At 37.1% G+C, this 72089-nt stretch overlaps 3 protein-coding genes across 5 annotated transcripts in view; 1 reads left to right on the forward strand and 2 right to left on the reverse strand.

The window, feature by feature from the left end:
- hapln1b (hyaluronan and proteoglycan link protein 1b) overlaps positions 1-899 on the reverse strand; it is an 11814-nt gene extending 10915 nt beyond the window's left edge. The window contains exon 1 of the mRNA XM_036595787.1: positions 549-899. The gene's annotated coding sequence lies outside the window, so the exon portion shown is untranslated. The remainder of the gene's footprint in view (positions 1-548) is intronic.
- Positions 900-11456: 10557 nt separating this feature from the next.
- edil3b (EGF-like repeats and discoidin I-like domains 3b) lies at positions 11457-29404 on the reverse strand. 3 transcript variants are annotated; one of them, XM_036595796.1, is made up of 10 exons: positions 29084-29404; positions 26257-26328; positions 23343-23456; positions 20506-20619; positions 17092-17273; positions 14837-14992; positions 14404-14548; positions 13975-14159; positions 12699-12854; positions 11457-11649 (listed from the first exon to the last, which is right to left on the reverse strand). In XM_036595796.1, the coding sequence occupies exons 1-10, from the start codon at positions 29145-29147 to the stop codon at positions 11500-11502; spliced, it is 1338 nt and encodes a 445-aa protein (XP_036451689.1). In that variant the 5' UTR covers positions 29148-29404; the 3' UTR covers positions 11457-11499. The 3 variants fall into 3 exon arrangements, with proteins under 3 accessions (XP_036451689.1, XP_036451688.1, XP_036451690.1); XM_036595795.1 differs by having other exon boundaries at positions 26257-26331; positions 29084-29403; XM_036595797.1 differs by lacking the exon at positions 26257-26328 and having other exon boundaries at positions 29084-29403.
- A 4964-nt stretch (positions 29405-34368) lies between these two features.
- Positions 34369-47965, forward strand: rasa1b (RAS p21 protein activator (GTPase activating protein) 1b). Its single transcript, XM_036595924.1, is given in 22 exon segments — positions 34369-34753; positions 35317-35893; positions 36139-36291; positions 36389-36524; positions 36660-36726; positions 36820-36953; positions 37059-37089; positions 37412-37465; positions 37564-37733; positions 38091-38150; positions 38277-38400; positions 39411-39566; positions 39651-39742; positions 39840-39920; positions 41572-41729; positions 41854-41930; positions 42142-42314; positions 42885-43041; positions 43145-43287; positions 44374-44451; positions 44616-44750; positions 46145-47965. Coding segments are annotated over 21 exon segments (2388 nt in total). The 5' UTR covers positions 34369-34753; positions 35317-35768; the 3' UTR covers positions 46229-47965.
- Positions 47966-72089: the final 24124 nt, after the last annotated feature.

A 72089-nucleotide genomic window follows, 5' to 3' on the forward strand; every position in this document is an offset into this window, starting at 1 on the left:
TTCCGAGCTGATATCAATGAGCCACGGACCATTTTAAAGCGGAAATGTGAGATAACACTAAACCCACGCCCAGATCCTCCCCCAACAACACACACTCTTTCTGTCTCTCTCTCCTAGTTTGTCACTTCACCTTGCACATCGACACAGCTCTCATCTTTACACCTTAAGGGATTTTCATAAGTTATGTTAATGACTAATGTGTTCAAAATGTGCATCACCTGATCAACAGCATTCTGGTCGTTTTGTGGGTAGTGACGCACTGTAGGCTATGGAAACTGCATCATGGCAACCATCATTAACATACCAACATCCTTCAGAATGTCTGACCGCTTGGAAACACGCTAAATCTAAAAATGTTGTTTCATCTGAAGCTGAGTCCAGGTAGAGTAAACGTTAAACTCTGAATTAAACTAGAACCGCGTTTTCAGGTTACCCTTCCTGAAAGTTCACAAAAACACATTGTAAAACTGCATTTAAAAGCTTGTCATAATTTTATCCAGTTCTGTGTTTTATCGCGACAGCTGTCTGTTGTGAGAAGCCAACCTTACCTTGAGAAGACGAGAAGAGAGCGCGTGTGTGGATGCTTTCCGGAGAGCTGCTAGTGAAATGTTCACTGTTTGCGCTCTTTTGCTGAGGCCTACGTCACACGTAAGGAGAAAAAAACAACGTGTCTGGCACTTCATCGATCTGCCTCTTCATTGTAATCACTCTCCATCGATGTATTTGCCTTCTACAGGGACATTCTGTGACTGACAGTTGAGAGCTCTGCAAATTTCTTCGCAATCTCTGAGCCTGTGAGGGTTAGAAACAAACTTGCTGGTAGGGTTTTTTATGCTAATTTTGAAGATGTACGTATGTAATCAACAAGGTGAGTCAAATTTCAACGACTTCGCTGTATATAGAGGAGTTTTGCATGTGTTTGATATCTGAAACGTTGCCTTCCTTTTTCAAGACTTTTTTTGTCATTCAGTTTATTTTTGCCACGCTCACACAACCCCGCCCACACCCCCCCACACCAAATTGAGGAGGGGTCTAGTAAAAATAATATTTATTTTAAAACAGTAAACTTGTGGACTACTTCATAATTATTATTATTAATAACGACATGAGCTGAATGTTATAGTATGAATATTCACAATATTACAGAGGAAAATAAACATGTAAAAGGACATGTAAGGACATTTGATAAGAGTATAATCCATTCTGTCAGAGCTATCTCCAGTAACAGTCCGATGTCATACTAACCGCTTACTTTTAAAACCAAAACCTTACCCTTCTCTACAAGGAACTTTCAAGTTTGCAAAAATGAAATGATTCTCATGAAATGGACACAATAACTACTTAATTTGAAATTACTTTTTTCTTCCTGTGAAGTATTATAATAGCTGCCACAGTTTCTAGATGAAATAAACAAAAAGGGATCATTGGCCAGGCTGTGAACCTGATATAAAGTTCTGTGTGTGAAGACTACAACACCCCTTACAGAAAAGTCATATATATTTCAAATGTTATAGTTTTAAGTGTCTAAAAATAACATTTGCAAGTAAACACATGTACCATCATTTGAATAATATATTATCATGTTTTGCCCTGAAATGGCAGATGCGATCACACATTTTTTCACATTCTCATATATGATCATGTTTTCACATGTAAAAACACATTTTTCCACATGTAATCACACACTTTTAACATATGTGAAAAATAACATGAAGTATGTAAAAAACACGTGATTATTCACATCCATATGTTTTTGTATAGGATTCTATAGATATTACAGAGATAAATTCATAAATGCATAAATAAGGAAATAATATGTAAGTGTTCTGATGGTAGAATTACATTACACTACATTACATTACTAGAAAACATGAGAGTGGCCCAGCTAAGATGGAAAAAATATCAGATGAGACAAGAGTACAGCATTTTGGCCAAAACAAGTATGCCCACTGGAGACATGCTTTCTGATTTTTCACTGATGGTACCTAACATGTTCTTCAGCTGTTCAGCAACTTTGATAAGTAATGCATTTTGAAATTATATTCAGAACACCAGTACGAATTTTGATGTAATGTATTTAACTGTGGCTCCTCTATTTGCTTGTATGATTTTTGCCATTCTCCTCAGAGCCCTCTGATAAACCAAGTTGTTCTCATCCAAAGGTTTTATCCTTTTTGCAACGTTCATGTTGTTAAATGTTCAAAAACATTTTAAAAGAGTCAATGTAATCCTGCTCAGGTATAAAAGGAGCATACAAGAAAAGGCCTAGCCCTTATGATGGGTTGAGGCTTACCAACCTTGCTAAAAAATCCATCAGCATGTACAACCCTATTTCCAAAAAAGTTGGGACACTGTGCAAAATGTAAATAAAAACAGGAAATTGGAAATTGTACAAAGACAACAAACGTTGAAACTGAGAAATTTTATTAGTTTTGTATATGCCCATTTTAAATTTGATGCAACATATTTCAAAAAAGTTGAGACGGGCATGTTTATCACAGTGTTGCATCACCTCTTCTTTTAACAACACTCTGTAAGCATTTGGGAACTGAGGAAACCAATTGCTATAGTTTTGAAAAGTGAAATATTTTCCCATTCTTTCTTGATATAGGATTTCAGCTGCTCAACAGTTCAGGGTTTACTCTGTCATTTTTTTCGTTTCATTATTATGCCAAATGTTTTTGGTGGGAAACCCAAGACTGCAGGCAGGCAAGTTTAGCACCCAGACTCTTACTACAGAGCAATGCTGTTGTAATATGTGCAGCATGTGGTTCGGCATTTTCTTGCTGAAATAAGCAAGGCCTTCCCTGTAAAAATAAATTTTCTGGATGGCAGCAAATGTTGCTCCAAAACCTGTATATATCATTTAGCATTAATGGAGTTTTCACAGAAAATAGGACACATTTTCATTTCACCTCAGTCCATCTTAAATGAGCTCGGGCCCAGAGAAGGCAGTGGTGTTTCTAGATCCTGTTCACATATGGTTTCTTCTTTGCATGAAAGAGTTTTAACTTGCATTTGTGGATGCGGCAATGAACTGTGTTCACAGACTGGTTTTCAGACATGTTTCTGAGCCCATGCAGTGATTTCCACTACAGAATTGTGTCTGGTTTTAATGCAGTGCAACTTGCATGCCTGGAGATCACAGCAACCATTAGTGGTTTTCGGCCATGTCCCTTGCATACAGAGATTTCTTCGGATTCTCTGAATCTTTTAATGACATAATGTAACGTAGATGATGAGATCCCTTAATTCTTTGCTGTTTTACAGTGAGAAACATTATTCTTGAATTGTTGCACAATTTTTCTGTCTTCCACAGAGTGGTGAACTTCTGAAAGACTCTGCCTCTCTGGGATGCTCTTTTTATACGCAGTCATGTTACTGACCTGTTGCCAGTTAACCTAAGTAGTTGTGAGATGTTCCACCAGGTGTTTTTTTTAGCATTACACAGGTTTACTAGACTTTTGTTGCTCTGTCCCAACTTTTTTGAAATGTGTTGCTGGTGTCAAATTCAAAATGGACCTATATTTTTCAAAAAAACAATGAAATGTCTCAGTTTTAATATTTGATACAATGTCTTTGTACTATTTTCAATTAAATGTAGTGTTTAATAGAACATATGATTTGCACATTTTTGCATTCTGGTTTTATTTGCATTTTGCACAGCATCCCAACTTTTTTGGAAACAAAGTTGTAGTCCAACTGTTTAACATTAGCACTTGAAAGGATTTTAGATATATTTTACTCTCTACGATGCATAATGTTATCAAAAGATTCAGGGAATCCAGAAACATCTGCATAAAAAGCATCACCACATAGGTTCCGGAATAGTTTGACAAACCGCTGTCTGAAAACACTGTTTGTCGCTGCATCCACAAATGCAAGTTAAGACTGTACTGTGCGAAGTGGAAGCCATATGTCTACATTATACAGAAACGCTGTCGAGTTCTCTGTGCTCAAACTCATCTAAAATGGACTGATGCACAGTGGAAACGTGTATCATGATCCAACGAGTCAACCTTTCAGATTGTTATCAAAATAATAAATGTTGCGTTCTCTGGGTCAGTGAAATAAAGGGCCATCGCAGTTGTGTGTGTTTGCTGGTCTGAGTGGATCAGACACAGCAGTGCTGCTCAAGTTTTTACAAACCTCAGTGTCACTGCTGGAATGATAACAGTCCACTAACCAAAAATATCCTGTGGCAAACTAGCAACAAATGAGCTATTGTCTCTGACTATACATCTACAGGGTGGACCAACAAGGTAGGTGTGTCTAATAGGGTGGACAGTGCGGCTCCTGACCATTGAAGAACAGGGTAAAAGGGGGCTAACAGGGTATGCAGAAAAACAGATGGACAGTGAGTGTAGATACAAACAGGGGTACTTAATGAAAGGTGCCATAGATCATTGTTAATATTCATATTCAATAACATAAAGATTATTCATAATTTAGCATTCTTCTTTCCAAATTTATATCAATATAATGATAAACATCAAGACATTATATTTAACCGCATTACTCAGAATGTGAGATAATGCTGGTATACTGCTTCTCATTATCTTTTTTCTTGGTCTGATATGTGTTCCAGTGTTCAAAGCCCTGTCCTAATAATAGTTAACTTGTTCACTGTGAGGTTCGTTTAGGTGTTTATTGAATGTGTTAGAGAACCATGCACAATACCGCAGCTTATGGTATTTTTAGTCAAAAAGATTATAAAAAAGAAGACCTCTGACATATCTGACCAATGTCACATGAAGAAAGTTTTGTCTGAAAAACTACTATTAACAAAATATTATTCTTAATCCAATAATAGTGTATGTGGTAAGCCTTCCTCAAAATTAAACTGTTATGATATAAACAAAAAAAATCATACTGGTTTGAGGTGAAATTCACCATTCCAGAAAAATTCCTGAAAGTTTTTCAATGATAGTAATAAGAACCAAACATCCAAAGCAGTTAAAGCTTTTCAAAGCTACCTAAAGGAAAGTTATTGCACAAAATGGTTACAAATACATTGCCTGATGCCTAAGACCTTGTTCCACATTAGTTTTGAGATAACGTTTTGGCCAAATGTATTTTTTAAAAGTCATTCATGCTTGATAGGCGAATGCAGGGTGATGTAAGGCAAAATAACACCCATAAATTAGACCTAAAGATTTACCCTACCATTATCAACATTACATATTAAAAACTCAGAAGACACATGTAGGCTTGTAAAGAAATCCAAGTTGGAAAGTTTCTCTACAATTTCACATCAAACCACTCTGTATGACTTTATTTACATCTCAATTACTGATTTATAGAGTTTGTTTTTAAAATAAATCAGTGAAATTCCGCTTTGACCATATGAATGCCCTGCAATCATTTTAATCAAACACTACGAAAAAATAACTCTGATTGCTTCGTAGGATATGTGCAGTTGGCTGGCCAATGCTGTGAGTAAAATCTCAGTGAAGGGTGGAGTGAATAAACAGCCTCTAAAATCTGCTCTTAACATCATGTCTGTTCCCAAGAGAGCTCTCCATCCACAAGAAAAAAAAGTGTGCAAAGAGGGGCACACTTCATGTTCTTGTGCCACCAGGCCTGAACTCAACATGTGCTGTTTCAGAGCGTGTGTATGTCAGTACTGTTCACAATCAGGCTCACAAAGACACCTTTTTGGAGGCCTGAGCAAGCTGAGTTCCTGGAGAAAAAAAAGAAAAAAGAAAAACACACTTCTGTGCTAAATGATTACTTCTGTGGTAATGTTGCTTACAGGCACTGGGTCCACAGATACTTTTATTAGAAAGCAGGCACTGTACATTGACAACAACATTTTATTCATTTTAGAAAACTTAACTGCTATGAACTTCACTGCACAGGTCCCTACAGCTAGTGCTTGTCTTCCTCCTTTGCCTGCTGGAGTGCAAGAACAAGAAATGTTAAGTTCCGAAAGAAAGCAGTTTCAGACTTATCTCGAATAGTGATGTGATAGAAATGTGCCAAAAGCCAATAAATTGTAACAGACACTTAAACATTTTAAATAACAATAGTTATATTTTAGCAAAATAAATGCAAAATTAGGTCGAATGAGACACACTAAGTTATGACCTCCAAACGAAGACTGATCAGAAGACACAATACAGTATTCACTCACTGTTCAGTGTTACAAGTACATCTGCATATGTACTCATGACAGAAATTTACACTACTGCTATTCTTACCATCTCATAAAACAAATGTACTTTATCAAGTATTGTAGAACAATACTGGCAGGGTAAGGGACAATGGCAGGAGATAAATTTTTAGATTTTAATAAACATTTGGGGACTGAATACCCAAACTGATCCAGTTTTATAAGCAGATTTTTTTTGCCATTCTTCTGTTATACAAGTCTCCAGCTTTTCAACTGTACAGGTTCATTGTGGTTTTTTGCACAATTTTTTTTGGACTGGACTGGTCCAGACCCCGCACTCTGTGATTATGCAGCCATGCTGTTGCAACATGTGCAGAATGTGGCTTGACACAGTCATGTTGAACTAATAAAGAGATGTAATCTAGAAGGCAGCATTTGTTCCTCCAAAATGTATTCAGTGTTAAGCATGCCATCAAAAATGTGCAAGTTACCTTCTTACACCGCCCAATACCATGACAGACCCTGGCTTTTTAACTTTATGCTGGCAACAATCTTTTAGTTCTTTTCTTCTTTGTCCAGTCCAGGTAAACTTGACTTCCATTATTTCCATAAACAATCTGAAGGGTTCACTTGTCAGACCACAATACACTTCTACATTATGCACCAGCCCATTTTGGATGAGCTTGAGCCCGGAGGAGTTATCAGTTCTTCTGGACGCTGATGACATGTGGTTTCTACAGTCTTAACTTGCATTTGTGGATGCAGCGACAGATGGTGTTTATTGACAATGGCTTGTCAAAGTGTTCCTGAGCCCATGTGGTCATATCCATCACAGAAGCATGTCAGTTTTAACGCAGTGCCATGTGATGGGCTGAGGGTCAAAGGCATTTAGTTGAGGTCTTCGACTTTGCCCTTTATGCACAGACATGGACTCATTGAATCTTTTGATGTTTCTATGCAGTGTAGAGAGTGAAATACTAGGCTTGTAACTCGGCCTGAACATATTCACCCTAATGAAATATCTGAAATATTCCTAGTCACAATTTCTGCAAGACATTACACACACACACACACACACACACACACACACACATCATCTAAACTGCTTATCCTTCTGGGTCGCGGTCGCAAGACATTACATCATTCAAATTTCCTAAAGATCATGAGAACATTTGTTCTTCCTTTTTTTCTTCAATTTAAATGATATTGTGATATTGACAATGTTCTTAATGTCCTTATGTCCTTAGTGTGGATGTCAGTTAACATTTGTGTTGAAACTTTTTGTTTCAAAGATCTATGCTCAAAAACTCAACTGTGTTATTTTCAACCACGTTAGAGTTTTTCCTGAGATGGGTTAACTCATTCTTTAATGGTTCACTGTGTATTTTCTTAGATTCAATGTTGAAAAACGATTTTGAACATTACAATAATACAACTACTGCTACTACCACTACTACTATTGGTAATAATAATAATAATAATAATAATAATACCTTAGTTGCAAAGGTTATATGGCACCACAGCCATGGAATCACCAGTATCGTCCACAACTAGAGCCAATTTTTGATTAGTCAACACCAATTCCAGGGCCTTTCACCAGGAAGCTAGCACATTGCTGTGCATCTTTTGATTTTGGTGCAGCTCATCCAGCTGGTGAGAATGTTAACTGGTTGTTGGAGTCAGCAGTTTCCATAGGTACACCTTGTGCAACACACACAAGCTGCACTGAGTGCCCAGTCAAATGTCTGAACTGGCACACGCCTAGAAAATCAACAGTCTCCTGAATATCGTGAACGGGCCATTTGTGTGAGTTCCCTGTTGAGTTAAGGTTGGAGAAACATGTGCTGTGGAACAGCATTCCATAGGGGTTTCAAAGCAACTGAAAAACACTGCCTGCAGTCATAAATGCTTCCAAGAAGTTAGTGTAAAACAAGACACTAAGGACTATGAATCTCATTGATTCTATTGTCGATTGTCTAATTGTCTAATAACAATTAGACAGTATGAATTCCATATTCCAAAATGTCTGTGTAAGATCTTACTTCCATCTACCTTCTTGAGAGCATTTATGATGGCTAATAGTGTATTTGGTAAAAGGGTAAAGCAAAATTCTCTAGAACTGTACATTGTTTTTTATCACTTTCAAAAACCTTCAGCACATCTGTCACAAAAATCTGTAGAGCATAAATTACACTTCCAAAAAATTCTAAAATGTATCTCTTTGTGTGGATACTTAGGGGCATGTGCTGTGTGAAGACCTTGCCTGTTCTGAAGTGGGTGATGTAATCAGACAGAAGTCACAGAAGACTCTGTTGTCACACAGATATCAGTGAGATGCATGATGTTACTTGCTGTTTGAACAAGACAAGCTTCCATTAATTCTTGGCTCCATTTTTTGTGCTAGACGCTTTCTTTTGTTTGTTGGCTGGCAGAAGGATGATGTATTCAAACAGATAATGACCATTTCTGTGTATTTCCTTATTTTATTATTTTAAGTTTTTAATTACTTCTAAACATTGTATGTGACTAAGTATGGCATTGATACAATCATTTCGCATTACAACAGAGAATAGCAGATTAGTTTTTGTATACCTTGAGAGACCTATTTTGTCTTTTCTGTCCAGAAAAATAATCAAATTTTTTTAAAAGACAATGTTCAAAACATTCCACCAGGTGTCACTTATGTTCTCTATTCACTGCCTTATGCATCATACTCATTGCCACCAGAGAGTGGCACCACTGGCTTGTCCACAATGTATACTGTGTTTATTTTCTAATACTACACAATTACTTGTAACTAGGGCACAAACATAAAAGTACATTTGACAATATTGTCACTTTAATACATAAGTATACATGACTGATTTGTATACTTCTTTCCGTATCCAAGAAATGTCCCAAAAATATGTAAAGTACTAATTTTTTTTTCAACTTCGACTTTCTTAGTAGAGATACATTACATCAATGTTACGGTGTTATATGTAATGACATAGAATTAGGAAGAAACTTTGAAAGGAGTCAAGTCAAAGGGAGAACGAATGGACTGTTTATTTGATGGGTTTCATTATGAACTCTGCCAAAACTGTAAATAGCCTTACTATCTACAGACAATCAGCTGTGTTCAAACACTATAGTCAGATGAATGATACCAAGTTGTTATTCATTGCCCAGCATTCCCCTTACATGAAGCAAATCATTTGGCAGCACTAGGCCAAAAGAAGCAAATGTGTCAGAGTACAAAGTTCTTATTCTTAGTCTTACTTTGGCTGTGAAGACATGTTTATGGAACAGAATCATACACTTAAATGACCTCTCGTTTTCACATTATTTTCCAGTTATAATAGAACACTGAGGTCTGCTCCATAGCGTAGCTGCAACCTTGTAGAAGTGGGTAAAACTACAAAGACAGTAACCATACAAATGTGGTCTAAATAATGGTCTGATCATCCTGCAATGTTCTTAGATCACCACAGTGCTAATACTGAATGATAACTAGCAAGGTGGGGTCCAGTTAGCATGATCTCATCTGATCATGTTTTCTATGCTTGCTGCACTGAATTGAGCCAAACTACTGACAAATGCTGTTTTTAAATGACAGACTAATAATCTTAAAAAATACAAGCAAAATTAGCTAAATATAGTTAGTCAACTAACTGGCTAGCTAGCATATCCAACTGGATCATCATATCAGAACTGGATCAACAACACTGTTCAGTGTATTGTGTCAGTGTTCAACTGATCTTAGCTTGTTCCTTCCTGTAATGGTTGTACTTTATAAATATGTTGTAATGTGATTAATGTTATTACATTTTTTCAGTGATTAATCATAGGTTGGGTTATGTGCTGGAGCTCTGCTGGACCACTTTGGGGACATATTATGTAAGTGGTGGATCACTCTCAGCACTGCGTGACACTGACATAGTAGTGGTCTGTTAACATGTGATGCACTACTACATATGGATCAAACACAGTAGTTTTAAACACTGTGTACGATTATTGGAGTTTGTGTTTGTCATCCTCTAATCCTTAATCAGTGGTCTGTTTCCGACCAGAGGACACTGGTGGCTGGATATTTTTGTTTTTGGCAGACTATTCTCAGCCCAGCAGTGTTTAAAAACTCAAGCAACACAACTGTGTGTGATCCATTCTGTGAAGCACACTACCACATCAGTGTCACTGCAGTGCTGAGAATGATCCACCACTGAAGTAATACCTGCTCACGGTGGTTCTGTAGGCGGCCTGACTATTGAAAAAGAGGGTAAAGGGAGATAACAAATTATGGAGTTATGGATAGATGCAGATAAACAAATAGATTCAAAGGCTAACAAATTATGTAGAGATGTGGATTACAATTTGAAATTGTACAACTACAAAGTGCACCTTCATGGTAAGTGGATCATATAATTCAGTACTTGAATTAACACATGAAGTAGAACTTTAATAAATGAGATTAGTGACTATTTACGCAAATATCAAGTCTTATCAATAAAAATGATATAACAGTCTTCATATGCAATAAAATTAAAATTCAAATAACCGTTTTTTTTGCTATGCTCTAATTTATCAGCTAATCATAGACCTGAGCTACTTACATATATTTGGCTGAATGCACTGAAAGCATTGTTGCTGAAACCATAATCAAGTGAGTTTTACAAAATGACCTCCTTCAAATTAATTCTATTTTTAATTACCTCCTTTTATAAAGAGTAATCTATAGTGATCTTCAAAATTATTTCAGTAGGGAATACACAGTTCAGCAGGTGTTTAGCAGAAAAGTGACAGGCTTCTTTCACAACAGAAGATAAATGTATTGGCTTTTGCTCTCCCACACTGGTGGTGATTTTACATGATTGAGCTAAGATTTACTATTACACATGGAATTGGTTGAGTTTAAATAGAAAAGGTTATGATGTGCTTTTCTGCAATTATTACACATGTAATTGATATACTGATGAAAAATGACTTAACAAATAAAAAATCCTTGGACCATAGAATTTAGTAATTGATAATTTAACTACTGAATTCTATGGTCCAAGGATTTGAACTGGCTGAGTGAAATTTCATCAATCAGTGTAATGTTTTGAATGATTTTGAAGCAATATGTTAAATTAGTGATTAGTATGCGTTTTACATGTGGTTTTCGTGTTACCCACAGTGTCAAATCACAAGAAGAAAGATCCTTACATACAGTAGGTACACTAACAACTATCATGGAATATTTAAAAATCCTACCTTTTACTAAACACGTATAATAGAATTATTTATATATATATATATATATATATATATATATATATATATATATATATATATATATATATATATATATATTATTTATTTATTTTTACAAACAGTCTCTAATGGAGGGAATGATTTTATCTGTTTTATTCCTCCTCTCGGCATCCCAGCAATTCCGCTCTCATGGTGATGCGTCCATACCAGGACCACGGAACGATTCGGACAAACCGAGCGTAGATCGGAGGATCTATAACATTCTTTCTGTGTGTTTCATTGTCAAAATTACCTTGGAAGATCTGTCAACAACACAACAGACAGAATCAGTAACAGGAATATGAGAGTTATCCAAATGTGCACCACAAAAAAACAAATTATATCCTAAGGATTATAAATCACATTTCTATTTTTGTCAATTATATGAAAAAGACTGTTTAAATACTTGCACACTCATGATTACAAAAGTAGTACTCTAATTGTTCCTTAAGAAATTAATTTATTATTTAAATGATCAATGTTAAAAAGAGAAATGTGTCATTTGATTAGATTTATGTTTCCTCCTGTGTCTGTCCTTGACTGTCAAATTACATTTTTTTACCCCCACAAGAACAGCATTCCCCAACCATGACATTAATGGCCTTTGTGTATGTGTTAGGGTTGGTTGTGGGAAGTGGTTATTGGGGGGAAAAAAACAAGAATATCCATTTTGCATATTACAAATGAAAGGCAAGGATGTGACCTTTAGCTGCAAGTACCAGGTACCTAATTAAGAGGCCACAAAGGAGGACAAAGAATATACGATACATTTCAGATTTTTTGTTTCCTTCCTCTTCTCTGTACATCACTTTTGTTCAGACATCCTATGAAGCATGATCTTAAAATTCACCACAGTATGTACCACAGTATACAGTTTACCAAATATAAAAAATAAAAATAACATAGCAGTCTTCAAATGCATTTAAATTTAAATTCTAATTCAGTGGCTGACTATAGCCTTCAGGAATCTAGATGTTATGCTTGGTTTCCCAAAAGCATGTTAACCAGGAATCAATGAGTTTTACAAAACTGACCATCAATACCATATTGTTCTTTTGTGTTTTATTCAGCAAGTTGCGGTACAACCTCATCAACTTTAGTCTCTTAAATTATAGCACCTTAAAAGTACTGTACCTGTAGTGTCTTTTGTGTTTTACAGTTTTTGCACACCTATTTCAACTCACCATATAATTATCAACGTGTTAATGACAACTGCAATAGGGAAAACACAAAAATGAACAGTCTATACCATATCCTCAAATATCTCAATCTACTCAGTTAAAATCCTGTTATGATGGCAAACAAATCTTACCTTATCTTTTTTTTGTTTTTCATCCTGGTATATATGCCACTTTTCACCATCATTACTGTATGCCAGCTTATATGAACCCACAAACTGCACATGGCCAAAATCTTTTGCTCCTTGGGTGATGATTCCAGTGACTTTGGTCGGAAGCAGGAGATCCACCTAGTGATAATGCATGTCATTACCTTACAAAGCATGTTTGATTATCGATGCTTAAAAACACATAGAATGTGCACACAGAAGACATAGAATAATATTGAGGGCACGTTTTATCATTTGATGTATTTAGTGGAGTACATGCTCAAACAAACGAAGGTCATTGGTAAAAGAAACAGCATAAATCAATCACACTTCTATAGATACCAAACAATCAAATGGTATTGTGCGCCTAAACTAATCTACTACTGACTTTGTTGAAGTTACCTTCAGGCTATCATCTGCTAAATGCAGCTTGCATTAAAATGGCCTTCATAGTAGAAAGGACCAGATCAGCAGGACATACACTCTACTGTAGCTTTCTTTTATGCAGATACAGATGTCTGAGTGCTTGTGAATTGCTTGTGTATTTTTGACAATCATAGTAAGGGGATTATAGCATTTCAAAGTTCATTTGGCTGTTCAGCCAAGTCTCTTTCAAACCAAGCAATCTCAGTTGCAACAATGTGCTGCTTCATTCTTAGTTTGCTGAGTGGCATGTGCGAAGTTGTCACACTGCACATCATTTAGGTGCGTCAGAGAAAAGAGATGGCTACACAACCTTTTCAAGATATCTTTCAGCCATCTTCATTTGAACATGCATTCCTTTTTACAACTTTTAATGTCATGTCAAATATAATTTCAGTGAGAATATATCAAATATTTAAACACTCTTCAAAGTATCTCAAACCCACATCTATGCTAGCTCAACAGTAGGTAGCATCTGTTTAAAACACATCCATATGTTGTGCTAGAAACCACTGTACTATTCAAAATATATGACATAACATCAAAAAAAAAACTCTTTCTGTATCCTAAAATGTGAGACACAGATAAACGAAAACTTGAATTTAAGACAGAGACTCAGTAAGACCTAATGAAGAGAAGTGTTACAAAGGAAGTAGGGGCTGATATGTATACGATCATCCATTATCAGGACTGTAAGTGAATATAGTACAATGTTCACATTTTGGTTCAATTCATTTTCTTATACCAACTAAGAATTTAGTTTTGCTATTATGTGTAACTAATGGCAGGCTGGAGGCATGATTACTCTGTGTGGTTTTGTAAACAGTCTCTTACTTACCTGTAGCCACTGTGACTGGTCATTATGGGCAGATGTCCATGCATTGACCTTGCCCTGCTTATCTAGCCTGGCCTTGCTGGGCTCCCACAAGAACATGCCCATGTTAAGGGTCTGGAACACACTGGAAGAGCTGATTTGATAATCCTGGATGTGTCCTGTCTTCATCCCCATTGGCTCAGAGCATCCTGTCGCAAGCCAAAAAAGAGAACTTCATTAATAGTAGCTTTTTCCATGGGATGTATGCTGATTCTGATCGAATAAACAATCCACTATTAGATACTAAAGAGCTAGAATACTATTAGTCATAATATATACATCCAATTAAAACAAGCAAACAAAACAAAACAAAAAAAAAACAATATATTCACTACACAATGTGACCTTTGATTTTTGATGTTGATTTACTGTTTATTGCTGAGGAAATCAGACCTGTGAGCTCACAGCCGAGTAGTTCCATACGCAGCGTGCAGTGCTTTCTGCAGACTTGTGGATAAATGCGAATATACTGTGCTTCAATTGGTGGGCTGAAGGAATTTGCAGAAGGTGTGTTGTTATCAGTGTTGCCAGTGAAAATCTAGAGACAGTATCATGCAAAAATTAAATGAAATCCCACAAAGTCAGTAATGTTTTGATTATTTACTTGATATGTACATAATTGATTATTTACTTTAATTAACCAGTAAACAAATGATGAAGATGGCTCAGATACTATTCTGTTCTTTTGAATGAGAAATATAGATGAGTGGTTCAGTTCCTTTCACAGCTTATCATATCTTTTGGACCTGTGTAACTCAAATGAAGAAACCCTAGGCTAGTCCATATATATATATATATATATATATATATATATAGTCAGGTATACCATGTCTTCATCAGTGTCCTTGACTTTATGCATGCTCCAGGTTTTTCCGTCATCACTGTAGGCCACTTTGTATGACTTCACATACTCAGGACTCCCAATATGTTTTGCACCTTGTGTTATCAGTCCAGTCACTCTCATCTGTCTCTGTAGATTTACCTGCGATGGGACAGGATAGGATCAATGAGCACTGTCTCATTAGAAATGATGAACAACTTATATGTTAAGGATCTAATAATTAGGAAACACTTATAATGTATGTGTCATAGCAATGCCCATCTCTGGGTGTTCAGTAGGGAGTGGGTGAGAAGTGTTGATGTGTTTGAAAGTCACAACAATGCTTATATTAGCTACTTTAATATCTTAAAGCTGGTTTGGTGTAAGCGGCACGGTGGCGCAGTGGGTAGCAGCAAGAATGGCCTGGGTTCAATTCCCGGCCGGGTGACCAGGGTCGTTTCTGTGTGGAGTTTGCCTGTTCTCCCCGTGTCTGAGTGGGTTTCCTCCAGGTACTCCGGTTTCCTCCCACAGTCCAAAAACATGCAGTCAGGCCCATTGGACATGCTGAATTGCCCCTAGGTGTGAGTGTGTGTGTGAATGTGTATGTCTGTCTGTCTGCCCTGTGATGGACTGGCGACCTGTCCAGGGTGTATCCTGCCTTCCGCCCAATGACAGCTGGGATAGGCTCCAGCACCCCACCGCGACCCAGAAGGATAAGCGGTTTAGATGATGGATGGATGGATGGATGGATGGTTTGGTGTAAAACATGAAAGAAAACAAACAAGAGACTGTGGTCTCTGGCTACCTGCAAGCATGACGCATGCCAGTTTTCTTTGTTTCTAAAATTGAATTAAGCTGCAGCAACACTCACGATGAGCAAGCACAGAGCACTGCTGTAGTGTGTGCAAAGCTGGCAGTGGTGTGAATATATCACTTAAGTCATTATGTTTTCTCAGAACATTGCTGGGTACACTGTTCTCAGAGGCACTCTTATAATGAGGTAATTCATGAATGCTTTGATGCATTTATCATCAAATTTGAGTTATGCAATGCTTAAATGTGTTTAATTTACAACACAATTAAAGGAACCTAAATGAATTAGATAGAACTATCTACGGTTAGATCTCACTATGGTTAGATTTTCAAACAAATACAGTGACTTCTTTTAGAATTCAGAAAGCAGTCCTACATTCTCTTGAATGAGGGAGGGGACATTAATGAGAACAAACATCCAACAAACATCTATGCAAATATTTAAATAATCTAAAGCTGCATTTACCCAAAAATCACTTTTACTGCTGGAAAGCTGTTTGCTTTTGGTGTCAAAATAAATTTCTTATATATGATAGGATGTTCTTTAAGGGTCGGTACTGTACTACCATTTTTAAGCACCTCAGTGTCACTGCTGTACTGAGAATAGTCCACCAACCAAAAATATACAGCCAGCAGCATCCTGCGGGCAGTGTCCTGTGATCACTGGTGAAGGACTAGAGGATAACTAACACAAACTGTATGACAACAGATGAACTTTTGTCTCTGACTTTATATCCAGAAGGTGGACCAACAAGGTAGGTGTGTCTAATAGAGTGGACAGTGAGAGGACACCGTGTTTAAAAACTCTCGCTGCTGTCGGAACAAAACCTCGTATCTCCAAAATGATAACTTTACAGGAGCGAAAAACATACTTTACTTCTAATGTAAGTCAATGGAAACAGATTTTTTTCCAAGTCATTTTGGGCAATTTCTCGTGATCCATTCATCATGAAACTAACACAGGATGTAAAGGGCAACAGTCATTTTCAAACTAAGTCAAAAACTGAAAAATCTCCTAATGCTGGTTGTGGAAAGCCACCAATACACCTTTTTTAAAAATGTGTGAAATTCTTCAAGATATTGCTTTGCAAAACTTAAATTATTCAGTTGAATTCACTTATTAATCTGTCAAAAAATTAAAAACGTTCTGTCTCTTGGTAATAAAGTGTCTCTAAGTAGGAAGTAGATTGCAAATTTTAGACTCAAATATGAACTTTAAAAACTTTAAAAAAAAAATTTAGACTCAGATATGAACCTTAATCTGTTATCTAAACAAAAGAGATATTCACATGGTTACCAGAAACTGTACTTTTATATGCTTTTATATACATATACTTATTACTTGTAATCATAAAAACTTTGCTAACCTCAATTTGGACACCAACCCACCTTCCCATGATATGAAAATACACTCATTCTCCAGTATGCTTAGGTTGCAGACAGATTACCTGAAGCCATGGCCAGCGATCATTCTCTGCAGCACTCCAGGCATTAACAAGACCTTTTTTGTTGAGCCGGGCAAAGTAAGGATACCATTTCTGCAGGCCAAACAGCGCACGGTGAGTGGAGGAGCCTGTTATTTGCTGGTTAGAGATGATTCCACCTTCCATTCCTAAAGGTCCAGAACACCCTGAGAAGACACAGACAAACTAAGATGACACAGCCACTCAATATTGCTGTAAATAAAAAATCAAGGAATTTGCCTGGTGTGTTAAAATTGATTGATTACAAGTACCACAAAGACAGCTATCCTTGGTCTCAAGTGGTAAAATATTGCCATCTTCATATTTGCTCTCACATGTCCCTGCCATTGACACAGTATCTGCCTCTGAAATGCAGTCTTTAGCTGGCTTGCCTTCAAAGGTGTCAGGGAAACTTGAACCCTTCAACAGAACATCTTTGGTCTCATCAATGGATACTGCATCTTTGCTTTCATTTACAGAGACACTATCTTCACTTTCAAATTCTAAAATGTCCTCCACTGTTTCATTTCCATCATTAGTTCTTGCATCTGTGGAGAGGGTATCCGCTCTCCTGCATTCTGGAGAGAGTAAAAGTGGAGTGCTTGAGCTGTCTCCCCCTGTTGATCGCACTGACTTTTCCAAAGGAGATTCGAATAAGAATTTCAGACTATTCAAGCTAGCTCTTAGTGAGCTCCTGCTACTGTGTTTAGACAGCATGATCACAGTTTTCATCAGAGTTTGCAACTTTATATAGACACCTTAGAGAAAAAAAAACAACCGTAACAGAAAGAGCATGACACCAATTGTCACATAATGCATTCAACTTTAACTGAGTCATCAAAAATGTTTCCCAGAAAAACATGTAATAGAGTTACAAGTCTCAAATGAGCACTTGCAGCTTTGTAAGCTCTTCAAACAGCTGTTTGTTTGGGACTGAGCGTGCTTAAGGCAGTAAGGCTGTAACTAACCATTCAATAATTGATTCAGTTTTGTTATATTGTTGAGTAAAAAGTTTCTACACCACAACAGTTGCATTCTATATTAATAACACGTCATCTTTAATTAAAGAAATGGATAAAGACCATTTATACTTCCTACTATTGATCTGGTTTTGTTAATCTGGTTTTGTTAGACTACTGATAAATCTGCTTTCAGCCTGCTTATACTGTTGAGCTTTGTGTTATAATTAATTAATTAATTTAAGGCAACATACAAACATATACTTTTTGCAAGATTCACTATATTGCCAAAAGTAATTGGACACCTGACTACATACCTCTAGGAGCTTTTTAGACATCAAATTCCAAAACCATGGGCATTAAATCAGTATTATGTGAGAATTGGTATTTTTTGCTTTTGGGCTCCCTCTAAAGTTTCAGGGTATATGTTGTAAATACAAGTCACACTGTGAATCCACCTCATGTACACATGCATTTGTTGATGAGCTGAAGGATACAGAATCCAACTTCCCTTCACATGCACACGTGCTACAGAGGTATATGAACGCTACAGATTACACTCGCAATTTCTATATTTCTATGTGTAAACAACTGAAATCACAAGTGTAATCTGTAGTGTGCAAGCAAAGGGGAGTCGGATTCTGTCCGAGAGATGGAATTCGGCACAACACTGGCAAATAACATAAGAAGAGAAGAATCATGTCAACTCACAAGATAGGTAATTTTAAAGGATTTTATTTCAGGAGGTTGCAAACTTTCAAGGCTCATTTGGTGTAAGAGTGGCATAGCCTGAAACTGGACTGAGGTTAGAAAGCTTTGCATCTGGAAATACTACAAAAATCTGTAAGACAGGGACGACACAGATAAGGTTACAGTCTACGTCAGTTTTTCATAAATGGATAAAGGGATGTACACTCTGCTGTTGGATTTTTGTTGTTTTCCCATTAGCTGTGACGCTGTCTTGCATCCATTTATCTCTTTTAACTCTTGCCAACAAGTAAAGGCCAGTTGGGTTTACTTGTTAGGTCTCTTGCTCAATCTCTTTTTTTTTCTCTTCCTCGGATAATGTTGTCTTCTTTGGTGTCTTTGCAGCCTCTACCATGATGTTTGTACTGGGAATACTGAGCTACTTCTTATAGTTGGCTGAAGAGCCATAGTTGATGTGTGACGTGGTGCCATAAAGCATTATGCAGTTCGCACAAGAGGTCTTTAATATCGAGACACTCCCTTACAGCTATAACAACCTCCTCTTGCAAAGTTCTCTTCTGGAAAGGCTTTCCACAAGGTTTTACAGTAGGAATCAGTTACCATTCAGTCAAAAGAGCATTTGTGAGGTCAGGGCTTTTTGCAGGCCTTAGGTCCTTTACACCAAGTTTCTCAAACCATGTCCTCATTGACCTTGCTCTTTGCACACGGGTACAGTCATGTTGAACAAGAAATGGCCTTCCTCAAACTGTTGCCACAAAGCTGGAGGCATGTAATTGTCTAAAATGTCTTTGTATAAAATATAAAATTAACATTACCCTTCACTAGAACTAAGGGGCCTTGCCAAAACCCTGAAAAACAGCTCCAGAACATTATCTTTCCACCACCAAATTTTACTGTTGGCACTACACATTCTGGTAGGTAGCATTGTCATGGCATCTGCCAAACCCAGATTTGTCAATCAGACAGATAGTGAACATTGATTTGTCACTCAAGAGAACTTGTTTCCACTGCTCCAAAGTCTAGTGGTGGTGTGCTTCATACCACTCCAGTCAACATTTGGCATTGCGCATAGTGATATGAGGCTCGTGTGCAGCTGGTTGATTAGTTATGGAAACACACTTTGTGAAGGTCCCAGTGCACATTTTTTTGCTTCCAGGTTGTTATGTTGCTTCCAGGTGCAATTGGGAATTCTGAGTGAGTGATGCAACAGAGGAAGGGTGATTTTTATGTGCTACACACTACAGCACCTGGTGGATCCACTTTGTAGTTTGTATGTTCAAATGGTGGTGTTACTCCTAGACACTTCAATTTCACAATAACATTTAATTGACTGAGGCAGATCTAGCAGGGCTAACATTCACAAACTGACTTGTGGCAAAGGTAACATCCTATGACAATGTTACATTTTAGATCACTGAGCTCTTCAGTATGGCCCATTCTATTGCCATTGTTTGTCTTTAGAAAATTACAATGTGCATGGTTTTGTGCATCTGTTAGCAAAGGGTGAGGCTGAAACACTAGAATTCAAAAGTTTGGAGGATATTTTGACTCTATAGTATATAAAACTGGTTAGCGTTTATATTTTGATAGAATACAATGACATACAGTATATATGGATTTAAAAATAGTGTAGTTCTGCCACTTGATTTGCTATGAAGATGAAGTTGGATAAATAAAATCATCTTTAAAATGACAGAGTGTGACTTGAAATAGATGAGGGGACAACACTTACTGTACTGACAGTTCCTCCCCATGTATTCCCCAGAACATTCACAGGAGTAATTTGCTGTCAGGTCTGTGCAAATGCCTCCGTTTTTGCATGGTTTTTTCTCACATTCATTAATATCTGAGAAGAGAAACACAGCCTATAGGTTATGTATTAATTAAATATTCTTTATAAATTAAGTCAAAATTAAATCTAAATCCTTCCAGAGCTAGTAGTATAATAATGTAATGTAATGTTATGTAAATTTAATTTCACGTCTTGTTGTGTCATAAGAAGCCAGGCTGGGAGGATACTGTTGCAGAAGATTTAAAAACAAAAAATGAAGAAGTCAAAAAAACAGAATCAATAACAAAAGAGCAACAATTACTCAATACAAAAGACAAGGGTGCAAAATAAGACTAAGCACAGCTGGGCTAACAAGAGGTAACAGCAAACAGAGAGACTAATAGGACTAATCAAAGAAGGCCAAGCACAAAATTCACAATATAATGCTAATGCTAATGCCAATGTAGAGACAAATATCAAGAATCATCACAATACAAAGAAAGATGCTAATACTAATGCCTACGGACAAATACAAACAGAACCTAACAATGGAAAATACACAGAACATGCAAGAATCAAGGAACAGATGACAAGACAAGCACGTGGGAAGGTGCAAGGCTGAAAGTCTGTGAAGGTGGGGTTAAAATAGAGTCCATTAACGAAAGGGGCAACAAGCTAAAGATGTCAATAGTAAGGAGAGGTGGAGCGCTGGTTACACTCTGCCGGGGACAGATCTGTATCACTATGACAGATTCTCCACACTGTTAATATTTATTACATCACAGTAGTCTGTGGCCCATGACCAGATATGTGTGAAAAAGGTTCCCCACCCATGCTCTTAACAATGTAAAATGCACTAGAAATTGTAAAACAGTGTACCTCACAGCCCAATCATCAGAAGTATATAAAGCATATTAGTGTTAGAGAACCCTCTCAAGTCTAGAGCTGCATTAATTGCCATTGCCTTGCTGTAGACTTAAAGTTGGTAATATGGCTAAAGGTTATTAATCAGCTATTAATCTTTAATTATTAGTTAAATGTTACTAATCATTCAGTTCATGATACTTGCTGACATATTTTTATTATTACAAAGACATTTGTAATGTCTTTTCAATTGCCCATCTGGCCAAATGGTTCATGGGATTACTAATTTTATTATGATTTTTTATATGCTATTTTATTTCATTACAATAGATTGTTGTTTCTTTTTAACTTATTAATGTAAAACTTTGTTCATATTGTCACAAAATGCACCAATGTTTTATATTTAAAATGGAATGAAACATTACTGGCAAAATGTGACTTTTTCAAATTTAAAAACACAGACAAAAATATGGTCATTTTTTGTTTAGATCCTCCTGTAAAGTTGCTGAAATGTCACTTTTGCCCCTTTGGTTGTGTGAATCATCTTGTGGTGTTGTGGTGTTCTCCTAACAATGTAAAATCCACTAGAAATTGTACAACATTGTAAAACACAGCCCATATCATCAGTAGTAAAGCATATTGAGCAATACATTAGCGTTAGAGGAGCCTTTTAAGTCTGCAATCATTGCCATCACCTTTATGTCATATGTCCCTTCTGATTTTATATCGCTGTCCCTATGGTGTCAAATGCAGAAATTCAAAGCTACAAGCTATTCTTTGTGAATTTATTCTTTATAGATGTATAAAAGGGTCAATACACAACCCAAGAATAGCATTCTCTAAGTGTTCTCCAAGTCTTCTGGCAAATTCATAGCCACCAAACAACTCTATGACTTTCTTTTTTTTCTTTTATTGCTATATGATGGAAACATGGCACTCCTGGCATTCAGGCGTTGTCGTGCATTCAGGCAAAATTTTCTTCAGTGAGGCCTAAGTCCAGGTAGTCAAATTAATGTGTGAGGATTGCTGGGGTGCGGGAATAAGAGCTGTCAGCTGTCACCCTGAATCTGTGTTTTTTTCTCCACTCTGGTTCTACCCTCCTCTCTATTAAAATCTGTGGAATGAAACAGTCAGATACCCTTTACATATTTGGAGCATAAAACATTTTATTTATCAGTAAATTGTCATCCAAAGAAATATTTAAAAATGCAGGATTATAGACGTCATTGTATGCTGGCTTATTTTTACATTTGATAAACACAATCCCAGAATATTTCTAGCGCAGCGTTTCTTTATTCATGTTTGTGATGTTAGTGTTTTAGGCACAACTTAATGAGCTGAGTCACTGTGAAGTCTAATCATTGTTAAAGCAATAATCAGAATAAGTCTTAAATGAAACTGGTGAAAATACATTGATACCTGACTAGGAATGGCAAGAAATTCTGGAGATATAATTTAATTAATTCTACAACCTCTTTCAGTTTCATGTCTTTTTGAAGTGGCAGCATCATAGAATGTGACCACAAGTTGACTTGGGAAACCATGCAAATTCAGGTCACTGAGCTTGAGCTGCATAATCATAATGTTACTGAACCATTCATAATGTAAAAGAATGTAAGGTAACAAAACAATTAAGGGCCATCATGTATAAAAACAAGCTAACAACACAAGATTTTTCTCAGTAGTCACTGACCTGCAATACATATAAGAAAATGTAAGAGGATGATGTACAAAACCCTGAACATTTCTTTCATGACTTTGCAATAAAATAAAAGAAAATGTGTTCTGCCTTAAAATAATATTGATTTCCACAACCAAAGGCCAAAATCATTAATTTCTTGCCTCTACTATTTTTTTGAAAATATGTATTGCAACATCTATGATAATTCTAATTACTTCTACATTAAAAACAAATATTTAAAGTAGCATCTTACTGTATTGACAGTGGACACCACTGAAGCCAGACGGACACTTGCACAGATATCCAACAAAGCCCTCACCAACTTCACACACTCCTCGATTATGGCAAGGGTTTGGATGGCATGACGCTGTGAGATAATAAAATAAAAAAGGTAAAAGTAATAAAAAAAGGTAAAATACTGAATTTCTTACATATTTTCTCAGAAAAATAAAATACTTTAATTTCTTCAACATGATAATTCAGTTACTGTCAGCTAGTTACAGGAATGTGCTCTGCCTTGAGATTAGAAATATCTTTATTTACACCACTAAATACCATAATCATTCACTTCTTGCCTCTGCTATTTATTATTTTGGTATATTAACCAAGAGATTATAAGAGTTTTGCAATAGATAACTTTCCAAAATGTCATGACCAAGATTTTAATCCAAATATTCAAAAAAAATCCTTTTTTTAAATTATTGATTTTGTAAATAAATAGGTACAAATTTATACTTCAAGAATGACTCTACTCTTGATTGCCAGATTGGCCTGAATAAAAGAAACAGTAGTTTTAGAAAGTATAAAAAAGTATAAAAAAGTATATAAAGTATATAAAAATTTCAGTGTGCAAGAGACACGGCTGAAAATATTGGCTAGCTGTGATCTTTGGGCCCTCAGGCAGCACTGCATTAATAACAGACATGATTGTACTGGAAATCACTGCATAGACTCAGAATCTCTACCATGCAAAGAAGAAACTGTACATAAACAAGATCTAGAAATGCTGCTGCTTTCTCTGGGCCCAAGCTCATTTAAGATGGACTGAGGGGAAGTGGAAAAAAGCCCTGTGGTCCAACAAAGCACAATTTGAAATTCTTTTTGAAAATCATGGACATCGCATCCTCCAGGCTAAAGAGGGACCATCTGACTTGTTATCAGTGCACAGTTCAAAAGCTGGCATTCATGATTGTATGGGGGTGCATTAGTGCACATGGCATGGGTGAACTGCACATCTGTGAAGGCACTATTAATGCTGAATGAAATATACTGGTTTTGGAGCAACATCTACTGCCATCTGGATGACGTCTTTTTCAGGAATCGCCTTGCTTATTTCAGCAAGACATTACCAAACTACATTCTACATTCTACAGATTGGGTCTGTAGTAAAAGAGTCCTGATGCTAAACTGGGCTGCCTACAGTCCAGACCTGTCACCCACTGAAAACATTTGGCGCATTATGAAATTAAAATTACGACAAAGAAGACCCCAAACTGTTGAGCAGCTAAGATCCTATGTAAGGTAAGAATGGGAAAACATTTCACACTTTCAAAACTACTTCAATTGGTCTCCTCAGTTTGAAATTTGACATTTTGTTTTTGTACTATTTTGAATTAAATATAGAGTTTAAATGACTTGCACATCTTTGCATTTTGTTTTTATTTACATTTTCCCAAGTCCCAACTTCTTTGGTAACAGGGTTATATATATATTTGTGCATGAAGGAAGGCTTTTGTACAGATATTACTAAAATACATGGTAAATGTGACTTATATAAAGAACAGTGTCAAGACAGCAACAGAAACTAATACAACCTACAAAGAATACATTTTGGCAATTATTTTCCTCTTAGCACTATACTGTTGTCAATAAGCCAAGACGTGTTTGACAAATGTAGGTAACAAGCAAGGTGTGAAACGCTAGGGGTCCTGGAGGATCCAGAACTGCCTAATTAACCTTTTGGACCCCCTGAATGTCTCAAAATCAAAATTCTTGGGGTCTCCCTGGAAACTTATTATATGCTGTTTGTTAGGCAAAAATAGATGCCCAAAAACAAATTAATAGAAAGCTAATTGTTTTGCCTGCATCACCCACAATTGGTGAGCTTCCGTCTTTGATATTCTTAACTAACTAGAGATGCAGCACTAGTCTGCCTCAGGGTTGCACTGTAGCAAATTCACGCAGTCGGCCCTTCACAGCCCAGCAACCGTAACTGTGACTAGGATACCACTGAAAAACTTTTAATCTAAAAACTTGCCCAATTTCCCAAGAGATTGGTGGAAAGAGTGAATTGTTACTCATTTTTCAAACTGAAGACAAAAGAGGAGATGTGTAAGATATCAGTTAACCCCTTAAGATTTTAGGCTTATTACGTACTAAGGCTTATTATTCTGTAACTATTTAGACTATAGTGCAAACTCGTTCAGCTATTCTTGGGTTATAGAAGCATGTAATAAAATTGTGTGCCTGCCGGTGGAAAAAGCATTTCCAAAAGAAAAACTGTTAAACCAAATATGTTGTTGCTCTGAAACTTGCATCAGCGCCACTATGGTGAATGAGTTGGCAGGACTGTTGACTAGAGCTAACAGTAAAAGTCAAAATGCAGATACAGATAGAAACAATGATCATGACATTCTAAAAAGCCACCTGTTATTAAATAAAGCCTATAAAGCTGTGCATGCACAGACACTGTCACCTTTGGCTTGCTCATGGGGGCCTGGACCAGGATTTTTCTGTGAAGCTGCTTTGTGGCAACGCCTGTTGTAAAAAGTGCCGTTGTAAAAAGTGCCGTTGTAAACTTTGACTGGATATACTGTGTGCAACTGACCTCTAACCTCTACATCAGTATCCTCTCCAACCTCTACATCAGTATTTCCCAACCCTGGTCCTGGAGGCACACTGCCCTGCACCTGTGCTTTCACTGCTCCCACACACCTGATCCAACTAACAAGCTCATTAAAACCTTTACTGAGTTGTAGTGTGTGTGTGTGTGTGTGTGTTAGAGCAGAAAAAGCACTAAATCATGCAGAACAGCATGCCTCCAGGACCAGGATTGGGAAACACTACTTGACATAGGAAGTAACTTGGAGTAACTCATTTAAGACAAAAATACCCAGCTATTCAATACATCGAAAAGATACTTACAAGATGCTCAACAAAATACTCACAAGACAAAACCTCATCTGTTGGTGTGCTGAAGCAGTCTGCATCATTTTCACAAGAGATGGGCTCACATACATCTACTTTGAATGTAATAACACAGTAATAACAACATGAAAAAAATTAATAATATTTGTGGTTATTTAATCAAATTTTTAAAGCTCATTTTGAAATTCTTATTATGTGCTGCATCAAATTCTGCAAATTACACCGCATACCATACCCTCAGCAAAGATTTTCAAGCAGACCAAGCTTGTTCTGTAGCTTCACTGGTCAACTACTAATGTGACACTGCAGGTTTAAAATTACATTACAGACTTTTACAGTCATTTTTCTTATAAAAAAAACAAAACAAAAACAAAAACAAATCACAGACTGAAATGACTGCCTTTTTCTTTCTTCCCTTGGAGGAATTAGCATATATATGTAATGTGTTCCAAGCAAAAGAGATTTCTGACTGAAGGTTATGTCTTTCTATCTCTTGAAGGGACTATACGAGTTATTAAAGTATCAGCTTGAGTTGATGTGTGTTATGGCAAGAGGGGATTTCCAAACTTTCTATATAATTAATTGTGACTTCTACAACACATATATAGCCAATGCACACACAGACACACACACACACACACACACACACACACACACATATATATATATGAAATATATATATATATTTTCCAAAAGTGAATCTATGTGTGTCCTCTATGCTATTATATGCAGTGTTGATAATGACTCATGATAATGATATAATCATGATAATGATAATAACTGGTCGTAAGATGTGATCTGTTCTTCATCTAACTAGTATGGACAAACACCATGTGCTAAAGCTAATACAACACACAAACAATTATAATTTGAAAAAATAATCATGTCTTTATTGTGCACACTAATCAAACATTCACAGTGCTTGTGGAAAAAGCAAATAAACCATTGGATTTAATAACTGGTTGACCCTGCTTTGGCAGCACTAACCTCAAGCAAGCACTTCCAGCAGATCAGATCTGCACAAGGTCCAAGAGGAATGTTGGACCATTCTTCCTTACAGAACTGTTTCAGCTTAGACATTCCTTGGAGGTCTGGTGTGAATGGCTTTCTTGAGGTCATTCCATAGCATCTCTATTGGGTTAAGGTCTAGGCTCTGACTGGGCCACTCCAAAATGTGGATTTTTTTCACAAGCCATTCTGAAGTATGTTTACTTCGATGTTCAAGTTATTGTCCTGCTGCATCACCCAGCTTCCACTGAGCTTCAGCTTGCAGACATGCCGCACTTACATGATCCTGTAGGATACTATGATAAGCTTGTTAATTCATTTTTCCCTCAACAATTACGATCATGATGCTTACTTCACCATACTTCACAGCTGGGATGATGTTTCCATGTTGGTATGTAGTGACCTATTTACTCCATATGCAGTGCTATGTGTTCTTTCCGAAATATCTTGGTTTCATTAGTCCAGAAAACATTTTTGGAGTGTTCTGGTGTGTCAAGGCGCTCTTTTGCAAACTTCAGCCATGTAATGATGTTTTTTATATTTTGAAGAGCAGCAGCTTTCTCCGTTTGTGCCAAGGCCACCATGCCTGTTTTCTCATAAACAAAGATGTTAACAAGTTCCAATGATTCCTTCAAGCCGTTAGCTGTTACTCTACGATTCTTTTTACTTCATTTTCCATTTTGTACTGTGTCTTCGGAGTGACCTTGGCTGGACGGCCACTTCAAAGGCGAGCAGACTCAGTACTAAATCATTCGCATTTATAGACAGTTTGTCTAACTGTAGACTAATAAATACCTGAACTATTTGAGACTACTTTTGTAGCCCTTTCCAGCTTCATACAAAAACAATTATTGATAGTGAGTCTTTTTTATATCTCTTTTTTTTGCGAGGCATGGTTCACATCAGCACATGCTGATGTGAATAGAATGTTTGATTGGTTTTTATAAGTCAAAGTAGCCCCAACCAACACTTTCAATCTCATTTCACTGACTGGACGTCAGGTTTGCAAATTCCTGGCTCCAACTAGCCTTTGTTGTCATTAGCCTAGGGATTCACAAACTTTTTCCAACCTACACTGTAAATGTTTGAATGATGTTTTTAAGATGGACAAGATCAATGCATTAATTTTTGTGTTATTAGTTATGCACAGACTGTGTTTGACGACTTTATACATAAATGCAGGTAATTCCAAAGGGTTCAAATACTTATTCCTGCCACTGTACAATCGCTTCTGTCATTATCAATGACAGGTTCACATCTGAATACTCAAGATGGCTTCATCTCTAGACTTTTAAGGACAGTGATGAACGCAACAATGACAGAATCAGATCGGTTTGAATGACACTAAAGTATGACCTATTACCCGTCACGTCTCTGTACTGAAAACTAGTTTGCATTACGATAAATCATAGAGATAAAGTTTAGTAATATAAGAGAGCTGAAACACTAGTGCTAGAAGTATCTTGTACTGCTCATTCTAGCCTATATTCATTCTGTATTGGTTCTTCGTTTTTTGTAACATGTGGAGTGGTGTAGGCTAATGCTACTTATAAAATTATAACCTGAAATATCCTTTCGTCAGTCCTCTCCTTTATTTCTGCACAAAAAAAAAAAATCTTATTAGGTCATGTTTGGAGACGTTATATTGCTAAAGAACATTTCTCGGGTATACCGAAAAAGAAGGCTATTTTCACACAGAGAAGCTGGGTTTGTGAAACTTGGCCTTGGCCAAGTGCGAGTCAGGGACGTCCAAACGAACGACAGGTATGCTAATGGATGGTTATTGTATATACTCTACGAACTTGCCGGAAAACGAACAGCTTTTTTTATCTAACTCACCGGTTGTCGGATCTGGGACAGACGCGCCAATGCAGAGGATCATAAGCAGAAACAAAGACACCATGTCATTCAGTGTTAACGTCTTCTTTTCTCAAAGGCCGAATGCTACGCTTCTTTCTTTGTCGCAGATTCACGGATATTCCCTGCCACGTCCCCGATGAGATTCTTCAACGCAGATTAAAATATAGTCAGTCTCCCGCTCTGGCGCTTGAAAGAACCGCTGCTATCGGTTACAGTACAGGTTCATCTGCTACAGTAATGGTGTTCTACCCCGTCAGGCTACCACACTCCGCATCTTCCGTCTCACGGTCGCGCAGTGGTCAAATGTTGCAAGGACCCCTTCTGTGGCGTAGGCTAAATGTGTGACTTTCTGTCAGAACTAGAAGAGGTGAAGCTAGATTCGATCGTATGTTAAAAATATAATCTGAAGAATATCTTGATATCAAACTGAAATCGATTATCCACATATTCTTCAAAGTATGTTTCTAATTTGTACATTTTTAAGTTTTCAAATAAGCCAGTCAAGCTCATAACATTAATTTGTGTCTAATTTGTGTTTGCTATAGGCATAATGGATTATGTTCATTTGCTGTGGCAAGTTTTATTATTTGTTTACACCACCACCTAACCACCTTTAAAAAGTCTTTTATACATCTCATGAGCACAACCGCAAAGACTATTCCTATTTACTACACCAAAACAGTGATTACTATTTTGCATGCATCCTAAATTCTGTTTAATTTACTAATTTAACAGAAACCCCTACAGCAACTTAAAAACATGTACATCTAGATATTCCTGAGAACAAAAAAGTTGGGATGCTGTGCAAAACGTAAATAAAACAAAATCCAATGATGTGCAAATCATTTAAACCCTATATTTAATTGAAAATAGTACAAAGACAACATATCAAATGTTGAAACTGAGAAATTTTATTGTTTTTTGAAAAAAATATGCCCATTTTGAATTTGATGCCATCAACATGTTCCAAAAAAGTTGAGACGGGAGCAACAAAAGGCTGGTAAAGTTGTGTAATGGTAAAAAAAAGACCTGGAGGTAATTGGCAACAGGTCAGTAACATGATTGTGAATATAGTCAGTCTCCCACTCTGGCGCTTGGAATCTCAGAGAGGCAGAGTCTTTCAGAAGTAAAGATGCAGAGGAGTTCACCACTCTGTGAAAGACTGCGTGACGCCATATAGATGATGTCTTTTTCAGGCAAGACCTTGCTTATTTCAGCAAGACAATGTCAAACCACATTCTGCATGTATTACAACAGCATTGCTCCATATAAAAAGAGTCTTAAAAGAGTATTAAAAGGCCTGTCTGCAGTCCAGACCTGTCACCCACTGAAAACATTTGGGGCGTTATGAAATGAAAAATACGACAAAGGAAAACTGTTGAGCAGCTTACATCCTATGTTAAGCAAGAACGGGAAAATATTTCACTTTCAAAACTGCAGCAGTTGGTCTCCTCAGTTCCCAAATGCTTACAGAGTGTTGTTAAAGAAGAGGTGCTTTTCCATCATTGGGAATTGTCTAATTAAAGTTTAACACTAAAAGCATGATAATAAAAACACATACAGTGTTGTGCAAGTCAGAGACCATTTACAAATTTAGACTCATCAATTCATGAAACAGTTTCAGTGTTCTAGTCTAGATTTCTTCTTTTGTGTCTATTTCCTTTTATCATTAACAGCTTCTTGACAGCTGCACATTCTTTAAAATCAATAGTGCTGAGAAGAAACACTCAGTGGGAAGATAAACAAAAGCATCTGTGGATTTTTTTTAGATCTGAAGCAAGAGTGGATTTTGTCCTGTCTCTCATGGATGACAGCTTCAAGCACTGTTTAACTGACAGTGACAGTTTTGGTGGTCTCTTAAGCCTTGCACAGTTTTTAGGAGTCTCATTTTTACTTTATATCTTCTAATAATTATTTTTTTACCTATTTTTCTACAAGTAGGTTATACTCTAATCTCCTCAGAATATGTCCTGAAAAATAAATAATTTGTACTTAATGGACATTTTGAATGTGAATAAAATAATTGTCAAGTGGTCTTTGTGTCTTGCACAATACTGTAGAGATTGTTGAAAAACGTGTGGGATGAACTAAAGTGGAGACTCTGCAAGTAAGAACCTAGAAATCAGTGTTTGGAAATTGGTAGTGTTATCTTTGCAAATAAAATGATGCCAAACATACTTGACTCCTTAAAATCCCAGGCTTATTATATATTAAGGCTTATTGTTCAGTAAATAAAAGGACTTCAATGCAAACTCCCTGAGATATTTTTTAAGTTATATTAGTGTGTAATAAAACTTTGATCATTTAAGGGGTCAATTTAGGAACAGTAATTGTAACACTTCTTTCTCAGGAAAAGAATGTCTTGTGTTAGAGAAATGGCATCCTAATAGGGTTTAGACAATAATTAGAAATAGTTTATTGCACAACAGCACAATTCAACAGTCCTGAGCACATAAATCACTAGATAAACAATTTAGCAAATTTTATCATTTTTTGTTGATAGACAGCACCAATATTCTACAGTCCAGTATATGTTTGTTAATGCTTACACATACTTATTTGTTTATGGCATCACAAATAATAATAACGAAAATTGTGGTAGCCCCATTCTCTTGTCAGAAAAGGGTTATTTAGGAAAGAGCACACTGGACACTGATATGACTCAAGACATACAACAACCACTCAGCTAACTACTGAGTACAGCTGTGGTCCAAAAATCAATTACAAAAAAAACAAAAAAAAACCAAAAAACAAACAAACAAAAAAAAAAAACTGGTCATAAGCAGTATCTCAGCTTGTTAGCCCAACATAGGCAGAACTGATTTGTCTGCTTAATGTAAGAGTCTATTTACAGCATGAAAATGTCTCCATCTAGTGATTCACCTGAGTAGCTCAGTTGGTGGACATAGTCCGTTGCGTGTCATCCTCAGCTTAAATCCTAATGGTTAATTAGATTACAGACCAATCCATACATTTTCTTTAATCAATCAATGCTTACTCAATGACAAAATACATTCATGCAAATTTAATAAATTTAATAAGCACTTTGGGATAGGTGATGATGGGGCTATAGGAATGAGATAGTCAAGAACATACTACGGACAATAGATTGCTTGTGGTGTAATATAGAAAATCTTGTTGGGTTCAGAGGAATGGCACTGTCTTGATTCAGAACCCACTTGACTGACTGCTATCACTTAAAAAAGCAACCAACAGTCCCACATTAAAAAAAGTTCACAGTATGATAAAATACTGTCATATTGCCCCCACCTAGCTTCTCCACCTCAGGAGTAGACTGCAATAATTTATTGTTGTCTTGATGTTCCAGGACATGTATAAATATTTTGCACATTCCCTCTTCAAGATCATTCCCCTACCACAAAAAAAGCACTTCATGGGCAAAAGTACATATTCAAATATTTTTTTTGAATGCTGAACAAATGTACTGAGAATTAAGCACACTTAATGTCATGGTGTTATTTATCTCCACCACAGGTTCCCAAACCTGGTCTTGGAGTACCCTGAGCATTTTAATGTTTTCTCTGCTTGAACTGACCCACTTCAACTCAAGAAGTGCTTGTTAATCAGCTGATTAGTGGATCAGTTGAGTTTGTAACATGGAAAATACACCGATCGGGCATAACATTATGACCACCTCCTTGTTTCTACACTTATTGTCCATTTTATCAGCTCCACTTACTATACAGGTGCACTTTGCAGGTCTACAATTACAGACTGTAGTCCATCTGTTTCTCTGTTAGCCCTCTTTCACCCTGTTCTTCAGTGGTCAGGACCCCTATAGACCCTCACAGAGCAGGTACTATTTCATCCTCTAGTTCTTCATCAGTGGTCACAGGACGCTGTTGGCTGGATATTTTTGGTTGGTGGACTATTCTCAGTCCAGCAGTGACACTGAGGTGTTTAAAAACTCCAGCAGCACTGCTGTGTCTGATCCACTCGTACTGGCACAACACACACTAACACACCACCACCACATCAGTGTTACTACAGTGCTGAGAATGATCCACCACCCAAATCGTACCTGCTCTGTGAGGGTCCATGGGGGTCCTGACCACTGTAGAACAGGGTAAAAGGGGGCTAACAAAGTATGCAGAGAAACAGATGGACTACAGTCTGTAATTGTAGAACTGCAAAGTGCACCTGTATAGTAAGTGGAGCTGATAAAATGGACAATGAGCGTAGAAACAAGGAGGTGGTCATACTGTTATGCCTGATAGGTGCACATTTGCAGAGCAGAGAGTAGTCCAGGGTTGTGATTTACTACACAATTCTTTAGCTGGATATCAAAGTAAGCTCTCATCAGGGAAGCACGTGTTTGGGCAGCTTTTTGATGCTATTGTCATTTTTCCATCGTGAATGATGCACCATTTGGCTTCAGTCTTCTATAATGACATTGCCAAATACGATTCTTACTCAAATAATGGTATGCCTTTGTTTCTAACGTTAATGATTCATTTTCATTGAAAAGCTTTATCATTCAAGAAAGTACAGTGTATGCACTGTTCTCAAGAATAACTGGTACAGAAGTTCTGCAAATTTCTCCCTGAATTCACAGCAAGGGGGCTTCTGCACCAGTATTGTGCTGAATGGAGCGTTACAGCTACTCTAACCCACTTGCGTTCACACCTAACAAATGAATGTGCCGCCATGGAGCAGAAGTTCAAACTGATAGAATATCGTAAAACCCACAAGAGGCGTGCACACGGCAATCCCAACAAGAGGGCTCCCAACTTCGCTCATACCACTTCCTCGCAGCAGTGCCCCAACGGCAGAAAGAATGGCGCATTCACACCGCCGCATATTGCATGACTATTATTAGACGCCTTTCTTAGGATCTCTAGAACACACTAATTAATTTGTTTTTGTAGTTTCTCTTGCAGTCGCTATGACTAAAATAGTAGGTAGTTCGGATTGTATTTATTTTAGTGCAAGCACTGAATAGTGCCCGAAAACAAACACTCAAACAAAGTTATGTTAAAGTAACTGAGCGGCACACTCAGCACTTTGAGAACCAGATCTGTGCTTAAAAAAATAATAATTTCTTAAATGTAATTACCATTTTACAGAAAATTGGGTTATTACACTTAACTGGACGGGACTGTTAATCATTTTTAATACTTCAAAGTCTTTAATGTATGCGAAATTGTATCACAAGGCATGCCTATGAGTAGAACATTTTTAATTGCAATAGGTCTGCTGAAGCTAGTGTGGGCCGAGCAAGCGGTCAAGAAGTGCGGAGGGGTGAAGCAAGGAGGGGCATTTTTCTAGTGAGGTGAGGGTTAGTGGTGTATGAGAGATTGTCGAGCCAGCGATGCAGCCAAAGATGTGCTTTAGACATCGATTATGAAGTTACGTAGGTTATAAAAAAGTTAATGTAAATAGGACTCGCGTTTATATGCCTGCCTCATACCAAACAGGAACGCTCGACGACAAATCAGCGTGGGACTTTTGGGAGAAACCTGGGGACACAGATGGACTTGGTTAAAGCAATCGAGCTAGCTACATAGCGTAACAAACTAGCATATTAGCTAACATATTTTGTTCTTAACTACCTGTGCGCATTGGATTGTTTTAGTCGGTAGAGGTTAAGTACCTACTTAGTTGGAAATGCTAACCACATTGATACAGGTATTTGATTAAAGTTAGTTGTCCTATTGCTTGTTGTTTACCCGAGAAATTGAATCTGTGTTGTGGCGTGAACTACTTTACATTAAGTTCGCCCTAACGCACTGGTAAATGGGCGTGTAACTGAGGTAGTTAGCTAACGCTAGCTAGGCAGCTTTTTATTCCCCTCCTTTCAAAATACCCATTAACTTGGGATATAAAAGAAAGTGAAGACTGAATTAAATTACCCTTATGCTTGATTTACTTCACTAGCTAATATAGCTAGCTAGCTAGCCAGGCAGCTTTTTATTCCCCTCCTTTGAAAATATCCATTAACTTGGGATATAAAAGAAAGTAAAGCCTGAATTAATTTAACCTTATTCTTGATTTACTTCGCTAACTAATATAGCTAAACTAACTAGCTAGCCCGCTACCTACATGGCTAGGAAGTGCACTAGCAATTATCAAGATATTTAGCTTGCTAGTTGGCTTGGCTAGCTAACTAGCTGTTTGTCGAGTGTCATAAGTCTCAGTTTAAGAAGTGGAAAAGTTGTAACCTATATAACTTTCAAGTTATCTCTTTACAGCATAAACTTGCAGAGGTGGATCTGAAGGGGGAAAGAATGCCCTCGGTGTGACTGCACTCGGTCAAGCCTAACCCTGGCCATTCTTCTGCTTTCCAAAAGAGAAAATGATGGCAATGAGGAGCCCGACTCTGCCTCGGCAGCGACACGGAGAGGTGGTAAAAGTGGCATGGATACAGTATGGTTCTCGGCCTATCCGAGGATGGACTTGGGCCCTGCTCCCCAAGTTAACATCTCCCCAGGCATATCACGTGAAACGGCTCCAGAGTTGACGTTGTATTCGGTTGTTGGAGGAGATCCAAAACCGGGAGCGGACATATGGGCCACAACAGGAATTGCCAGTGCTGGTACCATGGGGCATGGTCTGTTTGAAGATGCAAGCATATCATTGCCATCTCAAAAAGAAGGAACGGCCAACTAGATATCAACATACCTAAGTCCACAGGTACACTTGTATGCTCATTTTTTTCCTCAGCCGCCTTCCGCCATATATGGGGATCGAAGAAAATGATGCTCTGGACGGTCAGGAATATGAAGAGGAGGAAGTAACTTTTCCACTTACTGCACCGCCTCCTAATCAGTGAGTTGGCATTTTCAGCAAAGATGGGCGCTGTAGATGATGATTTGAGACAGGACTTGGGTTTTCGTCCTCAACCCTAGCAAGTATGCAAATACACATACTGAAGAAAATTTGTGCAGTGTAGTGTTTCAAGTGGGATGTTGTTTGACTTCATTTTAGAAAGTACCAGTACCAAAGCGCTTGTTAACCTTAGCTCCTCTGTATTTGTTGTTGAGTAGTTGTTATGGGAGTGTGTAACCTTTCAGGTGGTATCATGGGAAGCTGGACAGGACAATAGCAGAGGAACGCTTGCACCAGGCTCAAACACCAGGCGGCTACCTCATCAGGGAGAGTGATCGTCGGCCTGGCTCTTTTGTGCTGTCTTTCCTTAGCGTGACTAGTACTGTCAACCACTTCAGGTGTGTTTCTGTGCAAGAAAGTTTAGTTCCTTAAATTGTAGGCCATCAACCAATTCGAAATATAGCCAAACCATCAATTTGTTAATTATGTCTGCAGGATCATTGCCATGTGTGGAGACTACTGTATTGGAGGGTGTCATTTTTCCTCCTTGTCAGACTTGATTGGTTATTACAGTTATGTCTCCTGTCTGCTGAAAGGAGAAAAGCTTCTTTCACCTGTGGCTCCCCCAGAGGTAATAGAACCTCCTTACAGAAGAGTAAATAGAAGTCTCTCTGTGCTTTTTTAAGTTAACCATTGGAAGCTGCCAACAAATTACAAAAAAGTTGTATTAATTTTTAATATTATTACCTGTTTTTCTGATGCAAAGCCTGTTGAGGATCGGCGAAGGGTGCAAGCCATTCTCCCATACACAAAAACTGAAACTGATGAGCTCAGTTATGGTTTGCTGAGTCACTTCAGTGGTACCTGAGCTCTAAGAGTTTTCTATGGTTTAGCTTTGATGGTGATATTATCAATACTCATTTAAGGTGTTGTACTCTACAGTTTTCTGAAAGGAGATATGTTTATAGTTCACAACAAAGATGAAGATGGCTGGATGTGGGTGACAAATGTCCGAACTGATGAGCAAGGCCTTATTGTGAAAAATTTAGTAAAAGAAGTGGTACGTACTAAAAGTGGAGGAGTTAAAAAGACAAATCATCATCTGTGTATGGACATATTGTTTTGCATTGGTTTCGTGATTGTCTTTGATGTTGTTCATTAATAGGGACGAGAAGAGGATCCTCATGAGAAAAATGTATGTTTGATTACATTTGTTCTATGTTGCTTGCAGTGTTCAGTTCAGCCTACTAGGAACATGCACATGGTGCACTGATTTATGCAGATGCCTAGTTGACTTAAAAACTGTGATATAAGGTAGTGTGATTGCTACTCAAATCTTATGGCAAGGCAAGGCAAGTTTATTTATATAGCACCTTTCATACACTGCTGTCATTCAAAAAGAAGAAGGGGGGGGGGCAAAGTAGGGAGAGAGTTCAGCATCCTATTGCTTATGTTGTGACATTAATTCTTAGTCTCTTGGTTTGTGGCCTTGCCTTAACTGCTTCTTTCCATAATGCAGATGGTATCATGGGAAGATAACCAAGCAAGAGGCCTATACTCTACTCAAGACAGGTCAGTCATAGCTGAGAATGACTGTTATTAACGCCAAAAATAAAAATAACTTGTTCATTTTTACTAATACTTTTTGTTTTATTACCTTTTTTCTGCAGTTGGACAGGTGTCTAGTTTTTTAGTAAGACTGTCAGACAGCACACCTGGAGATTACTCTCTCTTTTTCCGCACCAGTAAAAACATCCAGTGCTTTAAAATCTGCCCAACATCAAGCAACAACTTCATGATGGGAGGTCGTGTCTATAACAGGTGAACATGGGTAATAGAAGTGCAACAATACACATCATGGTATCGCAGTGCAAAAGTGAGATAATGCATTGTAAGAAAGGACATTCTGTTGATTATGCATCCACTGCACTGTTTGAACATGAAAATCAGCACCAGTTATCTCCAGACTAGTAGTGAAGCATCTGAATACATTGAATTAAATATCTTGTAGATATACTGTTGATACATTACTTACATTGAGTAGATGTATTGTTAATATGTTACTTTAACTGTGCAACAATGAACCTCACCCAACCCTGTGTGTTTGTTTCATCTAAAGGGACCACTCAAAATAAAGTGTCACCCTTTTTTTTATCTACCCTGTTCTTTCTGTTTTTCAGTATGGATGATCGTTGAGCATTATAGGAAAGAACAGATTGTTCAGGGTTATGTTCTGAAAGATGCTGTACCTGCCCAGGTAAGTAGCATGTTAAGAGTTGTCCCAGGAATTTAGTTTTATATGATTTAATGTGTATTACTGCCACTCTGTAGTATCTATAATGCATAAATTAAGTTCTGGTCTTTGTCTGTGATTTCTTTTCAGTGCCAGGAGCAGATACTTGTTGACTTTGCAGAGGGAAGAGAAATCTACAAAACTCTACGTCGAAAAACAAAGGATGCATTCTACAAAAACATTGTAAAGAAAGGGTATCTTTTGTTTAACAAAGGTATTTAAACAGCAGTTTAAAAAGGTTAACCCCTTAAAATCACAGGTTTATTACCTACTAAGACTTCTTATTCAGTAACTACAGGGACTTCAATTCAAACTGGTGGAGATATTCTTTGTTAGAATTAGTTATTCTGAGCATAGAATTGTTCAATAAAACTTTGTAGCACTGTAGATGGTAAAGAAAAGCAAAGTTATATAAAATTATTAAGCACCGTAACTGCAACATTTGAAAAGCTGTCCATGGTTGGAAAGTTTCTGTAGCCTTCTGATATTCTAATACTCCTTAAATAGACCTTCATTTGCTTATTAGTACATGTCATATGTTGGCAAGAAGAATTCCACCGATTTTTCTAAATGTCTGCTTAGTAAGTAATTAAGATGTATACAAATTAATTCAGAGCATGTATTCAAGCATTTAATACCTCTAAAACAGTGGTCTCCAACTCTGGTCCTGGAGAACTACCTTCTTGCAGAGTTGAGTTCTGGCCTGTTTCCAATAAACTGCACCACCCGTTACTTAAGTCTAATACATTTGATCCAGCCAATCAGGAAGAATGATTAGCTGGAACAGGTGTGACAGGCTCTGCTGGAAGATGGCTGCCCAGGATTAGGGTTGGAGACCACTGCTCTGAAAACTACTTCACAGAAAGTTATCACATGAAGTTGTTGTTTGCCATAAGATTTTGTCATAAAACCTATTTTTCATGCAGGGAATTGTAAGATTTTCTGATTTTCTTGTTTGACAGAACAAGATGTACACATGATTTAGTAAACAAATTGTTTTGGTAAAAATAATGAAGGCCACATTATTACAACATGCATTCATTCAACATTCATGTGTTTTCACTATATTCCAAGGCCTTGCAATCACAGAGTGTAGCATTATAATTGATGTATTTTTTTGACATTGTGCAGCCCTTAGCCTTACCTGGCGTAAAATGCTAAATTCTACCACTGTTTAGTATATGTTACCTACTTTCATGAGCTGATGTATGTCTAATTTTAAAGGAAAAGGAAAAAGATGGAAGAATCTCTACTTCATTCTGGAAGGGAATGACTCTCAACTCATATATTTTGAGAGTGAAAAGCGAGCCACCAAACCAAAGAGTCTAATTGACCTGTGCGTATGTTCTGTGTATGGTGTACACGACAGTATGTTCAGCAGGTAAAATTTTAAACTTGTGTTATTGAAGTGGGTATAAATGACCTACTTTAACAGCAATTGTGAAACACTGATCTTTTTCTGTTGGCCAAACTGTTTCCAAATAGTTTTTGAGCAGTTGTTTAGTGAGGAACACTATATCTTCTACTTTGCAGGGCAGACCCCTGAGCAAGCTCAGGTATGCTACATACTAAAAGAGAAATTAATTAAATATTGCACATTTATAAGCACTTTAAAACTTTTTGCATTTTTTAATTGATTTCTGTTCTCTCTAGGACTGGATGAAATGTCTGCAAACCTTCTGCAGTAACCTTAGGAAACCTTCCCAGTCTTCGTCAAACAAACGCCTTCGCCAAGTATGTTGTCAGATTGTCCCCTTGGAATTATAAGACTCTGTCTGCATTTTGAGCAGTTTGGAGATATTGAGCTTCAAAGATTTTGCATTCTAAATAGCAAAACTGATATGTGGAACAAGTCTGTGTCATACATGAAAATGCCAGACAACCTAAATGTATTCTAAATGTACAATATTAAAATGCCATCAGATTTGTAAATTAGATTTTTTGGAACAGGTCAAATGCAGACAGAATATTCTAATCTTAAGAACTCACTTTCTGCTTGGAATTATAAGGTGCCATCTTGCAAAACATGAAAAGAAGCAACGATTTTAAAGGAACACAAACAGGTTACTCATCATTTGTTTTAAAAGATAAAATTAGTGTTGTAGCAGAGTGTGTACATTATCAGAAAGTGAAATTTTACGCCTCTTTATGGCATTTTTATGACATTTATTTTTATTAATTTATTTTTTGACATTGCTCTTGAAGTATAAAGGTCATTGCTAAATGTTTTGTTTAGTGCAGAGGTCAGTTTTAGGTAGGAACTATTAGTTATAGTTTTCTTTAGGTTTCACAGCAACCAGCTACTGTAATGAACTGTCCCGGCAAGTAAGTGTAGCCGGTCAGTCTAAAGGCGGTACGAGATATTTGTTTTATATCTAATGAGCCAAAATGTTTTATTTTGGGAGAAAGAAGGAAAAAAAGCTGGATGAATGTAATAAAGACCAATCAATTCAAATGCTCATTAATTAATTACCTTTAAGGTCTAATATTAATACAATTTAAGACTAGAATTTTTAAAGGACTGCAAGGAAGCAGGATTTTCAGCAACATGTTTTCATGTTTTTCTGCTACCTCTACTTTGTCACTAGCCTGGAGAGAAAAAAAAAAGCATATTTGCCATGTCAGGGATCAGGGTCATCACATAAATAAAAAGAGACAAAAAAAGTTAGTAGCATTGACTAGCTAAAGGCTACAATAAAATCTAATGTTACAATCATTCTGCAATCATTAATATATTAGTACAGAGGTAACTGTTAGAACGATCCTTCTTCAAAAACCCAAACCTATCCTTTAATGCTAGCCTCCTAATGTTAGCTTTAGATGGCAGGCTAATATTAGCAAGCTAGTGTTACCTGGCTGGCGCGGTAGCTAACAATGAAAATAAAACTCATCAAGATCTAAAATGATTAAAAAAGACTTAACATGCCTGTCATTCGTACTGTTGTCCTTCATGAGATATTAATGAAATCCTCCATCTTGAAGTTTCTCTTAAACTTCGCGTTGCATGACATTCTCATTTTTGACTCCTGTGCTCATTTTCCCAAAGTCACAGAACAGTGCGGCGACATGACAAAGAAGCAGAGTCTGATTGGTTCTCGTGTGTATTTGAAGTGCTGATTGGCTCACAGATAGAACCTTATAGAACTATGTTAGAGTCTGACTTTTGAGATAGGACCTTTTTGTTTTCTAGATAAGTCTGAGTCCAAAAATGCATACAACTCAAAAAAAACACCTCACATAATGTTATCACAGAGTAAGAATATGTGAACAACTCAATTTTGACAAAAATGTCAGATAGAACCTTATAATTCCAAGAGGATGAAATATTGATTTTGCTGATTGTGTGTGAACAGTATTTGCTAATCTGTTTTTTTTGTGCTTTCAGGTGAGCAGTTTACTTCTCCATGTTGAAGAGGCTCACAAACTGCCCAGTAAACATTTTACAAATGCCTACTGCAACGTCTACCTAAACAGTATTCAAGTTGCGAAGACCCATCCCAGAGAGGGCCAGAACCCTGTTTGGACTGAGGAGTTCATCTTTGAGTAAGTCTTGTCCTTCCAAGTGTTAAGTTTAGACAAGTACATTTTTTGTAAAATACGTTTTTTTTCTGTCTGAACTTGTACATGTCGCTGACATGCATTGTATTTCTCTAATTTATTCCCTCAGTGACTTGTCAGGTGACATCAACAGATTTGAAATCACTCTAAGCAATAAGACGAAAAAGAGCAAAGAGAGTGATATCTGTTAGTGTGCCACTTCTCACTTGACATTTCACAATGTCCTGTGATAAACAATACTTATCTGTATTAATGTTCTGTATCTCTTTCTTAAAGAACATCAATGCTTTTAGATCTCTGTGAGGAGCCTAATTTTCACACCTTAATTTTTTCATTAATAAAATGTAAATAATTACTTTATGATTGTTGGAAGTTCTCACTTTTGACTCCTTTGCAGTATTCATGCGATGCCAGCTATTTAGATTGCAGAAGGGCCAAATGATTGATGAGTGGTTTCCTCTGACCTCACATGTACCTCTAAAGGGTATCGAAGCTGGCTCACTGCGGGTCAGAGTACGGTACTCTATGGAGAAGATCATGCCTGAAGTGGTTTATAGTGAGTTCAGAGAGGTAATGCAAATGGTTATATTAGCTTGTACATTTTAAGTGAGCAAACACTAGTTGTCATTAGTGTCTCATACATTAATTTCAAAGCATCGTACATTATTTGGACAGTGGCACAGGCTCAAACAGCCGTTTGACCGAAACCTTAAATATTGCGTACTCATGGGATCAACTAAAATGTTTCATCTAATAGGTGTCACACTGGTGCCAAGGAGGGTGATCACAGCAGAATGGTGCGCTTTACTTCTGCATTGTAAATACAATGTAATATGTCAAGAATATCTTAGCCCTGATTCCAAACTTGGGGAAAAAAGAGTTTGTTTCTACTCCAGCATTTTGACATTATAGCATGGTTTGTGTGTAGCCACTGGTTATTGTTCACAGTATTTTATTGCAAGTGTGTTAGTGGTGGTAAGTTTCAGCAACAGTTATTCAGGGAGTTTTCTTTACAGTGTTGATCATTTTTGGTCATCAGTCATTTTTTTTTTTTCTGAAGCACAATAATGCATCCACTTAGGCTTTTTAAGTATGTTTTTAATGCAGTTTCATGTACTCTCTTACTCTTGTTGTTTACAGCTGATTCTGCTGAAGGAGTTTCATGTCATAAATGCATTAGCAAATGTCTGTGGACAGGACCGCACTTTTCTGGCTAGTATTCTACTCAGGATATTCAGACATGAGAGACTTGAAGCCCAGCTAAGGGCACTTAACAGCAGGGAAATCAGCATGGAGGGTACTTGTCATACTGATGACTTAATATTGAGCAGTTCATGTTGAATTTTGCATCTGTGAAAAAGAAACCAAATCCTTTGAAAATGATTGACCTTTTCCGCCAGATGAAGCTACTACACTCTTTTGTTCCACGACCCTGGCCAGCACTCTTATGGAGCAGTACATGAAAGCTGCGGCAACTCCTTTTGTTCACCACGCTCTTAAAGACACAATCTTAAAGATTATGGAATGCAAGCAGTCTTGTGAGGTAACACTTCTTTGTCACACACATTGTCACACTTTTAGGCAGATAGCATGCACCTTGCTTAGATGGATTGAACAAGTGTCAAATTCACATTGTGGGGCAGCACTCACCTCTTGCGGGGGGATATGAACACATTTCTTGTGATGCAAATTGTTACGTCTCTTTGAGTATTTGATGACTGACAGAAGTGAGGGGACGGACGGCAGCATTACTGTTTTACTTGAAGCTTGGCTTTTCAAGTAGTCAAGGTGTATAATACAGTATAGTATAGGACAAGTTTAACTGCGGTTGGCTGGTGTGATGGTAACATGGTAAACCACGATATGTAAAAATGTGATGAGTCAGTTTCCTGTTCCATGTCGGAATGGATAAATAAACACATTCCACCGATTTATATTATAGAGGGCTCACTGATTGCTGGTGTGGGAGCTCCACAGTAGGTCACGCTAACAGAAAAAGGAAAACTCAGAAAAACTAAGCATGATAGCAGTTCAGCCATGACAAGCAGCTACAAGTATCAGAACCACAGGTTCTCTGCATATGCCACAGAACATGTCTGATTTCACTGTGTTCACTTATTTGTTAACCATGTAAAGTGAACTACTTTTTTTATTTTAAAATAATGTTAGCTGAGACAACAAAAAGCATCTTAAGTTCCCCGTTCTCCCACCCCTCTACCTCCACCGACACCCTGGTAATACCGTAAAATGCAGTAATGTTTGGAGACGGTTGGAATTAATAAAGGGGATACTGCCTAACACTAAGTCTAACCTAACTTATGAGAGCATGACAAAAAAAGTTCATACATTGATTAAAAATCCTTCAGCCAGGCATGCTAAAGCACAAGCTGCAAAACGCCTTGAAAAATAAAATGGCCAGCATAAAATCTGTTTTTTAGACCCACCTTCCCCTACAGCCTCTCGTACACTCACTTTGGTAGCCAAAGCAGTACAGAATCTAGCCAACCTGGTGGAATTTGGCACCAAGGTAAAGTTAAACTGTGATGATACTTCTTCCTTTGTCTGCTGGACGTTAAGCTTTTTGAGATTCATGGTGTTTTCTTTTTTTTTTCCCCTCCTTACCTGTTAGGAGCCATACATGGAGGGAGTAAATTCATTCATCAAGAGTAACAAACACAGAATGATCATGTTTTTGGACGAGCTAGGGGTTTGTCTACCTTTGTGCTTTAAAAAATCTTCTTTTTTTCTTTCTTCTGGTCTCAGACATGCTTAGGAAACATCAATTTAATTTGCAAAAACGTGAAAACTGTAAAGATAAAGTGATTTCCATATCTCTTTTCTGAAATATGATTGCATTCTTAAACTTTTCAGAATGTTCCTGAGCTCCCTACCACTACGGAGCACTTCAGCACTCACCTGGCCCGGGACCTAGCTGCCCTCCATGATCTCTGTGTGAGCCATTCGGATGAGCTGCGTATCCTCAGCAATGAGAGGGGTGTACATCAGGTATGGCGCATCGACTGTTCAGCAGTATGAATCACCATAAATCACTTTTTCCTTCAGTGTAGTTGATTTTTTATTTATTTATTTTTTTTACTTTTTGGTGAACACCCAAATGCCTGTACGAACAAAACTAGTATACTGTATTGTGTAGATTGTCCAAATGTTCTTAGAAATGTATTTACATTACCCTGCAGAATTATTGGCACCCTCAAGTTAGAGGATTGCAATTTTCATAAGGAGTGAAGGAATGATTTGGATCAGTGTTCTAGGAGATACAAAATAACTGCCTTTAATCTTAAGAAAATGGCTTGCTGTTTTTCCGGAGTCCATAATTACATGTATGTTAGCAAGATTTCCAGAATTCTTGAAAGGAAAAAGTTCTGTAATGTAAAATATTCATCAGCATACTTAGAGAGGAAAAACCTTTTCTGCATGACCATTTAACAGTATCTTCTGTTAAAACTATTTTGTTTAAACTTTTAATTATTGCATTAATATTGGATATTTTTTAATATTGCCAGCCTTGGGTCTAATTTCATTTATGTGTTTGCTGATCTTTCTCTTGTTGACAGATAAGTTTGGCTTGTGCATCATGCCAGATTTATACACTATCAAAAAAGAAAAAAAAATTCAACAGTAACTAATTTTCAGGATCTTCTTTGCGAATCTTTACCAATGATGCCAATTGCTTCAAAGGGTACTGTTTTTATTTACAGATATTTTTATTTACAGGGCTTTAAATGAAACAGAGATGTCAAAGAAACAAAAATCACAAAAACATTGGAAAAATGGTTTGTATAGTGTACTGTTTAATGTTAAATCTGAACAGGAGAGCAGGTTGTGATGCTGAAGTTGTGATGCAACAAACAAGAAATGTCATACTCAATAAATGCCAGATTGTTTTCAAGAAACTTATTTAGGAAAATTGTTTATTCAAAGAAGCTGGTCTGTAGTGTTTTCATTATTAATAAGCGTGAATGAACTTGGCTCTTTGTTAGCACAGAGGGTTGCCTGCTAAGCAGCTATGTCTTGGCAAGCAAATCTCATATAAATTGATTAAATGTCATGGTACTGTCCATTGCCTGTAAACAGAACGTGAAAATGGGTCAAATGTATTCATAAAGCTTTCAGAACAACTTGGCAACTGAATTGTTACTGATCGATAATGGACTGATTAAAGTAATGCAAATAGTTTTGCTTACATAAAAAATGAATTTGCACAATGTATTTGATTCTGTCTACCAAGTATTGAAAACTCAGTATTTAAATGTTTCTTTTTACCCTCAGCTTTTAATGCTGTTTATGTAATGAATGAATTTCACTTTCATGCTATGCTTTTTTTTCAGATGTTTTGTTGGCTGTACTTATTTTTCCTTTCTCTCTCTCTCTCTCTCCAGCATGTGTTGAAAAAACTTCTAGCAATCACAGAGCTTCTTCAGCAGACTCAAAGCCAGTATGCTGGACCCAGCATTACCAGATAGTATACTATAGCAAGACTGTAAAGATTTTGTGGCTTTGTTTGGCTGTTGTGGTTCTCCAATTCACAGTTCCCAAATTCTGTGTATTTTATTACATATGACCAATACGTATGTAAAATGTCATTTGGGAAAACAGAACATTTGTTTTCGCCTTAAGTGCCTAGTTCTGAAGAACATTCAGGTTTATTGATTGTTAATCTGTGGGAGGTTTTAAAAATGCTACTACTTATTAACACCCAATATTTCATACTTTTGGTAGCTGGATATACTACTGTCATATGAATATGGTAGGATTAGCTGAAGAAATTTGTAACAGTGAATGTAGATTCAGATCAAATGGGGAACCAAAGTTCAGTTCCTGTTGTGCTGGCTTCACACACGCAACTTAGAATTTATCATTTTTCCTATTTGCTTATTGGAATGTGTGCACATTTGACATGCCAGCTTCACATTTTCTGTAAGTAATGACAAACTTAACAGTTAATTTGAAAAGAAAAATAGAAGAAGAACATGCATATCACTGCAGCATGCACAATGGTTAGCTTCTTTTAATGCAAATTGAATTTTTGGCATGGAGAGGTTGAAAGTTGATTTTAACATAGTTGAATATCCTAATGATACGCATTCTGAATCATTTGAACTGTTTGAGCAAAATGAATCAGTTGCTTCGATCAGATTCAAAGTTTTGAAACCACTCACGCACTTACACACATGCATGTGCTTTCCCAAAAGGTATTGAAAACAATGTGAACATTTTCACTTTTAAAGCTTTATTTTCTGGCGGTCACTTGCAGTGCTTCGCCACTTATGCACAAGAATAAGACACATTTAATCAGTATTATTGTTTTCAGAAGTGCAAATAATTCTAAAGCGAGTGAGCTAATCCAGTATGTGATGACTCAGTAAACTTAAGTTTTGAATTTCTTTAAACACAAGACTATGTAAAGATTTAGAGTTCCTAAAGAGATCCCCTCTTTTGTTTCTACCATCGCTAAATATGCCCAGGTTAAAAGACGAATGGCTATTGCCAAGACATATTTTAGTAATACAAAGTGTATGTGTTTCACTGCTCAAAAATGTGTGCCTTTTTCCTGCATTCTGTGTCTGGCAAAGTGTGGCCTTGGCCCAGATTTGGGGCTTTTCTCATGAATATACATTCATTTTGCTTGCAAGATGTAGCAATACATAATATTTGAACATGCTCATTAACCCTCTCAGCAAGGATAGGATCATGAGTTGTAGTGACTCTAATGGTTAGCCAAAGAGCTAAGATAAATCTGTATACCATCAAATAGGAATGTTTGATGATTAAAGATTCCTACAAACTTAAGCCTTCTTTATTCACCAATAAATGTAGATGAATGATGCATTGCAACCTAAAGTGATTTTTGTAACTGACAAGGGCTGACATTCTTTATATTCTGTATAGGACGGATTTGTTGTCTGTTCATACGAATACTAAAGCCAGTTGGAAAACTATTTAGTTTTATATTCCAGTGCTATATAGGAAGCACAGTGCAAATAAAGATATTTTGTATCAAAACAATTATTTTGCTAGCAACATGAGTTTGAAAAGATCATTGATTTTGTCTTTGATTTTTGTATGTCTTCGATGAGTATGTAATGACAGTATGAGTAAATGTCATCACATATGCATGCACACAGCTTACTGTTTTGTAAAATATCAATCATTTCTCTCTAATATATGCAAATAAATCAAATGCATTTCCCTTCTTTGAAGAATGTCTTGTTCATTTGTTGACATTCTCTCTTATTTTGCTTGTCAAAATCATGTAAAATACAATAGCTAGGGGGAGAATAAATAAAAAACTAAATAATAGAAGAGTATGAAAGAATAAGGAGATTAATGAAAACTATAAAAGTATAGTAAATATGTGCATAGAATAAAGACAACAGTTGGGAAAACAATTATTTCAGTTATATCTTTAAAAATACTTAATGGGACTGTGAAACTAACGTTTACATTACATTCTACAACTGTAACAAGTAGACTTGATGATGCATGGGTTTAGATCAGTTTTTTACTATAGAACAGCCAGTCTCATTGGATGTGGGGTCACAATATTCAAAGAAAAAAGTGGGCAAATCCCTACTTGTCAGAATTCGATAGTTATGTGATTTACTGCAACAAAAAGGTTAGAAAAATGCTTTCTCAATCTGGAGAAGTGTAATGTTTATATTGGCTGTTTTTCTTTTCAGATTTAGGCTCCAAGGCTTTTATCAAAATAAACATAACCTACAGATCTAGGTCCAGCCTAGTCTTTCTTTTCTTAAATTGTTTTTGTACATGCATACTGCAACAATGTTTTCTATTTAGGGTGTGTTCTATGTCTGTGGCCCAGTAAAATAATGTACCACCTTGTCTTGGTCATCTACATCCTCTGTAACAAGGTTATATGCTGTTCTGTGTATCCCCAGTAGATGTCAGTATGTGGCCCTTTAGAAAATCTAGCCTGAGTGTTTACAGTAAATCTGCACACACGTGAAGATCTCTGCCTTGGCTACTAGTAGCAGAGGCTACGTTTGACATGAAAGCGAACACTTACATTAAAAATGACATTTTATTACTGCTTCACTTCATAATTGTTTGCTGTCATCTTCCTAAATTCATTGTATCTATGTGGCATTCATTTAAATTAAAGGAGCAGTAAGAAGCATGTATGTTTAGTTCTAGGAGCAACATTTGAATGTTTTATAAAATCAGGTATTCCAGTGATCACATGCTTCATGTACACATATAAATCTGAAAAGATTTGAGAAAATCTGGTTTTAGCATTTCATGCTGTTGTCCAGCCTTACTTTCATGATGCAGTTTAGAATGAAAACTGCCTCTACCTGTAATCTTTAGGGTTTGGATCACACATTTCCTGAGTGATATCAGATTACCTCACAGCATTCAGTTTGAATCTAGAAGTCTTGGGCTAGCTTCATCAAAGAGCTGCCGGGCTCTAGAGGAGAGATTTAATTGTCCTGCGAATACCTCTGTGAGGCACAATGGAGATTACGAGCATCCATCGATTGCCCAGTTAGTCTCTATAAAGGAACTCTTATCTCCCATATTCCTGCCTCTTTTTCTCTTTATTTTCTTCTTTCAAAGGGTCTCAATAGAGCTCAGCAGGATTGAGTAAAGGGGCCTAAATAACCTTCTGTTCAGTAAGTGGCCTAATACTGTAAGGATGAACAGGAGTTATGCCAGCAGCCATTACAAACAGTTTTTTTTTTCTCATTTAATCCTATCCTGCTGCTTCATCCATGTTTTGATCAATAGGACTTGATCAGTGCACATCTTGTCGCATTCCTCTCTTAAGCAAAAATAAATAAAACACTTTTGGCTGGTTCTTTTTCATTTTAGAATCAACATAGTATACACCTTTTTTTCCTTTTTTGAACATTCCTACTCTTGACTTTCAAATAGACAAACCACAGTATTTTAGTCTGCTTTCCTTGAAGGTGTACGTGGCCCTTGAATGTATAGGCGTATGTTATTTCAGTCACAGTCTAGCTACTTTCTATTTACAGATGTCCCCCCTCAGTGTTCTTCCAGCTATATGGACCATCTTGGACTGCATGTAGGATCAGTTTAAAGCACACTGGGAGCAGTACTCCATAGCTCTGCACTGTAACTGCGCTGATAATTCATATTGTCATGTTTACATTGATTTTCTGGTGTAAAAACTTGCTTGATCCAATAGTAACTTTATTAGCCATTTTTGCCCTGTTCATTGAAAATGTGCTGCAGGTCTGCAGGAATACTGCTCAAATTTTTGCTCTTTTTTTATACCCAATCATGTTACTGACCTGTTGGCAATTAACTAATTGGTTGTAAGATGTTCCACTAGGTATTTTTATTTTTTAAGCATTTCACAACTTTACCAGTCTTTTTTGCCCCTGTTGCATGTAAGCCTTACATCACCGAGCACAATGCCAAGCGTTGGGTGGAGTGTGTAAAGCATGTAAAGCACGCGTGTTAAGCACGCTGCCACTGGACTCTGGACCAGTGGAAACGTATTCTGTGGAGTGACAAATCATGCTTCTCTATCTGGCAGTCTAACAACTCTGGGTTTGGCAAATGCCAGGAGAATGTTACTTCCCTGACTTCAGTGCCTGACCTCACAAATGCTCTTCTGGATGAATGGGCCAAAATTCCCACAGCCACACTCCAAAATCTTGTATAAAGCCTTTCCAGCAGATTGGAAGCTGTTATAACTGCAAAGGGGGAACCAACTCTGTATGAATGCCTATGGATTTAAAATGGGATGTCATAAAAGCTCCTGTAGGTGCAATGTGTAGATGTCCCAATACTTTTGTCACAATGTGTAGATGTCCCAATACTTGTGTCATAATTTGAGGAAGTGGAAGAAGAAGAAGGAGGTTTTGTTTCAAGCTGCTATAGCTTGGCTGTTTATTGTCTCCATATGAAAGGAAGCTGCAGGTATTCTAAACTCTAACTGTAGAATAATATGTGTGATGGTACATTTTAGGAGGAACAAATTCAGTTCATGATGGGATGTGACTATGCAACAGTGTCCACAAATTGCTTTTAAATGGGGACCTCTCGCTCAGTGGAATTCATGTCACCTAGTTAGCTGTCCCTGTGAGTGTTGAACAACTCCAAGGTTTTGTGAGTTAATGGAGGATGGGTCTGTTTTCCATTATGGGCTTTGGACCCCCTGACACAAGCCATTTAACCCCTAACCTCTCTTTAGGGCAGCCGGACAGCCTACTGCTGGGCAGAATGCTCCAGCCATCTTGTAATCCATCCGCTTTGAATGAGCAAACGACCTAGACCAGCTGGCCTCTCAGCCCATAGATGGACAGGCTAATCCATTGAAGTCAAAACCAACAGACCCCCTCGCACTTGCAACTCTTTGAGGCTTTTCAGAGCCTGTAATGTCCCACTGATTGAAGTTGTCTGTTCACTAATGTTGACAGAATAGACTTGATCAGTAATTTCTTTTTGAGGTAATGAATACTCATTATTTCTGTATGCATTAATCTGAGCACTAATCTACTATATGAGGACAAGATAAAGTTTTACAATAATAGCATTATGGTGCTATGACGTCTGATTATGTAGAAGTAATTAAATGAATAATCAGTCTGAGAGTTAATTCTTTAAAATGGTGTACTGAATCTTCTTGTCATATACAGCAAAATATTTAGTGTTTGTAATACTAATTAATTGGAATATTTTAATTTTGCTGTGTATTTCCATATTTCATTTCATTACAATTGGTCATTTTGCTTGGGAAGAGCCAGGAGGGGAGTTTGGATTTTCGGATTGAATTAAATTCCTGTCTGTCTTACATGCATGTACAAAGTACATGTTTTTCAAGTTTTTGTGCATTATTTTGTAGTTGTTTTTCCCATTTTTTTGGAAATGACCATATGAATTGTCCAGTTTGACACGGCTACACTTCCCAGAGAAATATGCTGTGTTGTACTCTACTACTTTCTGCAAAATACCAAATGTACAATAGTAGCTTAACTAGACAGTAACAGTAACAGCAACACTGACAAGTTTTCAAAACTAAAGAAAATGCCATAACGCTGTAAATTATATTACATGAGATATCTATTTGAGATATTTCAACGAGAGACCCAAGTTTGGGTCAAGAAGTACTTGCTTTTTTTTAAAATATACTTAAAGATTAAAAGTAATGCATCCAACATTTCTCTTCTTATGTCTTCACTTTACCTATTTCTTAAACTGAAGACACAAGAAGAGAAATGTTGTATTGTTATAAGACTTTTCATACTTAAGTATGTTTAAAAAGCAAGTACTGTTGTACTTTAACTGGACTTTAAATAGATCACTTTTACTTGAGTTATATTTTACCATGGGTAAGTTCAGGATTGTGCGCCACTGTTAAATCATTAGGTATGTTTTTTTTACCATTACTTCATTAAGATCTTTCCTTTAAAAATATTTTAAACAAAGATCTCAATCTTTGTTTAAAAGATTGTTGTTTTTTTTTACCATTACTTCATTAAAATCTTCATTAAAATCTTTCCTTTAAAAAATATTTTAAACAAAGATCTCAATTATTTTAAATCTGATATCATACAAATGATAGAGTAAATGTATTATATAGTAACTGTACTGTTAAACAGCACTAGCTGACCACTTGGGTTTTAATAAAACATCTCTCTCACTGCAGTCACTTAACTGTCTCTTTCTGTGCATGTCCTGCCCTTGGTACCCTCAGCAAAGTAAACTGCATGAATGGATATCACTTGACCTGCGTTGTTTGTCTGCCCATATGGACATGGTGAAAACGTATTGTTCAGAGGTCAGAGGGGGAGTGGACATCTCTAAGATAATCTAATTCTGAATGGTTTTATCTACTTCATATGACCTTAAAACAGTAACTGTGTACTTTTAAATTTGACATGTTTTCTGCACAGAACCCAAATTTCAGTGTTGTGTGTATGTGTGTTTGTGTATCTGTCAAACAGAGACATCCCAGCTGCCTCAAGGAGTTGTTAGGATAAAACTTTCTCCATTGTTGATGCTTAGGGTCAGTGGGGGCTCTCCTGCTATCAGGGACATGACGAACCATTTTTCCCACACGCTACAAAGCCTATTGTCCCATGCCTCCCATTAACGTTTGGACCTTTTGGACTGCAGCGTTTGGACACTGGCTCACAGGTACATTACGATAAATCCTACGAATGGCTCCCTTGGAAACGCGGATAATAAGGAGTGGCTGAGCTAACTGTGACAGCGTGGGGCAATTTTCCGGCCTGCTGAGTCTGTAAGGAGTTTTTGGAACACACGGCTGGAGCCAAGGAGCTCTCAATGGAGTGTTTGTAGGAAAGAGAGATGCATAAGGATTGGAGCTAGAAGATGTAAAGGAAAAATAAGTGTTTTGTATTTGCATCTCTCTCTCTCTGTCTCTCTTTCCCTATCCTTCAGTTTCTCCGTTGTTTGTCATTATTTGTATTTATCAAATAATTATATTTTTTTCATATAATCACATCTTTTGTAAAGCACTGCAAATGTTGCTTTCTTTGCAGATGGTAGGCCTATATTAATAGACATATATTACTGAAAATATATCAATTACAAACAGATTTACCTTAGATCTTGTGGATGGAAATGGCCCTTGTCCATACCTTTAAGGGATACTTAGTCTCATATGTAGTCGATCAGCAAAAAAATTGTGTTGGAATTTTGTTAGTTTTGCCCTGGAGCAACAAATCTAATGTAGCTAACAAATAATGGAAGTTTATATCAGACCTGATAGAATCATACCAACTGCACGTTAGTTTTATTTTTGACCACTATAAAAGACCAGCATTCTACTTATTTTTGTGGATCCAGAATAAGAATTAATATTCTTTAAACCTAGAAGGAATAGTAGTCATAAACAAACAGTGCACTCTCTTTCAGCTTCATTATTCTCTTTTTTCAGGAGATGGCCAAGTGAAGGAGAACAGTGTACCATATCAGCAGCTTTGGTAAGCTAAGCCATAGCAATATTTGCTTTCATTTCCAAAGAGTAGAGATGATGCAGACTGAAGACCGAGTTGCTGTGAGGAGGTACAGCCCCTCTTTAAGCTGAGGCTGGGAGAGAGTGCAATGGGAGCCCAACAGGGCCAAGCCACTGTAAAGCTAATAACCCTCAGCTTGAGGGTGCTAATGTAGGGCCAAGCTTGTTAGAGGAGTGCTAATTAACGTGCACATTGAAGCTGGGCCCACAAACCTTAGTGTGATGTGAATCTCTAATGTACTAGCTGAGAGATTAGACCTTGGCAGGCCAGAATAGCTCTGCTGTGATCAGGCCTTTTATAACCTATGTTGTTAATTTACCAATATTGCGAAAACAGTTCAACATTTTTGTACATTTTTACAGCTATAATGTGTGTTTTCTCTTTCTTCATGTACCATAAAAGCAATACACAAATTCATTAGTAAAAGTGCCAATACAATCTCCTAAATTCACTTATAGTATAAAAGTAAATGAAGCCTTCTAACATGTACACATGTGCTTCCACAATACTGCCTGATTTAAAATTATGATTCATGTTGCTGCATTTTGTAAAGAGCTGGCACTCACCCAGGATTTTCCACCCTTTTCCTAGATTTTGGTCTGTGCTGGAAAAAAAAATACTGGGACAAAGAATATCCTGGGTTATTGATCTCATGCCCAGGAATTTTACAGGACTGATTCTGCAACCCCAATCATACAGAGTTCCCTAATCGTTTCTCTAAGTTTCTTTGTCACTCCTCTGGTCCCTTTTACAACTTTATGGTGTAATACAGTCTTACAGATGTTTGAGTCGTTCCTGACTTTGGACTCAGCCTGTATATGATAGATTTATTTGACATTGTTACACATTTAGTACTTAACCTCTTAAAATCCTAAGCTTATTACATATTAAGTCTTATTATTCAATAAGTACAGGAACTTCAGTGCAAACTGGTTGAGCTGTTCTTAGGTCATGCAAGTGTGTAATAAAATCTTGGCTATTTAAGGGGTTAATCAATCATCTGTTATGAGATGTGTGATTTGATGTGAATGCTTCAAAACATCCACCATCACTCCAGTCCCCAAAAAAACAAACATTACTGGACTTAATGACTACAGGCCAGTTGTCCTGACCTCTGTAGTCATGAAGGTCTTTGAATGCCTGCTCCTGGCCCACCTGAAGAGCATTACAAACTCTCTGCTGGATCCCTTGCAGTTTGCATACAGAGCTAACAGGTCTGGCAATGACACGGCCAACTTGGCCCTGCACTTCATTCTACAACATCTCGACAGTCCTGGAACCTACACTTGAGTTCTGTTTGTGGACTTCAGCTTGGCATTCAACACTATAGTGCCAGAGCTGCTGCAGGCCAAACTCTCCCAGATCCCATCTGCCAGTGGATCATGGGTTTCTTGACAAGCAGGAAACAACAACAACAACAAAATTTATTTACATAGCGCTTTTTCCAACTAGTGTTGTCTCAAAGCAGGTTTACAGAAAGGTAGTCTATAGAAGGAAAACAGTTTATGGACGGGTTGTCAAAAGAATCAAATGAAAATAAAAGAAAAAATAAAAAGGAGTCCATGTACAGACCTAAGGAACTAAATCCAGGTCCAAGCCTCCCATGAGCAACCCAGAGGCAACAGTGGAGAAGAAAACTCCCTAGGAGTAAGAGAAAGAAACCTTGAGAGGAAACCAGGCTCAAGGGAGGAACCCATCCTCCTCTGGTCGACCCCAGATGAAGAGAAAATGACATTCTCTAATGATATTTTATGATTTATGACAAGATACAACAAAGAAGCTTAAAGCTTGAACATCTTTCAGAAATATTCTGATTAATCCAGGAGGAAGTAACGTAAAGTTAGAGCCATCTGATTCTAGGTTCTCTGTCAAAGTGAGAGATAGGGTTCATTATCAGTGCCAGATGCTGGTGGCTCCACTGTGGTAATTCTAGTCATGGAGGCTGACGAACAGGAGGTCATCATAAATACTTTTTAAATGTTTGTATCACTCTGTAATGTTCTGTATACAATAGTTTTTGCAATATATTTTATAGTACAGGTCTACTTGACCTGCATATGTAAAGACATTAATATCTGCATATATACAGATATTCACACATCTCATATGTACATCTCCTGAGCTCCTTTCACATTGGCTGTTTTTAAATTTTTATTTTTTATTCTATATTCTATATTCTATTTATTGTATTTTATTTTACCTTTCCCTTGGTTCAATACTTGTTAATAGCTTGTGTGCTATCTGGTCTGCTTATTATGTCACATGTCATACATGTGTGCACCCAACCAAGACAAATTCCTTGTACGTGTAACATACTCGGTGAAATAGAGCGGTTCTGATTCTGAATTATAAAAATGTGTAATTATAGAGTAACAAATTTGTTTTGAAATATAGTGAGTAGAAAGTAGACATTATTGTGGTGAAAATGTAGTGAGTAAAAGTCAGTCTTAAGTGAAAGAAAAACTTTAGTTGCATCATAGTGAAAGTGTGACTTGCTAGACAGGACAAGATACTTGGCACTGGTACCCTTGCAACTGTCCCTGGAGATACTGGGTGTGCAGTCTGCCTCGCTGTGCCACAATAACACAGCAACCGTAGACAGGCCTTGGATGAACTGGGATAGGTGAAATAACCTCACTATTCTGGTCTCATTTCAAATGCCTTTTCTGGAAGTAGTATCTGTACAGTAGTATCTGTTGTCTGCCTTTAGTTTTGGTGAGAGTGTCGGCATGCAATAGTTTGGTCACTATGGTGATCATTTGAAGGTGTGTATAGCACCAAATAAACAAGGTGCATTGTAGGATGTCGCAAAGCGTTCCACTGCAATGTCAAATACACTATATTGCCAAAAGTATTTGCTCGTCTGCCTTCACACGCATATAAACATCCCATTCTTAATCCATAGGGTTTAATATGATGTCAGCCCACCCTTTGCAGCTATAACAGCTTCAACTCTTCTGGGAAGGCTTCCCACAAGGTTTAGGAGTGTGTATATGGGAATTTTTGACCATTCTTCCAGAAGCGCATTTGTGAAGTCAGACACTGATGTTGGACGAGAAGGCCTGGCTTGCAGTCTTTGCTCTAATTCATCCCAAATGTGTTGTATCAGGTTGAGGTCAGGACTCTGTGCAGGCCATTCAAGTTCTTCCACACCAAACTCACTCATCCATGTCTTTATGGACCTTGCTTTGTGCACTGGTGCGCAGTCATGTTGGAACAGAAGCGCAAGAAATTTCTTGGGAGCAAGAAATTGTCCAAAATCTCTTGGTATGCTTTAGCATTAAGGGTTCCTGTCACTGGAACTAAGGGGCCGAGCCCAACTCCTGAAAAACAACGCCACACCATAATCCCCCCTCCACCAAACTTTACACTTGGCACAATGCAGTCAGACAAGTACTGTTCTCCTGGCAACCGCCAAACCCAGATTCATCCATCGGATTGCCAGACGGAGAAGCATGATTCGTCACTCCAGAGAACATGTCTCCACTGCTTTAGAGTCCAGTGGCGGCGCTTTACACCACTGCATTTGACGCTTTGCATTGTGCTTGGTGATGTAAGAACAACTGAATTCAATGATTTGGATGGGTGAGTGAATACTTGGCAATATAATGTGTCATTTGACTCAGAATGGAGAGGAAAGCAGCAGCATTTTTGTAGCTATTTAGATTCAGTATGAAATGGTTTGCCTAAACTTTCCACTGCAAAATCCACTGAGTAAAATCATGCCTTTATTGCAGGTGTGATTAAAATTGTAAAACATACCCACTAAAATTTATGGACTTAAATTTAAGTCAAAATATACTGTATTAATGAATTTCAGGTTTTGAATGTAAATGTATTAAAGTGCAACTATAAAAAGTGAGTTGCATGAGTAATTTCAGGCTCTTAGTGTATTTAGTTCCTTTTTCAGATGTGCAGATTTGCATTTTGCCTACATTTTGTACTTTTCATTCATTCATATCGACTCGTACAAGTTTGCATTTTAGTTTGCCATGCAAAATTTTGGCAATATTGTTGAATCTCAATCGTAGAGTGAGCCATGAAATCTGCATCCTACTCGTAAAGTCTGAATTGTAGCTGTATTGCCATTGGTGAGCATGGAAGTAAAAAGGCAGATTTGAACTTTACCCATTATTTTAGTTATACGTTCATTTGTATTAGCTCACACAAATTTGGGTCTCATTTCCGTACATGCAGTGTTATTGCACTGCTCTCAAAATCATATGCCCCAGAGAAGTATGTGAAGGTGGGAATAATAGTCACTTCCGGGTCATGATTGCTTGACATTCTTCACAATAAAAGACCCTGCATTCACTGTTTGTGATTTTTGATTTTTGCTTCTTTAAAGGACCTTGCTAGTAGCTAGACAGAACCTAAGCCAGGAGCCCAGCCACTTCATAGTGCTTTCATTATATAAAAAGTGACTAAAAAATGCAAGAGGGCACCCGAGCAATTCCTTGTTAAATGGAGGTGAATGGGGCAAAATGACAAAAATGTTAATAATCAATTACACAAAAGCTAAAAACAGGGTGGCAGTCATTTCCCTGTTATGGGACTAATAAGGGTCTCTTAAATTAACCCATTTATTTTGGACTCGTTTAGGAGTGCAGTCTAGTGTCTGACAAACCCAGACATCATGGTCAAGTGATAGTTCTCATCAGTTGTTCTCTAATAGACCAAGACAAGTCTTTTGTTATGAAGAGTGTCCATAGTTGCCAGCTTCACATACTCCTCTAGGGTGTACAATTATGATTCTGAGAGAGGTGCAACAACACTGTCAAAAGTTTGCACATAAGGAAATTAGACCCAAACTTGTGCGAGTTGATCTAAATGAATTTATCACAAAGTTCAAATCTGCCTTTTCACTTTCATGTTCACAGACTGTAACACATCTACAGCTTGATCTGAGTGAACGAAAAGTACAAAATGTAGGCAAAATGCAAATTTGCACATCTGAAAATGGAACACACTAAGACCCCAAGACTACTCACGTAACTCACTTTTTAGAGTTGCACTCAATAAATTTACCTTTGAAACCTGATGTAAGCTTTCAAATTATAATTCATGAATATGATTCATTTTGGCATAAATCTAACTCCATACTAATGCATGAGCTATAGAAAAGGGCAGAATTCACTTGAAGTTTTTTAGAAAAAAGAAGGCTAGGTTTAAATGCAGAGACTGTGCTGGAACCAGATGCCACCTGAGCTTGTCTCTCAGGCCTACCTTCTCTTAGCAGTTAGATCTGAAGAGCTGCCTCGGAGGCCATTGTAGAGCAGCACTTAATGTTGCTCCGGGCAGGCTGTGGGAGCCCACCCTCTGTATCCTAGCTGTTTCCTCCCACTGGAAAAGCTGGAACGCTATGGCAGAGCAACTGCTTAGGACTGCTATCACACAACCCAAATTAAGAACAAATTAGAAGTTAGCCTCATAAATGGTCTGGGACCACTGGCGGGCCCAAACACATATAACCTTCTATACACTCTTCTATTACCAAAGAATAGCTCAGCCAGTTTGCATTGACGTCCTTGTGGTTAGTGAATAATTAACCGTAGTATGTAATAAGCCTGAGATTTTAAGGGAATAATTTAACATTTAAACTGGCCTTAAGCATACGTTACCTAACTTATTGAAATTAGTTGAAGGGAAAATCTGTTTCTATGTGACACAAACAAAATAAAAATCTACAAATTTAAGTAAATTTCACCTTTGCTAGATTGTGTTTTTTACATATCGAACTAAATATGACAACAACAGTGAGAAGTGCGCTATTAAAGATGAAGAGTAGATTACATTTCAAAAAGTGATGCGTTATTGCCTCAGGATTAAAGTAGTAATATCATTCACTTTGTTGTCTATACCTTTTTTAAACTTTCACATTGATAGATATACATTGTATGTCCAAATAGTTGTAGACACCCCTGTTAATTAATGAATTCAGCTACTTTAAGATGTACCCATTGCTACCTTAGGAGAACAGTTGTGCACACACAGCTGTGTAATTTCCATAGAAAGCATTGCCAATAGAATAGGATGCTCTGGAGAGGCCACACATTAGCTGGACATCACTAAGCACAGTACCAAGCATCAGAAAGAGGAGTGTATAGCTGCCCAGCATTGGGCTGTAGAGCATTGGAACTTTGTTCTCTAGAGTGATGGAGCACCATCAAATACATTTGGGATGAGTTGGAGTGCCATTTGTGATTATCCAAAATCAGTAACTGACCTCAGTAATGCTCTTTTGGCTGAATGCATTCAAATCATCACAGGAATGTTAAAGCATATAGTAGAAAGCCGTCCCAGAAGATTAGAAGCTGTTACTGCAGCAAAAATGAGCAAACTCCATATCAATACTATTAGTGCACCAGTTCGGCTACTGCTGAAGGCACGTGACGCTGCTTTCAGATCTGGTCATGCCGAGGCTTACAGCTCAGCCAGGGCAGACCTGAAGAAGGGCATTAGGAAGGCCAAACACGCCTGCAAACTGTCTGTTGAAGAGCACTTCCACAACTCCAAACCCCGCCGCATGTGGAAGGGCATCCAGACTTTGATGGACTACAGACCTCCCCCACTGACCCCCCCAGCCAGCAGTGCCTCTCTCTCAGACAAGCTTAACTGGTTCTACGCTTGTTTAGATCAGGGCATTGTTGAACACAACACATGGGGTGGACTTCCTCACAATGGCAGCCCCACACACTCTTTCCAGCGGAGGTATGTTCAGTACTGAGCAGAGTAAATGCATGTAAAGCTGCTGGCCTGCATGGCATCCCCGGAAGAGTCCTCAGAGCGTGCGCTGGACAGCTTGCCCCAGTTTTCACTGGCATCTACAACCTGTCACTGGCCCAGGCTGCTGTTCCCATGTGCTGGAAGGCTACAACCATCATTCCTGTGCCAAAGCGTTCTTCTGCAGCATGTCTGAACGACTTCTGCCCTGTTGCACTCACACCCATTGTGATGAAGTGCTTTGAGAAACTGATTCTCAGTCATCTGAAAGCAGCGCTCCCACCATCACTGGATCCCCTCCAATTTGCGTACCCCTCAAACAGATCAACAGAGGATGCCATTTCCATAGCTCTTCATTCTGCCCTCACCCACCTGGAAAACTGGAACACACACATTCGGATGCTGTTCACTAACTTCAGCTCCGCCTTCAATGCAGTCATCCCCACCAGGCTGGTCAACAAGCTCAGTGATCTGGAAATCAGCAAGCCCCTATGTAATTGGATCTTGGACTTCCTGACAAAGACCCCAGTCTGTGAGATTGGGCAGTCATATGTCCTCCACCCTCACACCAGTGTTCCACAAGGCTGTGTGCTGAGTCCTTTGCTCTTCTCCCTGTTTACCCATGACTGCATTCCTCTGCATACCTCTAACATCATTATTAAATTTGCAGACGATACCACAGTGGTTGGCCACATCAGCAACAGTGATGAATCGGCCTACAGGGAGGAGATCCAGCACCTGATTGCCTGGTGTATTGCCAACAACCTCTCCCTCAACACAGACAAAACCAAGGAGCTCATTGTGGACTACAGGAAAAACAAAAGCTGCACACACTCCCCTGTCCGAATCAACGGTTCTGAGGTAGAGTGTGTCTCCAGCTTCAAGTTCATGGGAGTACACATCTCCGAAAGCCTTTCATGGACAATCAACACCTCACACCTGGTAAGGAAGGCACAGCAGCTCCTCTACTTCCTGAGGAGACTAAAGAAGGAACATCTGTCTCCTCAGATTCTCACAAACTTCTACTGTTGCACCATTTAAAGCATACTGACCAACTGTGCGACAGTGTGGCACAGCAGCTCCACTGAGACCGGCAGGAAGGCCCTCCAAAAAGTGGTGAGGACCGCTGAGCGCATCACTGGCACATGGCTCCCTGCCACCATGGCATCAAGGAATCCTCCCACCCCAGCCACACACTATTTAACCTCCTCCCATCCGGCCCCATTCGGACCAGAACCAGTCGGCTCAGGTCCAGCTTCTTTCCCTCCACCCTCACCCTGCTGAACTCCACACCACTCCACTAATACTCGTACTTGTATGTTGCACACAATATTTATTTATGATTTATTATCCCTAGCATTTCCATACAACAGACTGTTCACTGTATATAGAATACAACACATACTTGCTACTCTAACAGTATGTAACATACCGTATATATATATATGTGTATATATATATATATATATATATATATATATATATATATATATATATAGTATTATGTGTATATATACATATATATATACCATTCATAGATATAGCTATAATTTTGTATATACTGTTCATATAGTTATATATACGTGTATATATACACTATGGCAAGCCAAACAGGAAATATTTAATGAACATTGATATATATATATATATATATATATATATATATATATATATAATGAACTTTGATATATATATACAATGAACTTTGATATATATGGATTGAACATTGATATATATTGAATGAAAGTTGCTGTTGAAGGGTTGAGGATGGCCAAGAAAAACTGTACATCAATAAATGGGCATTAACAAACTCCAGGTGGAGCTTAAAGGAAGGGAATTCTGATAAAGTGACCAGTATCTATACACAGTGATCCCGTGGACAGAGTGACCTGAGAGTGGCTGATATATTCAATCAATATATATCAATGTTCATTCCATATATATCAATGTTCATTCAATATATATCAATGTTCATTCCATATATATCAATGTTCAATCAATATATATCAATGTTCATTCCATATATATCAATGTTCATTCAATATATATCAAAGTTCATTCCATATATATCAATGTTCATTCTACATATATCAGTGTTCATTCCACATATATCAATGTTCATTCCATATATATCAAAGTTCATTGCATATATATCAAAGTTCATTGTATATATATCAAAGTTCTTTCCATATATATCAATGTTCATTCCATATACATCAAAGTTCATTGTATATATATCAATGTTCGTTCCATATATATCAATCTTTGCTCTACAGAGATATATACAATGAACTATGATATATATGGAATGAACATTGATATATATTGAATGAATATTGATATATATTGATTGAACATTGATATATATTGAATGAACATTGATATATATGGAGTGAACATTGATATATATGGAATGAACTTTGATATATATTAAATGAACATTGATATATATTGAATGAGAATTTATATATATTCATTGAACCTTGATGTACATGGATCGAACATTGAAATGAAAAAATGAATAATTTAATTCATAAAATGTTTTGTTTAGACAGAGAGGGACTTTTGGGGTTGTGTGTGTTGTAGCCTTGTAACCCCCCCCCCCAACAGACTCTTTATGTTGTTATTTAATGTTGCTATGTTGTTGTTCTTCAGTTACAGTGTGTGTATGTGTTTACTCTGTTATTTTGTGTCCAGTCAGAGTTAGTGAGAGTGTGTTTGTGTTTGGTGACCATCAGAAGAAAGAGTAGGGCTAGGAGTGACCTACCTCAATTTTCAGTTGCTTTTCAAGTGGCATTGTTTTCCCTTGCTCTCAATAAAAGAGCATTTTTCAAACAGAAATCATGGCCTCATCTGACTCTTCTTCTGCACCATGTCAAATTCTGTACATACTGAAGCTCCACCCATCTGTGTCTTTACATCATATATCAGCCACTCTCAGGTCACTCTGTCCACGGGATCACTGTGTATAGATACTGGTCACTTTATCAGAATTCCCTTTCCTTTAAGCTCCACCTGGTGTTTGTTAATGCCCATTTATTGATGTACAGTTTTTCTTGGCCATCCTCAATCCTTCAACAGGAACTTTCATTCAATATATATCAATGTTCAATCCATATATATCAATGTTCATTCAATATATACCAATGTTCATTGTATATATATATATCAAAGATCATTGTATATATATCAACGTTCATTGTATATATATCAAAGTTCATTCCATATATATCAACGTTCATTGTATATATATCAATGTTCATTCCATATATATCAATGTTCATTGTATATATATCAAAGTTCATTGTATATATATATCAAAGTTCATTCCATATATATCAAAGTTCATTGTATGTATATCAAAGTTCATTGTATGTATATCAAAGTTCATTCCATATATATCAATGTTCATTGTATATATAAAGTTCATTGTATATATATATATATATTGAATTGATCTTTTTAGATTTATGTGTTTGTGTTTAATTAAAAAAAAAAAACTTGATTCCAAAAAAGTCTGTCCCATGTTTTCATATTGTGAAGTGAGACCGCAACCCTGTTACAGCCCATCGTTTTGAAGTAAATGTGTCCCGAAGTCTGAAAATCTGTGAATAACATTATGAATTGTCACCACCAAAACACATTTTCTGCTATTAAGTAAACTTTTTTTGTTGAAAAATGTTCTGATTTAATATCATAATTACAGTATTACATAGTACAACTGTTCAAAGCTGTGTTTGCTAGTCATGTACTGGCTAGCATTTTCAAGCCATGTTCAAAATTGTCTGAAATATGAAATCTGAAACTGTCACTACCAAAACAGTCACTACTGAAACTTTTGGTAATGTTTCAGTAGTGTTATGATTGTTTTGGTAGTGACAAAAATTGAATATTCAGTCATTCATTTTAAGAAAATAAATTTTAAGGTTAAGGTACAGTATTTTTAACTTTGACTTTGAACCAAGGTAAAATATAATGTGTGTGTTTGTGTGTGTGTGTGTATGTGTGTGTTTGTGTGTGTATGTGTATAAAACAACATTTGCTGTAATCCAGTTATGTTGCAGGCAAACCTTTTTTCTGTTTATTTAACCAAGCTTTTGCCTGATGGAATAGATATACAAATATACCCCCCACACTCTTTCGAAATCATTGTTGTTGACTTATTGACTGTTAGACATTTTACTTTTTGACAGTCAAAATCCTAACAAGTAATCAATGAAAGGTGTAATCAACCTAAAAGGATTGTGAGCCATAGAATGTTGTCCAATTTGACTATAAAAGGGCATTCCAGCCTAACACTAAATTTAGTATGTCATTTATTGTGCTATGTAATATTCTGTAGTGCAGCAGTGCACCCCTAATAGCCTAGGCTTGGTTTTCATGATTCACGATTTTATATTATTTTTGTGTTGTCATCCATCAGTGTTCTCTCAATACAATATCCAGCATTACTTAAATATATCACATAATCATTGGGAATCCCTATGACACTCAACAAATGCTGCTGCTAGCCACTGATCCAGACACTTTTTTTTAGTTTTTCATTGTTAATAAATAATTCAACCAGGTAGTGAAAAAAAATCAAACAGCACACTTCCAAGTATCCACCCCAAAGCAGTTATAATGTTTTAAAATTTTCCACCACCTTCAACATCACCAGAAGAAGGTTTTCCTAGTCTTTACACCAGGTAATCTCACTTTAGACACTACTGCAGCACTGAAGAGAGGAGTAGGCATGTTGACTAAAGATGTAGAAATGGTTAATGTTTTTCTAATTTTGGTTAGAATGTCTGTATTAAGAAGGAAAGGAGTCTGGAACTGGACTTGAAGTTGTTGGCCCATAAATTATATTTTACAATAGTCCATCCTGATACATTGTTTCATAATTAACGTTGTCTTACAATAATGATAATTTGGCAATTTTTCCCTAATCTAATGTTCTTTTTTACATTATAGGGTCTCAAAATAAATAATTTTAGCAATACATTTAGACACTGTCATTCTCCTCCAAAGGAATTATTTCTATTTCACACTCCACTTGCTTGCTGATTTGAGATTGTGATTTAGCATAACAAAGCCACAGAGCCTGTGAACTTGGGAAACCTTTTGACCCTAGAGCTCTGGCAATGAATAGACCTTGAGCCTGCCTATAGAGCTCCTTCACCGCTCCCCTGTTCGTGGCTAAATTGTTAATCAGGGTAATTTAATATAGTTTTCAATATACCTCATCCCCCTTTGGAAGAGCATTCACAGCTTCTCTCACTATCCCAGCCAAAAAAAAAAACACTCCCTTATTCACATGGGACTAGACAGACAGCTGCAGTCTAGCCTCCTCAACTGAAGTAAGCCAGTAACAAGTATTGCTGCTAGAGAACAGAGGATGTTGGGAGGAACTTGAATGTGGAAACCTCTTAGCCTTGTCTGACTCTAAGAATGGCAGAAGGCCTGTGCTATGGTTTGGGCCCATAGTGACAGTGCTTTGCTTTGCAGACGCCCATAAACTTTGTCCAATGTGTCTCTCACAGCTCTAGTTTTATGGGAGTGGAATGTGGTAGTTATCTGTGGTTGTCACCTTTAGGCTGTAACAGTTGTTGTGATTTTTGGGGGTTACATTATACATGCATTAGGATGAGGCTTTTAAATTGGACACTCAGGGATTTGACAAAAAAGCCTTTTTCAACCTGCAAATCTGACCGCACATGCAGAGCCTTTTTTATATTTTACTTCTGAATCTAGCCAGGTAGTGTCATATATCTGAACTAAAACAACTTAAACGCCATATAATATGAAAAATATATAGATTTTTTTTGTTCATATCATGTTAGGATGCAAAAACTTAAATGCAAAAATGAATGGAAACAGTTCTTTTCAGTGATAGGTAGACTGATGAAAATAATTTTCACCATTTTCTTCCCATTATATACCACACAAATACTAGCAAGTATGCTGGTAATATAGCTGAACATCAAAACATATAAATCAATATTCTTTATTTGGATTCATCTCCTGTTTTAATAATATATATGAAATAAATATATGTTACAGTACATTGTTACCTTATGTGCTTGTTTGCAGAAAAAGTGGAACATTAGATCAGATATTAGAAATCATGAAATTTCACAGCATTAAAGACATGAAGCAATTTGTGTTTTGAAACTTTTTAATGAATTCTTACATTAATACACACATACTCTCTTGAAGTCTTTCCTTTTTCCAATACAACATTAGACAACTCAAGATAAGAAATAGTATTCAGCCCATGTAAAACCAATTCCATAGCAGCATAATGGTAAATCAAAAAAACATTAGCAGATATGGCACAATGTATGCTGTGTTAGTTTCAACCATTAATCTTGGCAAAGCATTTTAACTGCATGCTTTAGTTGATTTGTATTACTGCAGCATTGCTGTTTTCATTTCATTCTAAGCCACAGTGTTTCATTCTTAATGGTGCAAATTGAGAGATAGATAGCATAGGCTGGAATGATTTTGGTCACTATCAAACCTCAGTTAACACTCTCTTGGTTCTCTAGTTGGAGTCCACAGTACAGAATGAATCAATATGGTAATTGATTTCAGTGAACCTCACTGACGTGTTTATTTTTAAATACTGCAATATTAGTCATAAAAACAAAAGATATCACAATGTCATTAGAAAAAAATCAGTCACATTTATGTAAAGCCACACTATCCATGTTTACATGAACCAACAGCCCCTCCTAGCTTTGTACATAAGTGTGTTGATTCATATATGCAGTCTTTCAAGAGTAAATGGTGAAACTAATTTCCTTGTACAAAGCTAAGGGTGGCATAATCACACATGTATAGACTTTGCAAGCTTTATCAACTCAACTGGCTACTGCCTATAGTATGTATTGTTTAAATTCCAGTGTCACTTTGTGCACCATGTTCTACTTATTGGCCATGCACATGATTTCCTTAACAACTCGGTATCGCTTTTATGAACAGTCAGTTGTATAAATCTTAAAACCGCAAAATCTTAAAATGTAAAAAATGTCTGTGAGAACAATGACATCACTTCAAAGTAATGTCACAATACAAATCTTTAAAAAATGTACATTTGGTGAAATGATGAGGATCACAATAAACATGCATGCAGTATACTCAATGGTTATGACAAATACACTACCACTATTACTGAATCTTTAGAAGCTACACATGTGGGCATGTGGACATGTAGTGTATGAAAGTTTAATTTGCACATAGCAGAATGCTTTTCATACCAGTTATCTTCTCAGAAATGAATTCAGGCCCTTTAGGCTTCCAACAGATTATTCATTTATCTCATTGTTGGTTTACTTCCCTTCCCTGAAAAATAAAAGCAAATCAAAATAACATGTTGGAAGCAAAGTATGTGGATTAGTAATACTTACATTTTATAATGCATTTCTTTTGCCCTTTTAATAAAAAAGATTATTATAACCTCAAAATCAGTACTAATGTAATTACTATTTACCAAATCTATACTGCTATGATCAAAACCTACTACACTATAATATAGTAATGATGATAATTATGCCAGTCTGGCATGGCTAAATGAAACGAGGCCATTAAACTGGATGAGTATATTTTTACGTTGAGATATCGCACAGGCCCAGCTAACATAATACTGTTGTAGAAGCAGATACATTGAGGAGGGGACAGGAAATAGAAATGGGTCTCTTTTATGTGTGTGTTCTGTTATTATAATCAATGCTCAAGCAGAAACCATCAGTGTAGAACTGTCAGTGTGCACTTTGTAAGAAACAATCAGCGATTAGCATGAATGTTTAAAAATGTATATTTTTAGTACTGTTGCTCGGGCAGGTAAGACAAAAGCATGCTTAGGAGGTCAGGAGTTAGACTTTTAGAGTGTTTATTTCCTTTAACTTTTTACTTTGTTTGTGGGCTTTGGCTTTAGCCTTCAACAATTACACTGTTTCTTAAAAATACAGTATAACAGTATAAAAAATAAATGATTCACAATGACTTAACTCATGAATCAAACACTACGTAAAAAATGAAAAGCAAAAAATTCCCTAAGTTGACCACTGGTTTCCTGATTTTTCCCCTCTCAGTAATTTTGTAAGTATAATCATAAGTCATGCCTTAACTTCATCACTATATATATATATTTTGCTAGGTATTTATTTTACAATCAATTACATTTTGAACAAACCATGTTTTAACATTCTATCCATTTAGATAATCAAACAGTATAGTTGGCCTATTTTTAAAACACTAAACTTTGTTAAAGATGTTTTGTTTAAAACAAAACTGGCTTAAAATTTAGCTGCAACTGTTCCACTTATTTATTTATTTATTTATTTATTTAGTTAGTTAGTTAGTTAGTTGATCCTCTCTGTATGTGCATGTATACATCAAACCCAAACTCCCTTTTGTGACTGTAAGATTAATTTGATATATCAATTATTCTTATGCTAATCAGCTTACAGTTTTACAGGTTAGTGTTGCAGATGCTTCCAAAAATGTAAATACTTTTCTTTGGATTTTGTTTTCTTCTCTTTTTCTTCTAGATATCAAAGGCTCTCACAAAGCCTTTAAGAATTATGCGACAATATTTGCATACTTTCGTCCTCAATAATTCAGCATATCACACACAGCACCAGTGCAGTGTAACAGACCCCCACACCTCCCAAGAGGCTGTGATTCTGAACTTTTCTTTTTTTATGTTTACATCTCCTCATCAATACTAAAGGCTTCTGTTGAATTAGGCCCACCTCAGATTTATGAAAGTAATTGTGCTGGAATTTTAGAAAACAAAGAGAAAATTGACATAAGTAACCTGAGGGTGAGGGCTAGAGATCTGATGTGGAGGGCCTAGTGGGCTGTTTAAAAAGTAATTTACATCTTCTTTTTGTATTACTCCTTTAGAGACACAAACATAAAAACTAGTATTCTCATACATGCTATTAATTATGCAAATGAGATAATATGCACTTCAACATTTTTTTTTTAAGATTTACAAAATTAAAAAATTTCCTAACCAGGGCCTAGAATCTCTCAAAAGCTCTGACTCCTTTACTTCATGGCCAGGCCAAATAGCACACATATTTGACGTATTTGATCTATGCTTAAATTCTATTCATAAGCCAATACAATGCTGAGACTGTTAGCTAGGTCAAAAGAAGCTTATCATGCAGGCTTTCATAGTCTTCAGTATTTAACTGTTATTTTATTTTTTATGGGCTATTATTTGGGGCCAGTGAAGCTCAAAATATCTCTAACAATGGGGCTAATCACAAGCTCATCCACAGCTAGTATGCATTTTCCTTTTTTATAGCACTGACCTGATTCCGACACATCTTCCACACTGTCTTTTTGCAGCACATGCCACTTTATAGCCTCTTGATTTCACTGTCTTGTGCTTCCCTCACACCTAGATTTTTTAACCATGCTGCACGCCACACTATGGCTGTCGAGTACTTTAGAACAATCTTTACCAGAGCTGCATTATATGAAGCTAAAAATAACAGCTTAGACCCCAACCCCTCATTCATGCTTGCTCTCTGTCATGCACTCTGCCACTCTTCTTCTTTCCCTTCTTCTGATTGCTGAGTGGATGAGATGCAGGCAGCAGAGGTAAAGTGAGTAGAAACTCTCTGATAGGTCACAGCAGAAAACTGAAGCTTGCTATGATTTCACTTACACAGAGGGTACTAATAGAAAACTGTACAAGCAAATCAACCTAGAGAAATGGGCTGGACACATACTGGGTTAGGAAGATGAATACTACACCTTGCCACTGGATGATGTCTTCTGGTTCTTTATTTGAAAGCAATCTTCAAGCAAGTTTAGTAATGTAGGAGTAACAGATATTCAAACTGACATTTTGTAAATTCACATGGTGTAGTAATATAAACTGTGGCCCGGTGCATCTCGTATCACAGCTGCGGCTCCTGTCACTGAACACGAACTCCGAACCGCAAAGGCTTTACTGTTTAGGAAATGTCCCTCCCCCAGCTGAAATGGACATTCTGATTGGTTCTGCCTTTGAGTTTGACTCTCACTCTGATCATGTCTATTGGCCAGCGCTCCGTGTTCTTAATTTCTTCAGAATGCAAGCGATCTGAACTCCTTCATAAAGTGGTGGGTAGGTGAAATGCCTGCTGGATTGTTGACAGTGATGTCAAAACTTACTTTGCACTGTAGTGAAATGGCTGTGGTGACATTTACATTATTCATGCAGATACATTTTCAGTCTTGCAAAGAAGGTCTCTGTGAGGTGACAAAGCAAAATATGTGATTTAAAATTATTAAACTTTTAGACAGCATAGCTCAAGAACAACCAACAATGTCAATAACACAAATGCAAGGGAATAACATTTCAGACATTAAATTTTATTGCCTATAATTGGTCATGGTATATATAATCCATGCTAAAAAAAAAAAAAAAACAATTTAGTCAACATTTGACAAATCACTTTAATTCTGTTGCATCTAATATACACTTGGGGATCTAAACAAGGACATTCGGCGTTCTTTGGCATTACTAACTAAAAAAGGGGATTTCCATTGATTTTTCTAACTAAGTCAAATGTTAAGATGTAAACATGTTGTCCAGGATAGTTTGATGTCAAACTCTTTGTTCTAAAGAAACTTACCAAGTCGGAATTGTTCACATGGTGATAAAAACCAGACATCTGTAACAGTTTAATGCTTCTAAGCTATATCACAAAAAGTGTTTTCATGAAATCGTTATGAATACACTACCTGATGCCCAAGACATTGTTCTATGATCGTTTTGAGATGTTTGAGAGGAGTTTTGGGCTACAATGTACTTTTAAAATTCATTAATGATGCAGAGATACATGGAGAACAGTATGAGACAAAGTATTCCTCAATAAAACTTTTTCTTTTTAGATTTACTACTATTTTACCATCATCACCATCACATCTAAAAATTGAGAAGACGTGTTGGTTCAATGCTGGTGAATAAACATGAAATACACTGTCTAATACCTTATATATAGTTCTACAATAGTTTTGCAATAAGCTTTTTGCTTAAAACCTATTTTTAAAAATACATTCATGGTACATGCAGGTCCCCAGTAAAACATTTTTTGCTCTAGATTTTGCATTATTTTACGATCATGTTAGGACACATGTAGGTTCACTTACAGTTTAGGATGATAAATAAAATGGCTATATTTGTGTTGTAGACATTGTGACCCCTGGTTCCTATCACTACCACTGTAAAGAAATCAGAGTTGGTAAGTTTCTCTGCAATGAGCCATTTCACATCAAACCTCTCTGAATGACTTTGCTTACGTCTCAATAATTGAATTATGCATGCATTTTGAAAAATTGGTGGAATTCCCCTTTAAAGTGAGAAGACCTTTGTTAATGAACCACTGTTAGGAAATCAAAAACAACTGTCTCTCCAGTCATGTCAGGTTTGGAGACTGTTTTGCTGTCTAATAACTTTGCTAACTGACTGTCCTGAGCTTTGCCCTACCACCCCTCCATGTCAAACTTGGTGTTTCTTGCTGCTCCGGCCGACACAATCCATGCCAAAAGGCCTTGTTGCAGTGGGGACTGTTACCACTCTCTCCCTCTTCCCCTCCAGGTTCCCAGCTGCTTCTAGAGCCCTTAACAACTA

Source organism: Colossoma macropomum, unplaced genomic scaffold (genome assembly GCF_904425465.1).
Source record: "Colossoma macropomum unplaced genomic scaffold, Colossoma_macropomum, whole genome shotgun sequence".
Taxonomy (NCBI): domain Eukaryota; kingdom Metazoa; phylum Chordata; class Actinopteri; order Characiformes; family Serrasalmidae; genus Colossoma; species Colossoma macropomum.

Excerpts from the sequence above, each read along its gene's own strand:
- edil3b (XM_036595795.1), bottom strand. The coding sequence starts at position 29,147 with ATGGTGTCTTTGTTTCTGCTTATGATCCTCTGCATTGGCGCGTCTGTC. Across the intron at positions 23,457-26,256 it reads AACAGATGAGGTTTTGTCTT|CGTCATGCCATCCAAACCCT; the intron begins GTGAGTATTTTG and ends ATTATCTCACAG. Across the intron at positions 14,993-17,091 it reads ATCGCTGGCCATGGCTTCAG|GTAAATCTACAGAGACAGAT; the intron begins GTAATCTGTCTG and ends GTCCCATCGCAG.